This window comes from Mesoplodon densirostris, chromosome 16 (genome assembly GCF_025265405.1).
Source record: "Mesoplodon densirostris isolate mMesDen1 chromosome 16, mMesDen1 primary haplotype, whole genome shotgun sequence".
Lineage (NCBI taxonomy): Eukaryota > Metazoa > Chordata > Mammalia > Artiodactyla > Ziphiidae > Mesoplodon > Mesoplodon densirostris.
This window is the reverse complement of record NC_082676.1, coordinates 74,606,817-74,678,905: the sequence shown is the minus strand read 5'-3', so window position 1 is coordinate 74,678,905 and position 72,089 is coordinate 74,606,817. Positions and strand designations below refer to the sequence as shown.

The following is a 72,089-nucleotide window of genomic DNA, read 5'->3' as shown; positions in this document are numbered from 1 at the left end:
CAACAAATAAAAGCCTAAGACCAGATGGCTTCACAGGTGAATTCTACCAAATATTTAGAGAAGAGCTAAGACCTATCATTCTCAAGCTCTTCCATAATATAGCAGAGGGAGGAACACTCCTAAACTCATTCTATGAGGCCACAATCACCCTGATACCAAAACCAGACAAAGATGCCACAACAAACGAAAACTACAAACCAATATCACTGATGAACATACATGCAAAAATCCTCAACAAAATACTAGCAAACAGAATCTAACAACACATTAAAAGGATCATACACCATGATGAAGTGGAGTTTATCCCAGGAATGCAAGGATTCTTCAACATACGCAAATCAATCAATGTGATACCCCATATTAACAAACTGAAGGATAAAAAACATATAATAATCTCAATAGATGCAGAAAAAACTTTCGACAAAATTCAACACCCATTTATGATAAAAACTCTCCAGAAAGTGGGCATAGAGGGAACCTACCTCAACATAATGAAGGCCATAGATGACAAACTGACAGCCAACATCATTCTCAATGGTGAAAAACTGAAACCATTTCCTCTAAGATCAAGAACAAGTCAAGGTTGCCCACTCTTACCACTATTATTCAACCTAGTTTTGGAAATTTTACTCACAGCAATCAGAGAAGAAAAAGAAATAAAGGAATCCAAATTGGAAAAGAAGAAATAACACTGTCACTGTTTGCAGATGACATGGTACTATACGTAGATAATCCTAAAGATGCCACCAGAAAACTACTAGAGCTAATTAATGAATTTGGTAAAGTAGCAGGATGCAAAATTAATGCACAGAAATGTTTTGCATTCCTATACACTAATGACTAAATATCTGAAAGAGAAATTAAGGAAACAATCCCATTCACCATTGCAACAAAAAGAATAAAATACCTAGGAATAAACCTACCTAAGGAGACAAAAGACCTGTATGCAGAAAACTGTAAGACACTGAAGAAAGAAATGAAAGGTGATACAAACAGATGGAGAGATATACCATGTTCTTGGATTGGACAAATCAACATTTTGAAAATGATTATACTATGCAAAGCAATCTGCACATTCAATGCAATGCCTATCAAGCTCCAATGGCATTTTTCACAGAACTAGAACAAAAAGTTTTACAATTTTTATGTAAACAAAAAAGACTCTGAGTAGCCAAAGCAAACTTGAGAAATAAAAAACAGAGATGGAGGAATGAGGCTCCCTGACTTTGGACTATACTACAAAGCTACAGTAATCAAGACAGTATGGTATTGGTACAAAAACAGAAATTTAGATGAATTGAACAGGATAGAAAGCTGAGAGATAAACCCACGCATATATGGTCACCTTATCTTTGACAAAGGAGGCAAGAATATACAATGGAGAAAAGACAGCCTCTTCAATAAGTGGTGCTGGGAACACTGAACAGCTAAATGCAAAAGAATGAAGTTAGAATGCTTAACACCATACACAAAAATAAACTCAAAATGGATTAAAGACCTAAATGTAAGGACAAGCACTATCAGACTCTTAGAGGAAAACATAGGCAGAACACTCTATGACATAAATCACAGCAAGGTCCTTTTTGACCTACCTCCCAGAGAAATATAAAAAAATGGTACCTAATGAAACTTCAAAGCTTTTGCACAGCAAAGGAAACCATAAACAAGACAAAAAGACAACCCTCAGAATGGGAGAAAATATTTGCAAATGAAGCAACTGACAAAGGATTAATCTCCAAAATTTACAAGCAGCTCATGCAGCTCAATGTTAAAAAAACAAATAACCCAATCCCAAAATGGGCAGAAGACCTAAATAGACATTTCTCCAAAGAAGATATACAGATTGCCAACAAACACATGAAAGGATGCCCAACATCACAAATTATTAGAGAAATGCAAATCAAAACTGTAATGAGATATCACCTCACACCAGTCAGAATGACCATCATCAAAAGATCTACAAACAATAAATGCTGGAGAGTGTGGAGAAAAGGGAACCCTCTTGCACTGTTGGTGGGAATGTAAACTGATACAGCCACCATGGAGAACAATATGGAGATTCCTTAAAAAACTACAAAGAAAACTACCGTATGACCCAGCAATCCCACTACTGGTCATATACCATAAGGAAACCATAATTCAAAATGAGACATGTACCACAATATTTATTGCAGCACTATTTACAATAGCCAGGACTTGGATGTATCCAAAGTGTCCATCAACAGGTGAATGGATAAAGAAGATGTGGCACATATATACAATGGAATATTACTTGGCCATAAAAAGAAACGAAATTGGCCTATTTGTTTTGAGGTGAGTAGACCTAGAGTCTGTCATACAGAATGAAGTAAGTCAGAAAGAGAAAAATAAATACCATATGCTAACACATATATATGGAATCTAAAAAAAAAATGGTTCTGATGAACCTAGGGTCAAGATAGGAATAATGACACAGAGGTAGAGAATGGACTTGAGGACATGGGGATGTGAAAGGATAAGCTGGGATGAAGTGAAAGTGTAGCATTTACATATATACACTACCATCTGTAAAATAGATAGCTAGTGGGAAGCAGCTGCATAGCACAGGGAGGTCAGCTTGGTGGTTTGTGACCACCTAGAGGGGTAGGATAGGGAGGGTGTGAGGCAGGTGCAAGAGGGAGGGGATATGGTGATATATGTATACATGTAACTGATTCACTTTTTTATACAGCAGAAACTAGCACAGCAGTGTAAAGCAATTATACTCCAATAAAGGTGTTTTTTAAAAATAGAAAATAAAGCAATGAACAACAACTACAACAAGAAAGTTTGAGTCTCTGTCTTATACCATATATAAAAAAATGAACCCAGCAACTTTCCTGGTGGTACAGTGGTAAAGAATCTGCCTTCCAATGCAGGGGACATGGATTTGATCCCTGGCCAGGGAGCCAAGTTCCTACACCTTACAGGGCAACTAAGTTCATATGCCACAACTACTGAGCTCACATGCCTCAATGAGAGAGCCTGTGTGCCACAAAACTTCAGAGTCCACACACTCTGGATCCCGCACACCACAACTACAGAGCCTCCATGACCTGGAGACTGTGTGCCACAACTAGAAAGGGAAAACCTGCATGCCACAACTAGAGAGAAGCCCATGTGCTGCAATGAAAGATTATGCATGCCTCAATGAAGATACGGCGTGCCGCAACTGACTCAAGGCAGCCAAAAAATAAAAATAATAAAATAAAACAATGAACTCAAAATGAATTGAAGACTTAAATGTAAGCTTAAAACCATTAAACTCCTAGAAGGAAACATGGGAAGTAAGCTCTGTGACATCAGTCTTAGCAATTTTTTTGGTTATATCTCCTCAGGCAAGAAAAACAAAAGAAAAATAAACAGATGGGACCATGTTAAACTAAAAAGCTTTTGCACAGTGAAGGAAACCATCAACAAAACAAAATGGCAACCTACTGAATGGGAGAAAATACTTACAAATCATATATCTAATAAGACATTGATATTCAAAAATATACAAAGAACTCATATAACTCAGTATCAAAAAAATCTGATTGAAAAATAGGCAAAGGACCTGGATGGACATTTTTCCAAAGAAGACTTGAAGATGGCCAACAGGCACATGAAAAGATGTTCAACATCACTAATCATGGGGAAATGCAAATCAAAATCACAATGAGATATCACCTCACACCTGTCAGAATACCTGTTATCAAAAAGACAACAAATAACAAGTGTTGGTGAGGATATGAAGAAAAGGGAACACTTGTGCACTGTTCGTAGGAATGCAAATTGCTACAGCCACTATAGAAAACAATATGGCGGTTCTTCAAAAAATTAAAAATAGAACTACCAGAAGGTCCAGCAATTCCACAGCTGGGTATTTATCCAAAGAGAATGAAAATGCTAATTCAAAAAGATATGTGCACCTCTATGTTCATTGCAACATGACTTACAATAGCCAAGGTACGGAAGCAACCTGAGTACCCATCAATGGATGGATAAGGAAGGAAGATGTGGTGTGTGTGTGTGTGTGTGTGTGTGTGTGTGTGTGTGTACAAACACACCATGGAATACTACTCAGTCATTAAAAAAATGAATGAAATCTTGCCTTTGGGAGAACATAAATAGACCTAGAAGGTATTATGCTAAGTGAAATAAGTCAGACAGAAAGACATCTACTACATGATTTCACTCATTTGTGGAATCTAGAAAAACAAACACATATACCAACAGAAGAAAACAGAGACAGACTCATAGATATAGAAAAACTGGTGGTGCTAAAGGTAAGGGGGTGTCGGGAAATGGACAAAATAAGTAAAGGGGATTTAAAAGGTACAAACTTTCAGCCATATAATAAATAAGTCATGGCAATGTAATGTACATCATAGGGAATACAATCAATAATATTGTAATAACTATTGTGACAGATGGTTACTGGACTTATTATGGAGATCATTTCATAATGTACATAAATGTGGAACCACTACGTTATACATCTGAAACCAATTTTGTGTGCCAACTATACTTCAATTTAAATAAATAAATAAATAACTGTCAGTGATGTTAAAAAGAAAAATATATTGAATCACTATCTTGCACACCTGAAATATAATTGTAGGTCCATTAAAAAAAAAAAAAAAAAAAACAGAGTTGAAGTCTGTGTCTCCTTTCCTTTGAATTTGAGATGGCTTTGACCAAAAACAGAGGAAGTGGTGCTGTGTGACTTCTGAGTCTGGGTTGTAAAGAGCCATGTAGCTTATGCATTGTTTGTTAGAACATTCACTCTTTGAGTGCTAAACCATCATGTACGAAGTTCAATTACCTGAGCTACCTTGCGGTGAAGAAATCCTAGTGACATGAAGAAGCTTAATGTTGTAGGATCTCTGATTGATTGTCCCAGCTGACTCTAGCCTTTAAGACATCCCAGCCAAGGTGCCAGATATGTGAGTGATTGGCCCCTTGATGATTCTAGCCTCCATATATTCATGTCATATCATCTGAGATAACACATCATGGAAGAGCATAAAGCCATCCCTGTTTTCCTTGTCCAGATTCCTGATGTACAGAATCTATGAGCATATCAAAACAGATCTTGCTTTGTGTCACTAAATTTGGGATGATGCAGGACTGGGTCATAACTTGGATATCTCAGCCACTCCTTTTTACTCTTTTCCCTGTCATGCTGTCCTGTTGAAAGGATTTATTGAGCACCATATTCTTATCTGGGTCTTGCTCTGAGATGGCTTACTTCATTCAGTTGTGTTAACAAGGAGTGTGAGGGATGTGCCCTAGATTTGATCCTTGCACAGAACTGAGTTTGAAATGACCTTTATCACCCAAACAACTTTTAAATTTTTATTTTATTGACAAGGTTTGGGAACAAGTAGCATCTGCAAGCCTTTCAAATCTCCACATTTCTGGACTTTCTTTTTGGGGAATCTCTTTTTTTTCCTTGTGTATAAATCAGCCAAGTTTTTGTGAGCTTGTTTACTTTTTCTTGTAGTAATGCACCCAACACAGCTAAATAGTAGCCAACACATGCTATATATTTGCTTTCCAACTGTTTCCCTTAAGGGGTGCATTAAGTAGGTGATCTGCCTTCCAAGTTATTGCTAGTGATATGAATAATAATAGTGGTTTTGCCACTGCATGACATGAATTTTAATGCTTCTTAACTTTAATAGTTTTCCTACGATGACTCACCCCCTAACCAAATACCCAACATTTTCTCTTCTTTTTTACTCTTTCTCTAATACTATTTTTTAAGTCAGTCAGGGTGTACTGCAGTAGTAAAAAACTTCAAAATGTCAGTGTCTTAAAACAACAAAAGTTTAGTCTTGCTTACACTCCATAACCATTTTGTACTGGCTAGAGGCTATGCTCCATGATGCCCACATTTGGGAACTCAGGCTGCTGGAACAGCCACTATTTGGAAAATTGATGCCGAAAGCTTCTCTGTACATCAGTGCCAAACTGAATCTTGGAAACAGAGTTCTGGGTGAAGAAGAAAAGGATAACTTTATTACTTTGCCAGGCAAAGGGGGACACAGTGACCTCCTGCCTCAAAAAACTATGTGTCCCCACTTGGAGAGGATAGTGAGAAGTTTTACAGTAATGGTTCAAAGAGGGTGTGATCAGCTCATGGACATTCTTCTGATGGGCTGATGGTGAGATAAGTAGGAGTCAGCATCATCAACCTTCAGGTTCCAACTGGTCTGGGGTCTGTTTTCTTGTGGGCAGCACACCATTGTTAATCGTTAACTTTTCCCACCTGGAGGGGGTTTCAGTATCTGCAAAACAGCTCAAAGATATTGTTGTGTATATCCTTTGATGGGGAACAAGGACCTTGCCCCAAGGCTGCACTATTGTTTCTCTTGACTGTTTATTTCTCCCTTGTCTTGCATCCCTTCCCTTCCCTAATTAACAACTGCTTGAATTTGCCCCTTGGAATTCAGGGAAGGTCACAGAGGCTGAATGAAGGCTATTTCCTGTAATCAAAGAAAGGGGGGACACAGAAAACCTTTGTGCCCAGGAGCCCCACAGGGCCCTGTCCGGTATTAATACTGTTAGTTATCATGGCAGAGGAAACATTAGGCCCAGAGGGTTTCAGTTCCAATTAAATTCTCTGTCCCAGAATTGACACACTACACTTCCACCCATGATTCTTTGGCCAACAGGTTTTATGACCCTACCATACCACATGCAAATCAGGACATGCAATCCTAGGATGAGCCTGGAAGAAAAGAGATCTATTTGCTGAAGAGCAATAATGAGTAGCACAGTGCACAAGGCGTCAGCATCTTCATAAAATAGTAGGGAATAAACAGACCAAAGTTGAATGAGAGCAAGAGCCCAGAGAGGTAAGCAGAGCCACTTTTCCTCCAAGGGCATGTGCTGAACCCTTGAATTGGATTTCTATTTTAATTGCTTCATGGACCTTGGGGAACAGAAGACAAACCATATCACTTTCAAGGTGGATACTCAAAAAGATGTTAACTAGTGTAGTGGAGAAACACAAGAAAACTCTTTGCACCTCATCTCCATCTTCAGACCACTGACAGGGACTGTTGCAAAGTCCTGCCTTTTTGCACAGAATGAAAGAGGGAACCTTTCCAGAAGCTTGCAACAGTTGTGCACACTTTCATCACAGCTCAAAGCCAGGACCTCAAAGGGCAACACATTTAGTGGATGAACCAGAAAAAAAAAAAAAGTCACCTGGCTAGAGGCACCTTGCCCATTTAGAACTTGACTGTAATTAGAATAAGGAGAGGGATAAAAGAGGAACAAAATTAAGAGAATGAGGGGGAAGAAGAAGAGGAAAGGGAAGAAAAAGAAGAAAAAGAAGAGAAAGAAAATGAAGTTAAAGATGAAGTCAAAGAGAAGGAAGGGGAGAGGGAGAAAGAAAAGGAGGAAGGAAGGAAGAGAAAGAAAATGGAGACTATCTAACCACTTGCCCTCAATCAAGCAGCTTTGAGACTGACATTGGCATCTTGTGTGTGGGAAAAACGTCAAGAACTTAGTAAAAATGTACCTTATATATGTATAACCACAAAAGATGTATCCAAAGTATATAAAGAAATTCTACCTATCAACAACAACAAATCTAATATAAAAATTCACCAAAGACATGAGCAAGCATTTCACAAGTTGGAAAACATAAAAAGCCAATAAACAAACATTAAAAGGATTATCAAACTCATTAATAATCAGGAAAATGCAAAGTAAAACTGTAGGCAGATAGGGTAGGAGGGTACCCAGAGGAAAAGACCACATTTGGCTTCTCTTTTTCTGACATAAAAGAAGCCATTTTGGCCTGAGCCATTTAGTGATCTAAGCATGGCTGCAATGCTTGCCCTTGAAAAGGTCTCGGTAATTAATGATCTCAAGGGAACAAAGGAATGCAGGAACAGAGAAAAGACAGTCAAACAATAGTGCAGTGATAAATCAGAGTCCTAGTTCCTCCTCAAGGGATATATGTAATAATGTATCTTTGAGTTCTGTAGGAACTAAGCCCCCCCATCTCCCCACCCCAGGTGGAGGATGGAATGATTAAGTTGACCCTCCTAACTTCAATCAACTAAAACTTGGACTCTGTCGACCTTTGACCTAATTCTATGCTGAATTCTCCTCTGCTCCAGCTCCTTCATGAATATACATTTACCCTTTGCTTAAAACTTCCCCAATTTTTGGGAGACTGGGATTGACACATATACACCAATATGTATAAAATGGATAACTGAGAAGAACCTGCTGTATAAAAAAATAAAATAAAATTCCAAAAAAAAAACTTCCCCAATTTTGCTGTTAGGGTAGACACTGCTTTGGGAAAGACCCCCTTACTTTCTGCAAGTAATAATAAATCTTCCCTTACTTTCTGCAAGTAATAATAAATCCTTCCTTCTCCCAATCTTTGGCTTGATTTTGTCTATTGTCTCAACACCCACCAAGAGGCAAACCCAGTTTCCGGCTAACAAACTCACAATGAAATATTTTTTACCCTTGTAAGAGTCAATCCCTTCAGCTATCCTGGATGGCCTGGTGTCTCGCTAGGTATTGGTGATTGTGACATTGTGAACAGCCCCTTCTAGCCCCTTCTAGTGCTTAGAACAGTGAAGATGACTAAGATTCTACCTACGCTCTATCTCATTGAAAATGAAAAGCCTCTGAAAGGCTAAAAACCAGAAATAAGACATCCTTCAAGCAAGTCTCCATCACATCTTGAGACAAGTGAGGGAAGATCCAACTGAGGATGTGGAGTTCTCTTAGAGCTCATGCTTGAGTTCTCCTTGCGATGAAGGCAAGAGGAGAGTTCCCCATGGTTTGGAAAATACCCAAGAGCTGTGGAGACAGTGAGGCATTATTCTGCTGAACATTTTATTGGGATGTTAAGAAGGGTTGACATGAATAAAGAAAGTCCAGTGTAAAAAAAAAAAATAAAAAAGCAAAATAACCCTCTATCTTGTAGCTCAAATCCAGCAGCAGAGGCCATCTCCTGGCCATTTACCATACTGATTCCCAAATTTGGCGGTCGGCAGCGGTGGGCAAGTGCAAGCTTTAGCAGCTTGAACAAAGCCTGAACTTGTCCTGTTTTGTCCTCAGCTTTTCACTTCACAGAGGCCTAGAGCAGCGTTTTACAGAATGTATTGTCTCTGAAAAAATGTGAGATATTTAAACAATGTAATTATCACAAATTAACAGAAGTGGTTCTAAACTCCATCCACTTCTTTTAGTTCTCTCCACCAAGAGATTCATGAAACGATTTGGGGATTATATTTAGTTTATCTGCAAAGATGGTTTGTACACCAAATCAGCTGCCGGCTCCAATAGTACAGATGAGAGTGGAATTTTTTCTTTTTCTTTTAATTCGAGCTTCTTAAAATAAATCCTCCTTTACTCTCAATCAAGCCAGAGCAGTGGTTCTCAAACCATACTGTACAACAGAGTCACCTGGAAAGCTTGTTACATCATAAAAGGCTGTAGAGTTTCTGATTCAGCAGGACAGGGGTGGGGCCTGAGAACTTGCATTTCTAACAAAAGTTTCCAGGTGAGGCTGACACCGATGGTCTAGGGCCACTCTTTGGGAAGCACTGGCCCTTATCTCCTTTAGTTTCTCAAGCACTTGACTTGTTTAAGGTTCATTCTAGAATGATAAATTGCCTCTGCATCAAAATTACTTTAATTGCAAGGTGCTAAAAGTTTTAATGTGTCAAAATTGTAAATAAATGCATATGTAAATAAAAGGTGTTGCTTTAATATGCAACTTTTGAATCAGTTCTCGCAGCAAGTAAGATCTCAGATCAATTTTCATAATGATTTTGTTAACTGTGCAATGGAGTTATTTCTTTTAGAACTCCCTTAACATATTAACAGAATTTCACATTCCAATAGTATTTTTAGGGTCAATTTAGTTATCACTAAACTGAAGCAAAAAGTAAGCGCTTGTGAACTTTAGGAATAAACCTATCTATAATTCAATGTTAATCCTAACAGCATAAAGCTCTTTGATTAAATTAAAGGGTAGGGGAGTGAGATTGTAAGGGAAGGCAGCCAACACAGGGTGGCTTAGCAACCTACTAACACTTGTGGGCAACTGAAGCCTGCACTGTAGAACACACACCTACGAGTTAACCCCCAGAGGAGTGAGGGATTTGGTATTTATATACCAATTCCACTAAGCCCTCGGTGGAGGATTATTCCATGGGGCATTGACTCCATAGCACTTTAGCATGCCACGTGGATGGAAAAGCAGGCTCCAAATTTAAAAGAGCATTCTCATAGAGGTGTAGGCAGTTGGAATTCAGCTGCTGGACAGCACGTGAACAGCTTTAAGTGGGGGCTCCCAGATTGAAAACCAGGTCTAACTGATGTCAAAGCCATTGCTTTCTGAGTCATTTCTTACTAATATGAATCTTCCCCAGGTGTTTGTTCCATGACTGAGTGAAATTTGGATTGAGATCACATGGTCTTTTGGACTGGCACTTGCTTGCAACCTCTCCAGAGCAAGATAAAATTCTAAGAATTAAATGTAAATTTGGCCTTAATGTTCCTTGTTAAAGCCAAATGTTTATAATCAGCTGAGTTTCATATTGTGTAGACACCCTGTATTTACTGGATGTGTTAGGGGACCACGGACTGAAATCTCCTGCCTTGGCCAGGCATTTTGATAAATGGCTTGCATGAGTTGTCTCAACAGGAGGTCCTGATAAGGAACACAGTGCTGTTGCCGAACACTAACCAGGAGAATTCGAGAGGAGCCAAAAAGAAGGAGGAGATGCCAACTCATAATAAGTTCTGCCAAACTCCCAGAAACCTTGCACTGGAATCTATCTTGGCTGAAAAGTGCGAGCCAAGAAGGCAAGAGGAGAGTTAAGAAGGATGCTGAGTCAGACCAAATATGGGTACAAGCAAGATGACTGGCCAGAGACTATCTGGAAATCTAACGAGATTATCATCATCATAAAACGTGACTGCACATCACGTGGCAGAGCAGTTTTCCTGGGTTCCCTTCCCCTGCTGCTTTCCTCCTGGGCGCCCCTTCCCAATACAGTCTTCTGCTTTTGTCAGTACGTGTGTCTCCTCAGACAATTCATTTCCAAGTGTTAGACAAGGGTCCACTCTTGGGCCCTGGAAGTGATCCCCCTTCCAGTAATAGATGCCCCATTCATTTCATAAGCTCTTTTTCATATATGTGCATGATCCAAATATGGAATGAAAATGAGTGGGCAGCCCATTCCAGTACCAGTTAGGCAGCAAAGGCACATTCCCCAGGAAAGAAGCAGCCTTAGGCAGAACTGAGTTAAGAGCTGCTTTAGGCAAATACTTCTCTAGGTTTTTAATTTTTACTCATTCTTCTGACTTTTTCTTTTTTTTTTTTTTTTCGCGGTACGTGGGCCTCTCACTGTTGTGGCCTCTCCCGTTGTGGAGCACAGACTCTGGACGCACAGGCTCAGCGGCCATGGCTCATGGGCGCAGCCACTCTGCTGCACGTGGGATCTTCCCCGACCGGGGCACGAACCCGTGTCCCCTGCATCGGCAGGCAGACTCCCAACCACTGGGCCACCAGGGAAGCCCTCTTCTGCCCTTTAATGTGACAAACACCTAATCCCCTCCTGTTGCCTCCCCAACCCAACTTCTTGTGGCTTAGGTGTACTACCTGTTCTTTGGCAGACAGCTGCAAATAAAATTTCAAAGTCTAAGTATATGTTTGCTCTCTTAATGTACGCAACAGAGAACTAAATCTGAACTTTGGAAAAAGTCTATTAATAATTGACAAATAACAGAATTGTCAGGATGTAGAAAGAAACACAGGGAAAAAAAAAAGAAAAATATCCTAGGGTTCGCAACAGGAAAATGTTCACCCGGCTTGTTTGCATCAGTGATTATGAACAACATGCTAAATCCATACTTCCAAAGTCTATATATGACTATTATAAATCTGGGGCAAATGATCAGGAAACCTTGGATGATAATATTGCAGCATTTTCCAGGTAAGAATCTTTTAAAATCATATTTAAAAATTACACAGAGACATTCTATCAAAACAAGATCTTTCAGCTTTAATGTTGATGGTGTGGAATTATTTGTCTAGATAATATGCTTAGTAGAGAGGCGAAATTCATAGGGCTGTGAGAAATGTTGGGCTTTAAACTTGTTTGAACATATTCCAAGCCTGGGGATCTTGAAAAAAGCTAACCCTAAGTTTCCTCACTTGGAATTATGTGGATACATACATTTTTATACATTTAACTGTGTATAGAAATGGTGACAAATTCTGATGACTCCATTTTCTTTTCCTCTGAGTATGACAGTGATGGTCTATTTTATGGTGTAGGAAACCGTTAATATTAAACACAAGATAGCCGTCTTATCTGGTCAAACCAGATCGGATGGTTGCCTCAGATGTTCCCATCCTGCTGGCTTTCCACTATCATTCATTTTGATTACAGTTGTCTACATTTTCACCTTAGATTCCAGTTTGTCCATATAGCATTACTCTTTCAACTTTGCTGTTTTATCTCTCCTTCAAAGTGCTTCATCTCTCTTCCCAAATTAGTTTTCCCTTGACTTTCATATTTCAAAGCCCAAGATGGTAGATGTCATGGTTTATGTTTTCTATTTGTAATAAAAACAAGAAACAAAATAACTTTAAAGGAGGAAAACCCCTTGGTCTCTCAGCAAGTAGGAAATGGTTTATTTGCTGGAGCAGGGGAGGCCAGCCCTCCATATACTATAGTCTTTGGGGCTCATTCATCTTATATAATAGCTTTTAGTGAAGCCAGTAAATGTTGCAGGCACTCATGGAGGATGAAAAATTAAAGAAAACAGGCAAAGTGTATCCAGGGGAAAGAATCTGCCTGCCTTCCTCATTTCTTCTTTAGCCTAGAGCAAAGTCACTCAAAATCATTTTTCTATGTGTAAGTTAGGAGAAATGAAATCATTCTAACCAAGGTGGTTCCTGGCAAGCAGCACCAATTCATCTGCAAATCAGTGCAGGAGCCTGAGAGTGGGGTGAAAGGGGGTGGGGGGCTTCCCAAAACTCCTTCAAGCCTTGACTTTGTCTCAGATCTTTTCTGGGACACAAGTGAGATTTAATAAATGCTGGGGGAGCCATGAGAAGGGAAAAGTTGGCCAAGAGTAGAGCGGCTTAAAATTTTGCATGATTTTTTCCAACTGTTATCTAATATTTTGGGGTCCCTTCAATATTTTCTGCTCTTGGAAGATGCCCCTTCTTGGGCCCATCTCAACTCATCACCAGGTGATGTGGTTTGCCTATTAGTAGTCTCCTGAAAGCAACACTTGAACACAAATAGGTAATTTTAACCAAGGAAATTTCAGGGCCTTGACAGGATGATGGAGTTGGTGTCCCTCAGCATTCCTCGGGGCACAATGCTCAGGTGACCACCTACTCCACTTATACACAGCCTTCCTCACCCCTTACCACCCTTCACCCCATGCTAGTTGATTAATTACCTCACACATTAAGGCTCTCAGTGGGCTTAATTCAGTATTACGTGCTGAGGATAGAGCAGTAAACAAGATGAAGAAAGTTCTTGTCCACAGGAGCTTACATTCCAGTGTATGCACATTGACCTTGGGCCTCCATAGTGCTGGTGGGTTGAATTGATGCAAACTGGACCCAAAACTATTGGCCCATTGGAGGCCTTTAAGAGGAAGCAAAGGGGTGTAGCAAAGCAGACAGAACACCTCTTCAACCCTAGAAATTCTAGAAACCTGGTGAGACACAGAAGACTGTGGTGACTTCCAAGATGTGGACTGGAAAAGTACCTCACAACTTCTGTGAATTACATGGTTCTGCAGTGAGTATTCTCAGCTTACTCAGCCTAAGTACTGAGTAATTTAGGGTCAAGACACAGATAATGAGAATGAGGTTTCAATGCCACCTTTTCCATGAACCTTGATCATTCAATTTTGTTCAGCTTTAAAGAAGGGAAAAATGTATTAATCAACTTTCTCTGGAAGAGAGAGGATTATTATCAACCACCTGAGGAGTATTTATTGCAGCACACATTGCCTATCTAACATCCCAGTTCCTCCTTTGCTGTGTAACTTGCTGGGTGACCTTTCAGTCCTCACCCTGTGTCATCAAGCTGATCACGTGGAACTAAAAATAGATGTTCTGCCGATGTGGTGGTGGCTTTGGCTTGATGGGATGAAGGCAATCATTCTGAAAAGTCTCAGTCTGATTCAAATGAAGATGGCAAAATAAACAAACTTCTGATAACCCCTTGTGACACAATGACAGAGTATTTTAAAGACAGTTATGACATTTATACCCCTCCCCATGCCACAAATGTAGCAAATGGTCATTCACAATGACAGTTTTATCTCTGTACCCAGCCCTGACAACCATGATTTGGAGTTCTGGGGACATGAGACACTTAGGTGACCAAATGATTGCTTGGAGGTATTTCTGGCTAAGACTTGGGGCTCTAATACTACTGTGTCCACTCCCCACATAAAAAAGGACAAATAAAGTCAAGTAGATAGAACCACCCAGAAGAACAGTTTCCTATCACAATTATAACAGGAACAGAGAAAAACATCAGCTTGCTAGGTTTTGTGGGGCTTGACCTGATTGGAGTTCATTTTCAAAAGAACAGTACTTTGTTTCTCTTACACATTAACTCAGGGTATCTTTCTAAACCGTGATCTGCACATATTTTGTGGCTTCTTGTGAAATTATCATTGGTGGAATATAATTCTCTGATTTGGGTATTTAGAAGTCCTGTAATATTAGAAAAGGAAGCTCTCCTCATCCCTCGCGGATCACTTAGCGACCCGGAAAATTGTGTGGTTTTCTTTCAAATAACAGATGGTAAAAGTGAAATCATTCCCTCTCTTTAATATTTGAGAAGCAATCTACACTTACCAGTGGCACTGGCAGTGTTCTTCTTGTAGGTGTAAATGTCACAGAATCATTCAGCTCATTTGCACAACAGGTAAGTAAGCTGCTTTTTCTCTAGCATTATGAAAAGCAGCTAATTGTCTCTTGTGTTTTGAAGAGCCACATGGTAAGAGGTCTCTATCCCAGCTCCATCCTCAGCTCCTTCTCCTCCTCTCTTCACGCCTCTTTTTCTTCCCCCTTCCTCCCTGCAAACCACACCCCTCCCCACTTTGGACCTCAAAGCTGTGGCTTCTTTATCCAGAGAAGTGTTGACAAGCATACACACACACACACACACACACACACACACACACACACACACACACATACCATTTCAGGAGAGTCACAGGCCTTCTGAAACTTGACTATACATGGAGGTTTTCCAAAAATGGCTTGACTATTTAAATATGTTTACCATGCTGTGTTTTCTTCAGACTTAAATTCCTTCCCTCCTTCCTTTACCAGGGTGCCTCAGAGGTTGATAATAATTCAGTTACATTTTTTAAAGATCTCTCGATATTACAAATGAATGGTAAAAAGTATGATTACAAATACTGTGGTGTATTTTATATACATATATATACACATTCTGTAGGTTTATACATATATGTTATGTGTTTTTTTTTTTTAAAGAAGATGTTGGGGATAGGAGTTTATTAATTAATTAATTAATTTTTGCTGTGTTGGGTCTTCGTTTCTGTGCGAGGGCGTTCTCTAGTTGTGGCAAGCGGGGACCCCTTTTCATCGCGGTGCGTGGGCCTCTCACTATGGCGGCCTCTCTTGTTGCGGAGCACAGGCTCCAGACGTGCAGGCTAAGTAGTGTGACTCACGGGCCTAGTTGCTCCGCAGGATGTGGGATCCTCCCAGACCAGGGCTTGAACCCGTGTCCCCTGCATTAGCAGGCAGATGCTCAACCACTGTGCCACCAGGGAAGCCCTGTTATGTGTTTTTAATGCTTAGAATAATTAATGTGGAGAAATTAAGATGCAATATGATCATCTTACCAGACTTATTAATTCAGTGTGTTGAGTTGGTGGGATTGAATAACAGCACAGGACTTCAAAGCTGGGTGATGAGCAGGTGTCTTCTTTCATCAGTGTACCTCCTCTTGAGGACTGTGTGTATCACCTGATTTATGATAAATTAAAATCAAGGTCCTTGTTGGATGTGAAAATGTTGGAGGAATGGGGACCCCTTCCAGGGCCCGAGAGTGGGCTCTTGTCTAACACTAGGAAAAGAATTGTCTGAGGAGACAGTCATGCTAACAAAGCCAGAGACTTTATTGGGAAGGGGCGCCCGGACGGAGAGATGTAGGGTAAAGGAAACCAGGAGGACTTTTCTGCCACGTGGCTCGCAGCCTTGGGTTTTATGGTGATGGAATTAGTTTCCGGGTTGTCTCTGGCCAATCATTCTGACTCACGGTCCTTCCTGGTCGCGCACGCATCACTCAGCAAAGATGGATTCCAGTGAGGAGGATTCTGGGAAGTTGGTAGGACATATCACTGGAATCTCCTCTCCTTTCGACTTTTCCTGAATTCTGCTGGTTGGTGGTGGCTTGTTAGTTTCGCGTTCCTTACCAGGCCCTCCTGTTTAATAAAACTCATGCAAGTGTTTACTATTGGGCCTGGCCAGGGCAGGTGTTTCAGTCAGTGGTTTCCCTAACAAAATGGATCCCAACTTTTGCCCCACTTATGTTAACTCAGGAAACCTATGAAAGAGGTTTATTATTCAATTGGCTCGATTCTTTTGTCAGTCTTCATAACTTTTTCCAAAGTGGAGGTCCCATAAGAGCAGAGTCCAAGGTTATAGTCAGCTACTGTTTTATGTAAGACTGTGGAAAAAAATCACTTAAATTGGGGGATGGGATTGGGTGGGGCTTGGAGAGCTATTGGAATTACCTGACAAGGTTAGTTGTAATCGCTCTTAGGAAAATTTCAAAATATGGAGGACTTTCTAGAGAACATACATTTCCCACTCCATTGATCTCATCTAATTTGGCCTAGGAATTGCATTTTGTGCATTGGTTGACGAACGTCTGTAATGCCATCCTCAAGGCAGGAAATAACGTGTGTGGGAAGCAAGAACCGTTATTTAAGTGACTGCGCCACCTCGTGGACAAGCCTAAAGCTACTGCCTGGAGATGGAACGGTTTTGCCTTGCCTTAAAAAGGGGAACTGGATATTTGAAAATGTTCTTTCTGCCACACACACACACACACACACACACACACACACACACACACGGCTGATGCCCCGCAGCTCTGTGTGTATGCTTCATAAAAGCTTTCATTGTTTCCTCAGCTCTAAGTAAATATTAATGCCTTCCAAGGCCAGCGTGCCAATGGCAGCTATTAAATCTTTTTCTCTCATTCTAATAATACACTTAGAGATGACTGGTAGTAAAAAACTCTCTTCAAGCCTTCTGCCTCTCCCCCCATTAGAATGGAGATCAAAGAATTACGCTGTGAGGGTCAGTCGAGAAGAAAATACTTCCAGCAGCAGAGCATGTGGTGTGACAGAAAATCATGACAATTATGATGTTCAAAGGAATTGCAGAGAAATCACAGTTAAAGTTCTTTATTATGCTTGCAAGGGCTGGATGTTTTTACTTTATTATGTGAGGAAGGGTTATATTACAGACGCTTAGCTATTCCCCAAGGCAACACGAAGACAAAATTTCTTCTTCTGCTACAGGAAGTAGGCTTCAGTTAAGACTTGGGAGGTTCGATTTATTTTGGTGACTCCCTTACTAAATCACACTTCACTGTATTAATAAAAAATCTTGATCTATCTAGAAGCAGAGTTAAATCTAGGTCCTGAAAGGTAAGTGTTAGTTAGGTATGTATGTATGTGTACTCACATGTTTATTGCCTTAGTGCTCATTAGAAATGGGGCTGTATTTTTTTCAGTTTTAATCAGTTACTAATGAGGAGAAAAAATCATGAACAAATAAGAGATACAAACTTTGCTGAGAGAAAATAGAACTAGTTTTCCTGTAAAATTTACTAGTTTGATGCTTGGTTTGTTAGGAACTTTCATTGCTACACAAAAGTGTTACAGAAAAAGTAATTTAAGATAATGTTCAGGGGTCAAAAATTCAAGCCAAAAACTCGTCTTTGCCAAATAACATTGTTCATGAAAATGCTCAGTTAAACTAAAATAAAAACTTCCCTTATCATCATACTTCAATGGATACTGAATTCAGATCAAGGATTTTGAAGAAACCACATCAAATTTTAAAAGTAGTTCCCTGAAGCTACTGTCTGTAAGAAAAAAAAAAAAAAACCTGTTGAAGTAGACAGGATATCTTCTTGAACTCTAATCTAACCTCCATGCCATTCTATACCATCTTGAAAATGGCTTGGAAGAAGTGAAAGGAAAGCTATATTCACACAAAAACCTTTAAGTGAACGTTTATAGTGGCATTATTTATAATCACCCCAAGTTGAAAGATTCCGAATGTCTCTTATCTTGAGAATGGATAAACAAACTGTGCTACTTTCTTACAGTGGAATACTAGTCATCAACCAAAGAGAACAATTATTGATGCATGCAGCAATATGGGTAAATCTCAGAAGAATTAGGCTAAGTGAAAGAAGCCAGACTCAAAAGTCCACATACTAGAGCTGACCTTTGAAAGTGGGTTTGAACTGAGCAGGTGCACTTATACACAGATTTTTTTTCACTGAATAGGTGCTACACGATCCATGGTTGCTTGAATCCGTGAATGTGAAACTGGAGATCTGGAGGGTTCGACTGTAAAGTTATACCCAGACTTTTCACTGTGCAAAGGGCTGACCCCCTCCACCCACCCCGACCTCCGCCTTGTTCAAGAGTCGACTATATATGACTCCATTTGTATGATATTCTTGCAAAGTAAAACTATAGGGACAAAATAAAAATGATCAGTGGTTGCTTGCTCGGAAAAATAGAAGAATATTTTCTCTTTCTAACTCAAATATAATGTCAAAGCTTTGGTTATGCTTTTGAAATTCTAAAAACTTTTTTTCTTTTTCAAAAATTCTAGGTGGAAGCTTTATCCACGAATGCTCCGGAACGTTGCTGAAATAGACCTGTCGACTTCTGTTTTAGGGCAGAGAATCAGCATGCCAATCTGCGTTGGGGCTACTGCTATGCAGTGCATGGCTCATGTGGATGGCGAGCTTGCAACTGTGCGAGGTAGGAACGAGGTTCTCACTCAAAGGGACAGAAATGGGCTAACATTTAGTGACTCCCTTCTCTGTATGCATCAAGCAAACACTTCCCTGGATGTCTTTATACTCACAAAAGTTAAGCTCATTGACTGGCATCAAAATGCCTGTTCTTGCACGTCCTGCTCTTCTACCTTCTAGCTGTACAACTCTAGCAAGATACTCAGTTTTATCAGCTGTAAAATGGAGATAAAAATAGTACCTACCTCCTAGGGTTACTGTGAGGATTAACTGAGTTCACATATATAAAGTATCTAAAACAGTGCCTGGCACAGAGTAGTGGCTCAGTGACTTATAGTCGTATTATGAGTATCAATATCAATAACTCAAAATATCAAGGTCTGAGAAATGGACTCACCCATGGTCATACAGCTAGGCAGTACAGAGATGGACTCAACTTCATGGCTACCTAATTTCAAAGCCCTTGCTGCTTCCCCCAAACCACATGATTCTCACCATCAAAGAGTAAATGCAGTGACTTGATTGGCTGTGTTTTCTGCCATGGTTTTGGACCATGATTCATTTACTGATAGGTTATATTCCCAGTAGAGCATTTCCAACTGCCTTAGGAGGGAATAATGAGAAATTCAAATATGATATGCAGAAATTCCTAATTAGGGCTAATTTATTAACTTCCCAGTCCCCTAGCAACTATGAACATTTGAAAGGATATATGCAGTGATAAATCTCCCCACATTCTGCTTCAGAAACACATATAAAAGTTGGTAATGAAGTCTATCTGATTTTTTTTTTTTTTTAATGCTGAGCAAGGCAGGAAATTCAGGACTAAAGAGCAGGAACTAAATACTATTTTAAAACATTTTAATTTTAAGAATTAAGGATCTTGTGGATTCAATTCCCTCCTTGAAATGTCTTTCACAAAATACTGCCTGGACTGTCAGCATGACACAGTGAGGTTGTGCTAGAGAGACTCACGTTAGAGTCTGGAGTCCCTTTAATTCTAGGACCACACACAGATAAGTGTGGCCCCAGCCATTTGTCTACAGTAATCCTGAAATATGGAGAAGGAGAAGGGAAAAAAGGGAAATGTATCAGTCTATTTAAAGTTAGGATAAGAGAGGACTTTCCAAGAATGTTATAGACAACAATCAGTGAAACAAAAGCAAACAAATCAGCACACACACAAAAAAGGAAATTTCCACACTCTCAAATATCTATAAAAATTTAAAACAAATGGCCAGCTAAAAAGAATTGAAAAATGAGACTGCAAAGAGTTAATGTCCTTCCTGTGTAAAGAACTCTTTTATTTGAATAATAAAATAACATATAACCCAAAAATGTAGGAAAAGATGTAATTGAAAAAAGACAAATAAGACATTCAAAAATGGAGGCATAAAAATAACAAATAAACGTATGAAAAGTATTCAATTTTTATCCCATCCATAATTATCAAATATAAAATTATGATTATTTTATTTTCTGAATATCAAATTATTATTTTAAGATTAGATAGGGTGATTAGGTTATATGCGTGTTGAAAATGTGCATTTTCAAATACTGGTAGGAAGAGTGAAAAATAGAATAATCTTTTAGAAAATAACTTGGCACTGTGCATCAAAGCTTTGAAAATATGAATTCCAAGTGATGCTATGAATTATCTTCTAGGAATGCCAAGGAAATAATTATGATTTTGAGGAATGGCATCTTTGCAGGGATTTTCACGCCTGTTATTTTAAATAAGAAAAAAAATCAGGAAAAACACTCGAATGTCCCATATTTGGAGATTGGTTGCAAAAAAACAGGATGAATAAATATGGGCTAAACACTTAAAAATCATATTATAGAAAGAGTTGAGTGGCATGGAAATATGTTACAATATAATAATTTTTTTTTTTTTTTTTTTTGCGGTACACGGGCCTCTCACTGTTGTGGCCTCTCCCATTGCGGAGCACAGGCTCCAGATGCGCAGGCTCAGCGGCCATGGCTCATGGGCCCAGCCGCTCCGTGGCATGTGCCATCTTCCCCGACCGGGGCACGAACCCATGTCCCCTGCATCGGCAGGCGGACTCACAACCACTGCACCACCAGGGAAGCTCACAATATAATAATTTTTAAAAAGCAGTTACAAACAATAATAAGGTCATATGATATATTTATTTTTGAAGACCAAGAACGTAGACCACATTTTACAAATTTTTATTTATGAGTGATGGGACTATTGCTGACTCTATAGTCTTCTTATTTTTGGTCCATATGTATACAATTTTCTTTGAATTATTTTGCAAGAAGAGACCAATAAAAGCTAAATTTAAAAGAAGAGAGAAAACTGGAGAAGGAACCATGGAGTGGAAGTGAACGAAAGGAAGTGAAGAAGGCAATAAGCAAAGCTCACTTGGTAAAACACCCTGGAGCCTGTAAAGTATTTTTACATATATCATTTTATTTGCTATTTGACAGTTGTCACTGTCCCCATTTTATGGTCAAAGAACTAGTTCCACAGAAAGCAGGTTTTCATAGTAATTGATAGGACTTACTCTCCAAATCACCTCTGATGGTTCCAAGGTCACTGCTCCTTACTTTTGCTGGGGGTGGGGTGGAAAGAAAAATGAGAAGAAAGCTTACTTAGAAACTATAATTTGACAGTCTATGCAGTACTGTTTTATCTAACATTATTTCCTTCTAGCACTAACCATGAAACATTATTAAATGCCTATTGGAGTCTTATCCCTTTAGATTTATTTATTTATAAAATGATTACCATGTTCCAGGCACTTTTCTAAGCACATTACAAGTATTAAAACATCACATCCTCTGAGCAGCCCAAAGAAGTAGGTACTATTATTAAGCCCATTTTATACAGGTGAAACAGAGACACACGGCAGATGCCCAGGGTCACACAGTTCATAAATGAGAGAGATGGGATTCAGACCTACGCAGTCTGGCTCGAGTCTGGGCTCTTAACCGCCTTGCGCTGCTTTTAATTTCCAGAAAATCCCATAAGTATCACGAGGGGAAGCCAATGTATCTGTAAATCACATTCCCTAAAAGTAATTAATTTGTCACTTAAGGTGCATGCAGAGCAGACCCCACCTGGGGTAGTGCTGGAGACTGAAATACTTGATAGACATTAGCGTAAGATAGAACAGGCAGAACCAAGAGGATGTGGTGACACTGAGGACTCTGAGAAACTGGCAATGAAAGGTTATACACTCCAACTTGGAGAAGTCAAGATCCTGAACACATTCCTGTCAGGGCAGTGACATGACTGTTTATATTCCAGATTTGTGGTAGAATCATCCCTCAAGGATTTCAACATTCTTAAGGTTTTCTTCGACCTTCCAATTGCTGTCTATGGATTGATGGTCTTTTTAATATTAAGATTAATCCCCCAAACAGGTGGTGATAAGCTCATAACCAAGAGTATTCCTTGGCTGGTACATTTTGGTGGTGGGATGGATAAGTTACTTGGAAGGAAAGAATGTGTGCCTGGAACAGATGCTATTGGTGCCCAGGTTATATTCCCTTATTACTTCCCATTTCTATCAGAACCTTCAACTTTTTGCCTAACATTTTCTCTGGCAGCAGGAGCTGATGAATGGGAGTGGTGGTTGGAAGCGGGTGAGTGGAAGGGCATCCCTCTGGCTGGTGGATAAATACCTCAGCTCTCTTTGATCAGGGTAACTGAAGCATCTTCTAATCCCATCACCCAGGGTTTCCCTAATAAGACTGAGCCCCAGTTGCCTTCAGAAGTTACTTGCCCATTAGTACAGCCTTCACTGGCTGCCTCCCATCCCTCTTTCACTTTCCTACTCCGTCAGCTCACCTTGCCATCATTCCCAAATAAAAGACTCAGGCCCATAGCATTGTCTCATTGTCAGCTTCTGGAAGAACGCAAACCAAGACAGTGACTAACTGAATATTTGTACAGCCACAGGAAAATTTAAGGAAGAGTGGAGGAACATATGTATTTGGTAGACACTGCTTTCTTTTCTCAAAACTCAGAAAATTAACAGCTGATATTTGATTTACTCTACCATTTCCAAATATGGAAACTCTCTCAAGCTAGCCTGATCCTTGGGGAAACTGTGAGATCTATGGATGGATGTTGTTGTGGAGGATTTTTTTCCCACCCTCCTAATTATCTGGCCCCTAATCAAGTTTTCTTTTTTCCAGGGTCTTGGTCCTTAGCTAGAAGGAGAAATTGGGGCCAAGTTCAGAGGATAGGGGTTAGTTAGAAGCCGTCTCTGGAGAAAGTGTTCTTGTTAGCCTGGTCAGTAAGAGTAGGTGAAATCAAATCCCCAGGGAATGGTCTGGCCTGAATAATTAGAATGAGCATCTAGAAAGTTCTGGAAGTTGCCACGGTACCATGGTCTTGCCTTCCCAGCTGGTTCTCCAGACTTCTTCACAGAGCCTTTCTTCAGGGGTCCTTTGGCCTTTCTCCTCACCACTGTAGGACATGTCCCCATTTTGAACTAAGCCCAAGAACAGAGCTTTCTTTTTTACATGACTGTGTGGTCATAGAGTGACTAACGGAGCTACTCTTTCTTCATTTTCTAAATGGCAACGAGTATAGGGTTGTCAAATAAAATACAGGGAACTAGTTATAGTTGCATATCAGATAAAAACCAAATCATTTGTAACTGGTATCCTATGTTTATTCGTTACAGCTGGCAACCCTAGTTAAATGAGAGATCTTACCTCTAGAGGCTCTTGTGAGGGTCACATGAGATAAATACTAGGAAATACTTCCCAAAATGGGGCTCAATTTTTATTTGCCCCTGAGATTCCAAGTCCCTAAAATATTTCTCTCCCATACATTAAAAACTCACTTTCAGAAAAGTATACTCTGTTTATAATATCTTAGTGGGAGTAAACAATTGCTCTTTTTACTTTGGTAAAGATGTTTTTGTTTTAAGCTTTATGCAGGAACCTCAAAAGATGACTTTAAGGGCCAGGCTGGTAATGTAAATGTCCAAGGAAGGATGAAGTTAAGAAAACAATAATGCAAGCTCAGTGGTGGAGAGGGTACCAAACCTAGATTGAAGGTTCCATCAAAGGAGGGCAGCCACATCTTGGCACTAGCTAAGTGATGCCCCAGGGGAGTGAGGATGAGGTGTGGTTGCCAAATCTTCAAAAATTTTAAGAGAAGCCAGAAATCTTAATTTTTATGTGCAATGTCCTGGTTTATAAATGTTGGCAAATAAATCAAAATTCTTTAAAACACTGTTTGGAGCAACAATGTGTGGGCCAAGGCAAATACTTTTGTGGGCTACAACTGTCCCCTGGGCTGTCCAGCTGGGGCATCTGATTTATGTGGAAATTCACCACTAACTCGTTTCACTCTCTAGGATTATGTTTCCTCACTGGTAAAGTGAGCTGCTTACATGTGATTAGTGGTTCACTTCCGGTGTCCCAAGGAGGCTGGAATTGTTTCCAAGGATCTCAAGGAAGTTAAGTGTGTCACTGAGCACTCAGCTACTTGTGTTGTTTGTTGGGACTGAAAAGAACAGTGCTTTATAGAAAACGTTCTGCTGCTAAGAAAAAAAACAAAGAAAATACTCAAAAACATAAAACTCCCAACAGGAGTAGCTGATCTTTACAATTTTTTTCAGCATACAAATAACTGGTTTTGTGCCCTTATAAGATGTCATCAAATACAAAAAAAGAGACCAAAGTCAAGACCTGCCCCTCCTGACATTGCTGAAATCCCCCCTCTCTCCCTTACTTTCTACTCTATGCCAGCCCTGGAGGACATAGACTGTGGAGTGAGCATCTGCCTACATTGGATTTTCATTTCTGAAAACTGCATTCTTGGGATAGAAGAGAACGATCATATAATTACTAATCTCTAGATCTTGCTGAAAACAAATATGTGTTTAATAAATGCTTACATAAATTTTAAAAGTGATACTTCAAAGTCTTGTGGAAAATGATGATAGCGAACATTTACTTAGCAATTAATGTGTGCCAGGCAATTTGAATTTATTAACTCATCTATCCCTGACCACTGTCTTAAAATGTGTGAGCCCAAAGCCCTGAGGATCTTTCTCTGACTCCTGTGCATGTGGAAACTGAGGCTTGGAGAGATTAAATACCTTGCTCAAGGTTATTAATCACTTACACAATGCTGTCTATAATACCCTGGTCAGTTACTGATATTTCTAAATGTCATTAACTGCAGAAAGACCCCTAAGGCAAGCTGTATGCTATAGTCCTGGAATATTTACTATAAATGTTCTATGTTTTTACAGTTTTATCCTTTTAGTTTTGAGACTATGGAATAAGCCACAGAATATGAAACTTATTAGGAAATAAGAGACTTGTGCAAAATTCAGGAGCATAAATAAAGGGGCTTGAATTTTAAACAAATGAAAATTAAAACTCTTTTAAGATGGAAGGAAAATAACCAGAAAACACTCAGTGGAGAGCAGTTTACTATGCATTGTTTTATGAACAAGAGATTTATTGCAGTGGATGATTTAGTCAACATTTTAATAATTGACCATTATTATAATATTTAAGCAGTCATATAAATGCCTCTACTTATAATGGCATACCGTTTGAAACTCTACTATATTGATTTTTGTTTTTTTAAGTTTTATCCTTCACATAAGCCTCAGGGATGAATACAGAATCATTTCTCCAAAATATTTAACATATTGAAGAAAATAGCAATAATAAATATAAATGCTAGTAGCACTTAAGGGAGGTGGTCTCATTAGGTTAAATTTCCATCTTACAAAACAAGTAGAACATTTCTGATTTTTCAAAGAACGAATTAACAAAATGCTTACTATAGTATTGAGGCTTTTAGGACATTATGGTGAAAATCTCTCTGGTTTTATGCACAGTAGCTGTAATAAAATTTTATTTTGTACTCCATGGAGGTACACATTAGCTCTTTTGCTCCATTTAATCATGGGAGATCAAAAAGAAAGAGAAAAAAAGAGATTAAATATTTACTTATCCTTTTGCTTCTGACTTGTTATGTGGACAAATGCCACATGAGGGAGTGCTGGGACCTCAAATAGAGAAAAATTAAAACCCACCTAATGCATTCCAGGAATGCTCGGCATATTAGTAAATTCTTATTAAACTGTCAAAAAAAAAAAAGATTTAAATAAGAAATTCCTGCCCCTGGATGCAATTAGAGGCTACCACACAGGATTTGATGGGTCATAAAACCATTAAATCTAAACACTTTCTTTTTGAGCCTAAAAGGCCAGAACATTCCAAAGTGAAGTTTTGGGACTCAGCTATGACTTGGCCATCTATTAAGGTGCAGGTGGAAGAGATTGCAGAGTAACACAAAGACCCCAAAGAACTGAATTAGGGTGTAGGTGAGAGCTTTAGCTGTTGAATTTTCTGGATTTTCTGAGATTAAGTGATCAACCTTAACACTGATTGCAAGACCATTCAGCAGGAAAAATGGTCATTTCCTTTGCTCCAGACCCAAATGATGTACTTTTGAAAGCTTTATTGATATATTTATGTGTTGTACTAGGTGATCAAGTAGATATACATTTCAGCATACCTACAAGGAAAATATCACCATTATTCTTAATTTTATCTAAATCCAGGAAAAGCACCAGATTTGCTTTAAATGAAATTTTACTCTTTCTGAGGTGAGTGCCTTTTATGCATGCACCAGGTGCTTGGACTTTTCATCCCTATTATTAATCCTCACAATAGACCTGTGAGGTCATTATTATTTATCATTCTCCTCAGTTGACAGTGGAGGAGAAGGACACCTTTGACCAATGTCTAGTGTTGGTGAGTGGTTAAGATGAGGTTTGTTGATCTGTTTCACTCTAGAGTTTGACCCAGTTATTTGTCTTCATCCATTATTTTATCACTTTTACAGGGAAGAAACAAAAGTAGGGAGGAATAAAGAGAAAGGATAGTTCACTAAAACTTTGTCCAAATTACATTAGTTAAACATTTGAAAGGGAATATCTCTTTGCATCATTGTAGTAAAAAAAAATCAACTCATAACTTTTCTTGCTTTTATTTTCAAACTTTTATCTCAGTTTTGTGTTCTGGACCTTCTTTTTCAATAATCAAAAGTCAGTGGACATGCTCTTTCTGTACATACACTCACACATGTTACATCTACATACACATGAATATATACATATATATTAATGATTATGGACATCTTATATATGTATATATATAAATGTATAATTCATATATAAAATTTTTCAAAAAGTGATAGATTCAGTGTTAAAATCACTTTGCAATGAGACAAACTTCATTAATCTAAAACAGCTATTAAAACATGACTCCAGCTATCTTAAAGACCAACATCAAGTGAAATAATTTCTAGTATTTTGCACCAGAATTTCAGCTATTGATCAGCTTTCTCAAGAGCATGAGATTGCTTCTTCTCAAATTATTAGTGTGCCTGATGACCTTAAAGATGTGACAGTGAGAAGTCAGAGGCTGACATATATATTCCAATACTGAGGTTGTTAAATTGAGAGAGGTTGATTGAAGTCATCACGTGCAAACCTGATACTCCTTGAAACCATCATTAAAAGGCATCTCACTGTGGTGTCATCTCCATGCCATCAGCCAGTTATGACAGGACCTGACGACTCAATAAAATGACAGAATAATAACCTGGGGATCAGTATAGTAAAGCTAATGTTTTTGTCTATTGCAGAATTCTGCCCCAGAGATGAAGTAGGAGCAAGGAAGGGAGGGCTAAGATGTCATTGGACTAACTGTTCCTTGAAGATATTTCCATCCAATGAAAAAGAGTTCTTGAGGTGTATTGCCATTATGACTGCTCAAGGTTTTTGTGCCAAATTCAGACAATGAACCACCATAAAAACACTGGTTTCTTGGCCTTTTGGGGCAGTACTTAAATTGGTTAAATTTTCTAAATCGTACATGAATACTTGTTTGACCACTTCTAAGTATTTCACTCATAATTATAGTAGAAGTTTTGTTCTTCCCTTAGATGACTGACTTCAGAACATTCTTTTTCTAGGTAATCTCAATGATAACTTTAGACATTAAGACAATAATGTTAACTGTGTCTTTAACAAACCTGTGTAATAATGGTTCCTGTGCAAAGAAAGGCTGACCCACTCACTGGCTGGTAGGGTACACTGGTAGGATGAGAACACTTCAGTGTGTCAGACCCTGAGTTTAGAACCACACAAGTGCTTGGTACTTTGTCATTGCATATTTTCCCCATTACATAATGACTTCCTGTGCAGAGGACAAAATGCGCTTTCTCAGCAAAATTTTCAGCACGGCTGTTTTGGTGACTAAGTTTTGCAGGAGCTTTTTAATCAAATGGACCTAAAAAAACCCCTTTGGGCCCTTTCATCATATTACCCCCTTTCCTTTAAATACATAATTTTGGAAGCTTAGCTCACTTTTCCCATATAGGAAAGTTATTTTCAAGGAAATAATTTGTACCCAAAGTAGCACATTGCTTAGTTGATCTGCTCTAATCTGGATATATGATTTATCCCACATGAATTAATGTTCCAAATAACAGACATTGACTCCCATTGATAACTAATAGTTTACATTTCCTCTGTTTTTCTTTTCGTGGTAGTGAATAAACATCATTCTCAAATGTATTATAACTCTCTCCCTTGTCAAGCCTAGCATGATGAACTTTAGTTTTATTTGATGATTCAGCAACTTATTTATATGTGTAAGGTTGTTGGTCCTGACATTAAATATTTGGAAGCTATTTTATATTGGTAAATTGTGCCTTCTGAACTTTGAGAAACATCTCCTTTTTCCTCATCTTCTGTCATTTTATTTTTATTCTGTTGCTTATTTTTGCCTTGAATTTGAAATCTAGGAAGCTAGGCAAATCCTGGATAAGCAAGGTTATAAAATATGTCTGATAATGGTTAAGTGTGCTGAGAGGTTGTTACTGTGATGCAATTTAGTTCCTTGACTTTAAATCGAGCAAAAGATGAATGCATAAGAAAATGTTGCAAAGGTACCTGTGCCCCTCTCCAGAGGGACAACAATGGAGAAGAAAGATTCAGCAGTATGTGGCTGGCAACTGACAAGACAGGAGCCAGCTGCTACCCCCGTAATACCACTGGTCAGTTTCTCCCTCCTGTTTCCTATAAGGTCTTATCATTACTCAGGCCATCAGATATATCCAATTAACTTGCATGAGTCCTTGTGAAAGAAGATATCTACTTCATTCTTCTTAAAGTATAGTCCATGAAACAAGCATCAGCATCACTCGGGAGCTTGTTAGAAGTATAGAATCTAAGTCTTATCCCAGACCTACTGGGTCAGAATCTGAATTTTATCAACATCCCCATGTGATTCCTATGCATGTCAAAGCTTGAGAAGCACTGGACAAAGACTTGGAATGAAAACTTCTGGTAGTTCCCAGCCAAAGGCGTAACTTAAATCCTCAAAGATGAAACAGTTTTGGGTGTAGCATGAATATCATTTCCATCCGAAGATCCTCTAAGACCTTCTGAGAGCCTGCTGATTTCGTGATGACTGCCTGCAATGAGCAGGAACTGCGAAGCAGACTCTCAGATACACAAGAGAGATGTGTACAAAGCAGTTTTCAATTAAAGAACTGGGACAGGCAGACTTAGCATCCCCTAAAATTTAAGGCCACAATAGGTTTCCTGTCTTCTCTACTTCACATCCAGATTACCTGGATTAGAAATAAATGTTGTCATTAGGCTTGATGTAAAATGAAACCCTGGCAAAATTTAGAAGTACAGTTGCATTCCTTAGCCACAGGGAGGATTTTGCCAGCTCATGCTGCTTTGCAAAGCTATTTACCTGTTCTATCCCAGCCAAATCGCTAAACATCGGAGTTTAGCATTTGCATCAACCCCAGGGGTGGCTGAATTCATATCTAATATGAAGTGATATAAACCTTGGTAGTTGATTACAGGTTTCATACTGTAGGAAACTGAGTTATTTCTATTCAATGGTGTTCTGGGGAGGAAGAATTAACTTGATTTTATGCCAGATTATTGCAAACCCTGAAGCATTTCCCCAGCCTAGGGAATGTGATTTAATTCTAATAAGAACCTTCATTTGGATAGGTCTGAGGACAACTTTTATTCTGTTAAACACAATGCACCAACATTTTCTACCAGCCCATAGCCCACTTTGGGGTTGGGGGAGGGGTTATAGCTGATAATAAACAATGATACTGATCTCATTATTTCCATATCATTATACTTGCAGTTGTATTGTAAATAAAAGAGGAGAGAAACCAAAAAGTGTAGGGAGAATTTGAAACCATTGCTTCTAGGTATTACTGCTTGATGGCTGGACTTAGCAAAAGCTGGCAGCTGCATAGATTTACTACACAGTTCTCTCCATGGAAATCTGTAGGCAAATAAAGGGTAGGTGTGAGGAGTGGGGAAATGCATGTTTTTGTTACACCTCCTAGATTATTTGCTTTTGTTTTGTCCCTGACTTTCCAAAAAGATGTACACCCTCGAAATGTATTAATGGAAATTATCAGCCTTAGCCCAGAATTTCTTGGCCTGGAGAAGTTTCCTCTCTCCCTTAAGTGTTTTCTTGCTTCAGGTAGTGAGAATTTGCCAGTATATTTGCAAGGAGAAATGGGTGTCTTACGCATCAAAACCATTGCAGAGGAAAGCTGTGTGTTGACAAGACTGTCAATAATGAGGAGAAATCCAGGTCCTCAGCAAAATTCTGAAAATTTAAAAAGCTATCTAGAACTTCTTTTCCCAAATAGTATTAGGCATTCTCTCACTTAACCCTTTACAATTGTTTAGCTTTCGAGTTTACCAGAAAACATCCACAAACATTGTCTCAGTGGACCATCTGACAACACTATGAGGTGGGCAGGTCAGCAGCTGTGGTTAGACAAACTTTTCAGATGAAATGTGCCTCATGGTTGGCAAGGCTGGGAGTGTAGCCCAGGACTTCTGACACTGAATCCATTGTATCTTGTCTTTCTGAGAGATAGATGTTATCACCTAGGTCATTTATAGGGTTTTATCTTTGATGTTTCAAGGTTCAAAACCTTACTAGTGTCTCTTTTAGTGGTGTGTGTGTGTGTGTGTGTGTGTGTGTGAGTGATATGCATTTTTAATAGCAATGGCATAATGTATTACTGTTGCCTCTAAATAAAGAAGAAAAAGAAATGTCAAATATAAACAAAGTCTGAATATATCTAGAGCATATACAGTTTAGGTGTTTATCCTTGAAGATATATCTTAGGGGTGATGAACCAAAGAGCTTGTGGAAGTAAGGAAATAGTCATATGGGATCAATGTTTACTTAATGGTGTAGCCTCCTGGGTACGTTGTTTCTAAAATACCCTCACTATTATGAAAGCCAAGATTTTTAGACTTGGATAAATACTGGGGGCCCTCATCATGCTCAAGAGCCAGGCCTTGCCTTTACAGTAATATCACCTCAGAGATGATCTCTATTTTGCCAGGAGTTGGGAAAAGGCGATATGCATTGGAGTTTTCTGTTGCTGCACCACATTTTGGGAATGGAGGTTTATGAAAGTTGACCCCTGCCCTTTGTAAAATGAAATCTGACAGTTGCTACTTTTGAGAGCACGTGAGAGTTTCATTGTGGAAAATGAATAGGGAGAGAAAAAGGACTTCAACAATTTTGTGCTTTTGACGCTAGACTAGGATAATTCGAATTCGAATTTCTCAACAAAATCTGGCTACACTAGGTGGTTTACAAAATTCAAAAGTTTGTAATTTTTGACCCCCAAAGAACAATATGAGCTGGAAAGACACATGTTTATCTCTGAGGCCAAGGTGATATTTGAAATATTTAGCAACCAGTAGAACAAAGACTTTGACCAATTGCAAGAGATGCTCAGGTGCTTTTCTCTAGTGCTCTAATGGTGGTCTGGATGTACCCAGCTCTGCCAGGCACCAGCCTTTAAATTGCTGGATTGTGTGGGTGTGTGGGGTTTGGGGAATCCAGAGACTCCTTAGTGAGAGAAAAGAGAGGTGTCACATTGAAGGGACTCAGGAAGAGGGGTCATTTACTTCGGAGCCATGGTTATTTACAAACAGGAATGGAAGTATTTCAATATTTTAACAAGCTGAATTGTCATGCTGCTATGTACAAACAGAATTTTAGATCTGTCCTTAGTGGAGGTAGGAAAATTTTCGACTGTCTCTATGAGTGGTCCTTGCAAATCTCAGGCTCCCTTATCTCCTTCAAACATAAAACTGTGTTGAAAACAGTGGATATAATTCATCAATGCTTTTTCTTTCTTTTTTTTTTAACATGTTTAATGGAGTATAGTTGCTTTACAATGTTGTGTTAGTTTCTGCTGTACAACAAAGTGAATCAGCTATATGTATACATATATCCCATATCCCCTCCCTCTTGCGTCTCCCTCCCACCCTCCCTACCCCACCCCTCTAGGTGGTCACAAAGCACTGAGCTCATCTCCTTGTGCTATGCAGCTTCTTCCTACTAGCTATCTGTTTTACATTTGGTAGTGTATATATGTACATGTCACTCTCTCACTTCGTCCCAGCTTACCTTTCCCCCTCCCCGTGTCCTCAAGTCCATTCTCTATGTCTGCATCTTTATTCCTATCCTGCCCCTAGGTTCTTCAGAACCTTTATTTTTTAGATTCCATATATATGTGTTAGCATTCAGTATTTGTTTTTCTCTTTCTGACTTACTTCACTCTCTATGACAGACTCTAGGTCCAACCACCTCACTACAAATAACTGAATTTCATTTCTTTTTATGACTGAGTAATATTCCATTGTATATATGTGCCACATCTTCTTTAACCATTCATCTGTTGTTGGACACTTAGGTTGCTTCCATGTCCTGGCTATTGTAAGTAGTGCTGCTATGAACATTGGGATACATGACTCTTTGAATTATGGTTTTCTCAGGGTATATGCCCAGTAGTGGGATTGCTGGGTCATATAGTAGTTCTACTTTTAGTTTTTTAAGGAACTCCATACTGTTCTTCATAGTGGCTGTATCAATTTACATTCCTACCAACAGTGCAAGAGGGTTCCCTTTTCTCCACACTCTCTCCAGCATTTTTTGTTTGTAGAATTTTTGTTGATGGCCATTCTGACTGGTGTGAGGTAATACCTCATTGTAGTTTTGATTTGCATTTCTCTAATGATTAGTGATGTTGAGCATCCTTTCATGTGCTTGTTGGCAATCTGTATATCTTCTTTGGAGAAATGTCTATTTAGGTCTTCTGCCCATTTTTGGATTGGGTTGTTTGTTTTTTTGATATTGAGCTACATGAGTTGCTTGTATGTTTGGGAGATTAATCCTTTGTCAGTTCCTTCATTTGCAAATATTTTCTCCCATTCTGAGGGTTGTCTTGTTTATGGTTTCCTTTTCTGTGCAAAAGCTTTTAAGTTTCATTAGGGTCCTTTTGTTTATTTTTGTTTTTATTTCTATTTCTCTTGGAGGTGGGTCAAAAAGTATCTTGCTGTGATTTATGTCATAGATTGTTCTGCCTATGTTTTCCTCTAAGAGTTTGATAGTGTCTGACCTTACATTTAGGTCTTTAATCCATTTTGAGTTTATTTTTGTGTATGGTGTTAGGAAGTGTTCTAATTTCATTCTTTTACATGTAGCTGTCCAGTATTCCCAGAACCACTTACTGAAAAGGCTGTCTTTTCTCCATTGTATAGTCTTTCCTCCTTTGTCAAAGATAAGGTAACCATATGTACGTGGGTTTATCTCTGAGCTTTCTATCCTGTTCCATTTTTCTATATTTCTGTTTTTGTGCCAGTACCATAATGTCTTGATTACTGTAGCTTTGTAGTATAGTCTGAAGTCAGGGAGCCTGATTCCTCCAGCTTTATTTTTCTTTCTCAGAATTGCTTTGGCTATTCGGAGTAATGTTTTTCTTTATTCCAGCGAATAATCACAGGCTATTGGGAATCATAGCACATTGGTAATATATGTTCCAAGAAACATGGAGTCGTCTCAGTTTTGCTCCTGTTCTCTCTTGGGAGTAGCACCTTAGTCTCAACTCATAATATGTCAACACAGACTCTGATATTCCCCCTGCATCCAGGAGACTGTCTTGGAGTAAACCTGTTAATTTACCATACAGTTATTGTATGCCTATACCTGGAAACAATGGTAACTTAGAATTTGGGGGTACCCTGATTCAAAATTTCAGTCCTGTATGATTTAATCTTGGAAAATGAACCTCAAGCACCAATAGCATCAGGAACCATTAGTATCAAAGCTGGAAGACTCAGGAACCAGATGGCACAGTCTGGCCTTACCTTACTCCAGACATACTTACCCAAGAGAAATGGACAAAATGCTTGTTAAGGCTGAAGCCTCCTGCTAGTTTGATAGTTTAAGTAAAGTAAATATTATTGGTGCATTAGTTTGTAGCATTTTAACAATCTGTGTGGAATGTCTGTAGATATTTCTTATGAATTCAAGGAGATCTGTTTGATAATAATCCTTATTAGCAGAGCTGCTGCTGCCTGCATGATGCCTTTGCATAAACTACAAAAAGGTGCCTTATCATGTGCTAGTCCTCTTAGCTGGACCACTTCGTGCAACCACGGTCTGCACCTGGAAACTAATGGCAGGCCTTACCCACTGGTTTCCAAATTTCCATGCTTTCACAGAAGTCTGGCCATGGTATTGTCCCTCAGGGATATGGAAAACTGTGGGTGTCCCTTGGGTGTCATGGCCCTGAAGGATTGGGGGAGTACATTTATCCATATTTGATACCAGGGGAGTCTTCTGAACATCTGGGAATTCTAGGAAAATCATTACCCTGTGGGAGTGGTCAGACATGCTGCGTTCTTGTTCCACTCAGCTGCTCATCTCTCTGTGACCTTACTTAGGCCACATCCTCTTCAGGACACATTTTCTTTGTGGTAAATTGATGGTTGGGAGATTCTGATCCCAGCAATCAGTGTCCTCTGGTGTTTGTTCCAAACAGCACTGGATGACCTAGAGCTATTTTCCATATTTACAACTCAATGAAAATAACACTATGGGTCAGGATGTTCATACATATCAATACTTATTATTACTTACTTAAAATGTGGTTTTTTTGGACAATATTTTGCAAATCATGAGTCCTTTTGAGAGAAATTCTCAAAGGAACACTTGGAGGAAACAGATTAGTGACCCATAGATAATATAATCTCCAGCTTAAGTCTTCTTTATCTGACCTGTGACTTGAAAAATAGGGATGAAAAACACCTTTAATGACATAGGAAAAGTAACATTTATCGAAAACAAAATCCACTTTATTACCAGGTGAACTTAGAGTTTTACTATCAAATGACAATGCTATTTAAATGTCAAAGTGTGGTCCAGGGACTGGCAGCATCAGTACTGCCTGGAAGCTAGTTAGAAAGGCAATTTCTTGGGCCCCATCTCAGACCGACTGAATCCGAAACTCTGGGGGTGTTTTTCACAACCTGTGTTTTCACAAATACTCCAGGGGATTTGGTTGCCTGCTAAAGTTCGAGAAGCATGAAAGCATTTTAACCTCTCAGAGTAGCTTTGTAAACAGCATGTCACCTGATTCTTATCATCACCCTGTAAGTGTCACTTGGATGACTTTTACTCACATTTGATATATGGCAGGGACACAGGTAAGTTGAATGACCCAGGGTCACACAGTCAGTTTTATATATTTATTATTTATCTCTTGGTATGTTTGGCATTTGGCATACAAACATTTTATCAGTTTCTCCTGCACTAAAGCTGACCCCAATTTGACTACCTATTTTTGGAAAAAAGCCTATCACCCATGTTCTTTCAAGTTCTCTAAGACAATAAGTTACATGATTTTATCTAATTTTTCTTTTATTTGCTCATTTTTTGATATCTTGTTTAAAAGATTGTGAGGTAACTGTTGTCTGTTTGCAATGTCTAACATGAATTGTATAAATTTTAAAAGACAATGTAAATGGTAGATGCACCTTTAACAAAAGCTTAAAAGATAAAATTTAAAAAGTTAAAATGGAAGAAAAATTAAACTCTCCCACCTATCATTAACAATTAGTTTGTTTATGTTCATACACCAGTAATCACATTTGTACAAATCATGTTATATATGTTATTTTGGAGGCTTTTTTCTTTCCTTCTTCTTTTTTTTGGGGGTGGGGTGGGGGCTGTGCCATGTGAATCTTAGTTCTCCGACCAGGGATTGAACCTGGGCCCCAGCAGTGAGAGCACAGAGTACTAACCACTGGACTGCCAGGGAATTCCCTGCTTTCTTAATATACCTTGAAAAACTGTCTATGTCTGTCAATGTCATTCTTTAGTAATTGTCATAGTCAGAAAAAGAAGAGGGGTGGAATGAAAGAGGGATTGTGAGACAGAGAGAGAGAGAGAGAGAGAGAGAGAGAGAGAGAGAGAGAGAGAGAGAGAGATTTAAGGAATCGGCTCATACAATTGTAAAGACTGGTAAGTACAAAATCTATGGCTGACACGTTAGAGACCCAGGAAGAGCTGAGTTGGTGTTGAGTCTGCAGGCAGTCTGCTGACAGAATTCCCTCTTCCTCAAAAACAGTCAGTCTTTTTCTTAAGGCCTTCAACTTATTAGATGAGGCCCATTCACATTATGGAGAGTAATCTGCTTTAGTTAAAGTCCACTGATTTAAATGCTAAACTCCTTTAAAAATATATCTTCATAGCAACATCCTGGACATGTTTGAGCAAATATCTGGGAACGATTGCTTAGCCAAGCTGACACATAAAATTAACCATCACAAAAATATTACTTTTCATGGGTGTGTATATTTCATTTTATTTATGAACTATAGGTTATCTAATCCCCTAAAGTTGGAGATTCAAGATGCTCCCAATTTTTTTATCCGAATACATAGCACATCTTTGGCTATTTGAGTCATTTTTGTCTTCAAGATCAGTTCACAGAGTGTGGAATGAAATGCATATTTCTTACTTTTAAAGACTTAACTTCTTATTTCCAAATTGCCCTTGTAGATGGCTTTACCCCTGGAACCATAACTTGAAGACTTTGGAGTAGGGAAAATGCCAGACTGACCTTGATCTTCTCCTTTCTTCCTAAGCTTGCAGGTCACTGGGAACAGGCATGATGCTGAGCTCCTGGGCCACCTCCTCAATTGAAGAAGTGGCAGAAGCTGGTCCTGATGCACTTCGCTGGCTGCAGCTGTACATCTACAAGGACCATGAGGTTACCAAGAAGCTGGTGCGGCGGGCTGAGTGCATGGGCTACAAGGCCATATTTGTGACGGTGGACACACCTTACTTGGGCAACCGCTTCGATGATGTGCGTAACAGGTTCAAACTGCCACCTCAACTCAGGTAACCATGGGCCTCTGATCACTGGGTCCCTGAGCTGGTTTTCTAATTCTCTCTGCTCTTGTCATGATCCAGCTGCAAAGACTTTCTCCAGTTTCTATGTGGGTGCCCTGGGGAATCAGATCTTCACAAAATGTTGGTCCCAAAGTATGGTTGACTGGGATTTGTCTAGGGATGATAAGGTCTGGGTTCTAGAGATTGTGCCATTGTCAAATATCCACATAATCCTCAGCAAATCACACCCCTTATATGGGTGTCACGTACTTGAGCTATAAAAACAGAGACAGGAATTGCTGTATACTTGTAAAAGTCAAAAAAAATTATGTCTCAGAGTGCATTAAGGGCTTTGAGTAAGATGAATTGCCATATAGACAGAAGATATTTAATTTAACCTAAACAACAGCTTGTTATTTTGATCCTAATACCCTATTTCTTTGTCTGCTGAAATAAAAAAGCCCCCTTTTAATTTTATTTTTATTGTATTTGGAACAACTCTGGCAAGGAAGATTGAAGAAAGCTAAAAGAATGGAGACAAAAGAAGCCACACACTTGCTCCTTCATCTACTACTCCTTCTTTCAGCAATATTCCTCTTTTGTTGTGGTTCACCCATGGATCAAGATTCATTAACTTATTCACTGGTTCATTCATTCTTTCATCCATTTACTCATTCATTCATCTTAGCTAAAGCAATGTATCTAGTAATCTAAAACTGAACTGTGAGCCCATCCATCGGCAGGGAATTGTTGTCCTTTTCCCTGTAAAAGATTAGAATCATCTTGAGTTAAAACTAGAAACTCAATGGAGTTTACTGAGAAAGAGCCCCAACCTCCGATCTCCCCTCCCCTTCGTTTTTACCTTCCCTCAGTTCCCACCAAAATCTGCCCTTATGTTTTTCATAGGGCTAAAACTATTTGACCAGGAACCCAAATCTTAGTTTTCATGGAGGACATTTTGATGATGGGATTTCAAAGCATCCATCAGAGTACAGGAAATGAAGGATGCCTTCTTTGGAATCCTAGACCTCACTTCACACGGACTGTTGCTTATTTTGTCTACATATAAAGTTAATCCTTTTGAAAGATCCAAAATCTAAAAGATTCAAAATCAAATCAGCATTCCACATAAGGACAATAAGATTGTTGGAAGCCAGGAACTCCATATGTATTAGAGAATGGGATGTCTCTCATGCATCACATAAGTCCATAGTCTTATGTAAGTGTCACATAACTGTCATATAGCTCTGCTGTGTGTATACTTATTTAAGTATAAGCTACTATGCATAAAATCTTGCTGTTAAACCATATGTAAATGAGCTGTGTGATGTTATCTCCGTGACACTTCCAGGTAAGTTTAAGATATTATTTCTGTATGGGATACCGTCAATGGCCCAATGGCAAAGTGCTCCCCCTGACAGCTGTCAATCACCCCGCTCCACGCATCCCAACACTGAGTTGCCCAAACATCCTGTCTTTCTAAGAGAACAAAAACAAAAACAAACGTCCCTGACATATTCCTACTTCTTGCCAAATTCGTCAGAAAGTAGATGGTTTCAAATTTCCTTAATATGAAACCTCTATTCACATTATTTCTCTATTTTGGTTGCCTTCATTTGTAGACTTTCTGAAATAATTAGTTTCCGAGTATTTCGGCTTCTGACAGGAAGTGTCCCTCATTGTTTCGCTTCGGCCATTTAAAAAGGAATTTACTATTCCTTTTCCTCCTCCTCTTACCACTTCTACTAGCAACAACAACAATAATAACTAGTACAGTAAGTTTTCTTTAAGATTAGGAAACAGTTTCTTGCTCTGGATAATAAAAAAGTGTTTCAGAGCAGTATCTACTTAGATGGGGGATGACACGTGTTAATTCTGGCCAGTATCTCTTGCTCCTGAGTGCCAGGGCCATTTAGCCAGGAATGGGAAGGCTGTTTTGCTTTTTCCCCCTTTTTGCTCCCAGGCTCCTGCCCAGATGACGTGAGGGACTGGGAGACAAAGGCCCTTTTCAGCTGTCGATGTGCACAGGAGTGGCCACGGCTCCCCAGCTTGTCACATCTCCCGTCTGAAGATGATCAAATAATGAGCCACACATCCAGGCTACGGGGAACACAGGAAACACCCCTTGCTGGTGCCCTGGCCCCCAGTGCATACACTGGCCCTGTTTGTCCCTGTGGGCTTGAAGGGGGCAGCACCCTGGGGCCCACATTCAGCAGTGAAGGCAGAGCACATGATGGGAGGCCCAGGCTTCCGCTGGAAGCCACATGCTACCAAAAAGCTCATCTGTTACAGCCTGATATGAAATCAGGTTTCTTTCCTCAACTGACCTGACTCATAGAAGGTGAAGCCGGGCTGTTCAGAATGAGGTTTGGCAGGCAAGGGAGGCAGGAAATCCAGAGGAGAATGAGTCTGTAAAGCGGCGGCTCCTTCCAACCCTCACGGCTTCCTCTGCCTGGAGGGGAGGGGGCGGGACCTGACTCCTGGTGTCTGGGACCAGCCAGAGTTCAGGAGTTTGGTAATCTCTGCTTGGTCCATATGCAAAACACACGTATGTGTGCAGTATAAGTGGCCCAGAGGTCCCCGAAACTCAGGGGGAGTAAAGTGAATACTCATCTGCTCTTGGCAGAGGAGAGGATTGAAGCCAATTCACCAGACTGGTTCCTGAGGCTCTGAGACAGGGACCTTCATCCATCTCCATGCCCCACAGAGGTGGCTCATTTACCCCGGGTTAAGATTTGGCTCTTCAGTGCAGCACCAAGGCAGTTAAAAGAAAAGAAATTTCAAATCATCGACTAAGATCAAGGTAAATCATAACACTTACACTTTTGATGATTTGCCCAGGGACATGCTTCCTTATGCCCTGAAATGATGTATTCATCACAACAGCCAGAGCACAGCCCACAAAAAGAGACCAGTCTGCACTGTCTTCCCCGGTCTCTCTGGATAAAAGTAGCCAGTGAGTGTCCCCCTTGCTTCTCTGACCTCACTGCCCAGCACCGTCAACTTCATTCACTCTTCCTAGAACCTCTGGCTTTCCTACTGTTCTTCCAACATGCCAAACATACCTGCCCCTTAGAGCCTCAAAATTGACTCTTCCCTCTGCTTGTAAAGATCTTTCCTCAAATCAGTGATGACTAACTTCACTTCCTTTACATTTTGACATCAGAGGTGACTCTACATGTCTTTATGTTGGGAAACAAAAATAAAAAAATAAACAGTAGAGATCAGAATAGAGACACAATATGTGTGAGGATCTTGGGTTGTGGAGGTGGAGGGGAGAAAAGGATTCGAAGGAGGACTTTGTACATGACCCAACAGCCTCTAAATGATTTGGTTAGGAAAACGTCCACAGCATAATTCACATAATATTAAACAGAATAATGACCTCCCAAAGATGTCCATGTTTTGATCCCTGGAAACTGTGAATATGTTATTAATACTTTACCTGGCAAAATGGACTTTGCAGACGTGATTAAGTTAAGGACCTCAAGATGGGATAATTGTTCTGGATTATCACAGCAATGGAAAGCATTCTTATAAGAGCAAAGCAGGAGGGTCAGAGTCAGAGAAGGAGATGCAATGAGAGAAGCAGAGATATGAGTGATAGTGTGGGGAATCAGGGACTGTAGGTGGTTTCTAGAAGCTAGACAAAGAAAGGAAACGGATTCTCCCCTACAGCTTCTGGAAGGAAAACAGCCCTATCAACACCTTGAGTTTAGTCCAATGAGATACATTTTGGACTTCTGACCTCCAGAACTGTAATATGATAAATTTGTGTCACTTTAAAGCCTCTAGGTGTGTGTGTGTGTGTGTTATAGCAGCAACAGGACACAACTACAATAACACAGATCTGCCAATTTCCTCTACAAGGTATCTTCTCATTGAGACCATGTTTACCATATTTAAACTTTCAAGTTAAGCATCTACCAGATCGCATTCCTCTTATTCTGCTCTTCTTTTTTCTTTATTTTGTATAGCACTTATATTCTAACATGCTTCATAAATTACTTATTATGTTCCTTGTTTAGTTTCTGTCTCCCTTGTTAGAATATCAACCCTAGGTGGCAGGCATTTTTGACCATTTTACTAAAACACTGGCACATAGTAGGTGCTAAATAAGTAATGTTGAATCAGTCAATAAAAATGTGCTAAATCATAAGAGATTTACCCAATAAAACAAGATCAGTAAGAAGTTGAACGAGGGTTTGGGCTCATACTTAAAATCCTTGCCCTGAACCTTTCTGCCAATTGCCCAGCCACACTGAAGAAGAAATTAGCAGGGCTATGCAATCAATAGAAATGTTTTCCTAACCACAGAATTAAACGCTAGTGTTCCATGCACCAATTTCTATAATGTATTATGAATGTCTCCCTTTCATGTTGTGTTGATACTGTGTGTTATACCGTTTGTTATTTTATAGTTTGTTTCCCAGAGTGGAGACATATGGCTTTATCTTTATATCTTTAATGTCATGTTATCAATACTTATAATGCAAAATATTGTATATTTCTCAGTAATAGTCATCTTTATCAACGTTACAACTGGTTATTTAATAAAGTTAACGTTCTTTAGTAGTTGTTACCTTTGTATAATACTAACTTACTAAAAACTAAGATCATTTTTATATTAGATTAAAAAGCATATTTGGGGGCCATTCAAGGCACAATGAGTCTCTTACAAAGAAGAAATCCTATCCCTTGCCTTTGGGTCATTAAAAAGATTGGGATTTGGAGAATTAAGTCCCAAGTAATCATGTTATTATTTTGATGTTGCTCTTTTCCTTCCTTATGAAATGGAGTACTTTGGTTATCAGAAGCCGCTTTAAGTGTTTTTCTGTGTATATGTCGTAATTCTAATAAAAATAGCATTCATGGAGGTTTCCTTCAGAGCCATGGGTAAAACACTCCATCGTGGGTCTCTGTCAAGATATCTGAAAACTTTTTCTTGGCTTCTGGCTTTGAACAACGTTTTAGAGTAACAACAAGGCTTCATTGTGCCCTGAAATTTCTGTAAGGCAACATTCATTCAAGTGTTGATCTGCATTTCACCATCCAAGAATAACAACAGTTATTTATATAATTTTATCCATGTTTCTGTTTTTTCCTATCCATTTCACCCTTTCACCCCACCCCTGCTGAAACACTGTAGCTTGTTTGGGATGGGGGTAGGGTGCTATGCAGAGAATATACACATACAGATATTATTCTTTTATTTTTTCCCCCTGGTTTTGCTATAGGATAGACAGACTGGACCTTTTTCTTATTAACAATATTATTTAGAAGTTTGTCATTTAATATCACTTAATATAATTTCTAAGTAATGGAATAGCTCTCCATAGTAAGGGTATGTTTATTGATCAGAAGGTTAGCTTAATTAAAGTTAGGAGGACCACAGAAGGCCAAAGTCTGTGATAAAATGTAAAACCCTAAGTGGTTTGATTAAAAAAAAAATTCCAAGTATTTCAGCTAAAATCCAAACCAAAACTCAGCAAATAGATGGATACCAGTATGACTCTCATGGAGTTGGAATTTTCTGTGATATTTAATGGCCACCTGAGTCAATGAAATTATTAGACTAACTATTCAATCCTTATTGAGAAAACTTTGCCAGTGGTTGAAAAGAGTTACTTGGGATGTGAATGTTCATGTCCTTATGTTAATAGATGCCACCCAAGCTACACAACCAGCTATTTTATCTGAAAGCACACTAAAAGCATTAAACCTAATTTTGTATTGAAGTCTTATGATTCACTCTCTCTCTCTTTTTTTTTTTTTTTTTTTTTTGGCTGCACAGTGCAGCATGCGGGATCTTAATTTCCCAACCAGGGATTGAACCCATGCCTCCTGCAGTGGAAGCATGGAGTCTTAACCGCGGGACCGCCAGGGAAGTCCTGAAGTCTTATGATTCTCTTAAAAAAATTAAAAATAGTGTGCCTATGTGCTTCTAAGTTTATATAAAAATTGTTATAGCCTTGGCTCCAAGATCCTTTCTGTGTTCAGTGGCAGAGCCAGTGGAAGGGAATAAAAACCTATGACTAAGCGAGAGATACAGCTGTACTTTTATGCAAAGAAGACATTGGCTAGCATGGTAATTTATAATGTGCATAACAACAAGGTGAGTCCAGATCATTGTCATCATTCAAAGTCAGCCTTTTAGAGAAATGAAGTAGGTAATTGGATTTGGGTCTGTAGGGCAGGTAAGTCACATGGATGGTGCCATTGTGTATCCAGATAGCCATCAATCCAGTTAGTGGTCAGAGGTGCAGGCAGGAAAGATTTTATCCCTAGCTTGGAGAACTGCCAAAATCTAGTCAAGATATCAGGGTATTAGACTAAGAGAAAAGACGTCAGGTATAGAGTAAGCCAGTAGCAGAGTCTTACAGATGAATTAGAAAAATACTGTTCTAAGCTGGGTTAACAAAATTAGACATAGGAGAAGGCAGCAACTCAATGGGATGTGACTCAGTTTGGGTTCCTCTAGGAGCAGAGTGAGAGGCACTGTTTTGAGTACAAATAGTTCTTCTGGAAAATGAAAGGAGTAGGGAAGAGGTGCAAGGGAGGGGAGGTAGTGAACAATGAACACGTTTTCAAGACAGCTACAGCTATGGGCAACTAAAGTTTAACACTGCTGGGAAACTCTGGGAGATCTTGTAGAATACTTCTCAGAGTTAGTCTGTCTATGTGTGAAGCAGCTGGGGTATTTATATATCAACACCCTTGACAAGTTGAGTCCTCTGCCTAGATGGTGACTCAGGCTCCAAGAGCAAGAAAAAGTCATATGTATTAGTCAGGCTCTCCAGAGAAACAGAACCAATGGGATATCCATATCTGTATATCAGTATCTATATCTATAGAAAGATTTAGTATGAGGGATTGGCTCACACAATTATGGAGGCTAAGAAATCCAAAAATCTGCTATCTACAAGCTGGAGGCCCAGGAAAACCAGAGTAGTACAAGTCCAAATCCAAAGGCCTGAGAACCAGGGGAGCCAATGGTATAAGTCCCAGTCTGAGTGTGAAGGCCCAAGAACTGGGAGCCCATAGTGTAAGTCCTGGTCAAGCCAGAAGGTTTAACAACCAATAGCTCCAATGTGCAAGAGCAGGAGATGATGGACGTCCCAGCTCAAACTGAGAGAATGAATTTGTCCTTCCTCCACCTTTTTGTTCTACTTGGGGTCTCAACAGATTGGAAGATGCCCACCCACATCTTTCCTCAATCTACAGATTTACATGCTAATCTCACAGACACACCCAGAAATAATGTTCTACCCAGTTACCTAGGCATCCCTTAGCCCAGTCAAGCTGACAAAGCTAACCATCACATCACAGGCAAAGTAAGGAAGGTCTTGATAATTGGAAAACTCATGTCTTGGTCAGGATTGTCTGGAAGATTGGGGAGTCTTAATCAGCAGGCAGAGAGCCTCAGAGAAAGCAACTAAATGGCAGAGGGAAAAGCAAGAACTGACAACTCATTTGCTGGGAAACACTTCCCAATTCTCCCTATGCCCACAACCACCACCACCACACTAATAGTAGGACAGGGAAAAGAGTCTACAGCGACAACAGACAGAAGTTGTTAACACATGTTACTGCAGTTCCAGTCTCCTCTAGAATTTTCCACAAGGACTTTGAAAGATTTCTGAAGTCAAATGCAATTACCAGAATGCAATTGAGATCTGAGTGAAGAAAATTTAATTAGGAGTCAAGAGACCAAGTTTGGAACTCAAATGCTGCCTTAGATAGTTTTATACTTGGGGGCATCTCATTCTGCAGCTTTGGTTTTATTTTCTACATAAAATAGGAATTATAGAGTATTAATTTTATTTTCCAAAAGCTTTTAAAATTGTGGCTATATGAATGCCCTTTGTAAATTGTGATGCGTCAAGCAAGTGTTCATCTTTATGATTAGTATGCATTGCTGGCTGAAAATAGCATCAAATTTATTGTTTATATTCATAAACTGGATTAAAAAGGTAGAGATATTTAAACTTGACCAAACATTTCTCCTTTAAACTGATTTATTTATGTAAAAAACCTAAGATATAAAATAAACTTTAAGTGACCAATTAAGTCCACTCAATTGTCACATTTAGCCTGGAATCCTCCACCAAAACATGGAAAATGTAAATGCAATCAAGCTGTAGATGGTTGAAGAGTGAACAGCCCATTGATTTGAAAAGGGAACCCTGTTTTTTTTTTTTTTTTTTTTCATTGAATGAGTCATTGTAAAGATATCTTTAACTTTGGGAAATATCTCATTTTATGTAATTCTTTATTTCAGAATGAAAAATTTTGAAACCAATGATTTAGCATTTTCTCCCAAGGAAAATTTTGGAGACAACAGTGGACTTGCTGCATATGTGGCTAAAGCAATAGACCCATCTATCAGCTGGGAGGATATTAAATGGCTGAGAAGACTGACATCCCTGCCCATTGTTGCAAAAGGCATTTTGAGAGGTTTGTTTATTTCTCTACTTGAGTTGACCACGATTTTATGATTCTTTATGGATATGATCATAATAGTTTTTCAGGGAAAATAATCAGGAAAAATGAGTATGGAAATAGAGACATCTTATCTCTCAATTCTCCCTTTTGGTGTTAGTAAGTATTTCCTCCTTCTTAGGTAGTATTCTGAAGGAGAACAGGATTCTCATGAATTAAGAAGTTACCTTTTCTAAAGAATTGGGATGCCATTGCCTTATTTTGGAACTGTCATCAAATCACAGAGCTTGGCAAAATCTAGGTAGAAGGTCTTGAGTTCATTGCTTTGGTTGAAAGGTGCCAACAGCTGCTCTCAGACAACAAGAAGCACCAAGGATGATATTATGACAGCCAGACCTGTTTAAAGAGCCTTTTCTATTTTTCTTTTGTTCCCTCCCAGTACCAATGACTAGAACTGACTTTTTGAGTGTGGTGAATCCCACATCACCTCCCTTTAAAGAAAGGCTGACAAGAACATTAAAATCCTCAAATATCAAGCCGTAGGTATTAAGGAACTTGACCACTTCCCCAGTATCCACATGTATGCAAATCCCACAGGGAGGTACCAATGACTATAATAATTTGGAGTGTAAATGTGCTCACCCACAAAAATGTTTTCTTGCCTTTGAATATATTTCTTAAGTACTGTTATATGAATAACTGCCCCAAACATATTATTTTAAATGGAAATGTTTAAGTAAGTGGCTCTAGGATGAGAGATTCTATTAACTTATCTCAAGGTTAACAACGACATAGAAGCAAAACTTTTTCATAGGCTTTATTGAATATGTATGAGTCCCATAGCCCCTATTTATAAAACTCTAGGCATGTCCTCGACTTTATTTAATATTCTGTACACATAAATAAGCTAATACAAGTAAAAGAATGGGCCTAATGAAGCTTTTAAGTAGTGGAGCATTTAAGATCTGTCTTAATCTGTGATTTTAAAAGAAAATTGTCACATTCTTTCCTGTTGACCATTGTCTTAGTTCAAAATTTCTGTGGATTATACTTCATTGAGCATACCCTGATATTACAGACACCTTTAAACAACAGTTTCACTGACCTTGCTTGCATCCATATTGTAGTCCATGATTGTAGCTATATTCAACTGTAGGTACTAAAGTATTAACCTGAAGATCTGCCACATTCATTCATCCATTCAATTATTCACTCACTCATTCATTTCATAAACATTTATCCTGCTTACTGTGTGCTAAAATAAAATAATTTGAGGTCCTTGACCAAAACGACACCCCATTCTTGTGGGAGACAGACATGAAAACAAGAATTTGGGTGCAATAAGATGTTAACAGGTGCTGAGATTGAAATCTATGCAGCATAAGGGTGAGGGTGAAAATAGGCTTTAGACAATTATAAAAGTGAATTAGGGAAGGTTTCATTGCAGAGTGAAAGGTGATCCTTGAGCTTTGCCATGATATCAGGTCAAAAGACTCTTTTTCAGACTTCAATCATGACAAAACACAGCAGTCACAAGTTAACAGTGTTAAAACATATAAGCCATATTAGAGAATGTAGACTTTAAGATTGTTGAGCACCACTAAGAATATTGATCAGGGAAGCCACCTCATCAGATTAACATCTTAGAAAAATCATGCTTTGTGTAATGGACCTTCTCAATGGAGGTGGCCAAACTGTGGTCAAGGAGGCTATTTAGGAAACTGCTTTGCCCAGACAAGAGATGACTGTGACTGACCTACAGTAATGGCAGTGAGGAATCTGAGAGAGTGTAGTTATTTTACAAAATTAGTGCTGTTTCAAGTATTTAATTCACTCTCAACACAGAAGTGGCCCAGGGCAGTTGGCTTAAAAACACCAAAGTCATTTAATTTTTTAACCAACTTTTCAATTTTGGATTCCCAGTATATATAATTTTCTACAACTTTGTCCTCTAGGATATGACCTGAATCTATTGAATTAGACTTTACTATCATGTGTTATGTTGAAAAATACTTTGGCTTCTAGAACTTCATTCTGTGGTCATTTTTACCAAGGACCACCACCACCACCATCACCTCTCTTTTTTCTTCTTATCCATATGTATTATTTACTTGCTTGTCATATTTTCATTATGTTTTGCACCCAGTACACAGTCCAAATGTTTGTTAAGTAAAATCCTCAGTGAAAACTACATGAATGTCTATAATTAGAGAGAGCACAAAAGCAAGAGAAGGAGAGATAGGGCATTTGGCATTTGAAAGGAAATAACTTATCTATACATGTACAGTTTACATTGTCTAGTTTTTCTGTAGCTATTCATTTCATTTATTTAACAAACAAGGATCATCACTATGACAACAGCTACATCAGGTGGTACACATGCTCAATCTGGGTGGAGGGGAGACAGGTGTGGCAAGGCCAGTTGTGGGAAATTCAGGTGTAAATATTTCACAGATCTTCATCCAGAAGTCACATGGACTGACTGAGAGTCATCTATCCTCTTTCATTTCCATTTTCCCAGAAAGACACAGATTATGTTTGTAGGAACATGAAATCATGGGCAACTGAGATGATCTCAGTGAAACATCCCCCCTTACCACCATTTTAAGAATTGCATTCTAATGAATGCAAATTGGACTGCAAGATGTAATCTCTTGCTGCGGTTAAACTCTGCCTTTGGAAAACTAACACAAACTCCAAACATGTACATGAAGCAGGATTAGGTCTTTGCCAGAAATCACGCTAACAAATGGCATTTGAGCAGACATATGCTTTTTAGAGTTGTGGGTTTTTTTTAATTAAAAATATTTTAAACTAGGCTGTCTCACTTCTGAAGTGGCTTTTTGTCTCTCAGAAACTTCTCTAACTCATTATTTTCCTATCTACAGTTTTTAAAGACATTTTCAAAGAATATTCAGTGTTCCTGGATTGTGTACAAAGCTGCTGCCATGGAGCTAGGATTTAGTTACTAAACTCCTGTTGAGATAGCACAGAGTCCTGGGTCAGAAACTCCAAGGGCTTGAGGGTAAATCTTGAGTACTTACATTTCACTTTGGTATTTTAGATTAAGTATGGAAATAATGTGTTAATAAGATAGCAAATAGTGCTGTTCACTATTGACTATTGTGTTTGTCGATCAATTAGTGTATTAACTGGCAAATCGACAAATGTGGAATGGCATACCAGTAAACTCTAGGGATTAATGAAAATATCAAAGATTCATCAACATTTTGCTAAAACCATTTTGACCTTCTCATTAAGGAAATATTTTTCTCTCTGGGTTAAAATAAAATGTAAAACTATGGACAAGATTTCATAAGCAAGTAGTAAAAGGGGCTCGTATCTGGTCCTAAATGATTACTTTCTTTTTTCTCTAGATACTCATGATCCTATCTTCTGAGCAAACCACTCTGTCTTTTCTCCCTACATTCCCAACACTGCCTGGAAGAACACAGAAAACCACTTGAAATGATAGAAGACAACAAACTATGACTTAAGTAGCACTTACTTCAAAATGAAAGGCTCATAATAACCATAATCCTCACTAGGATGAAAATTTATTGTTATAAACAAAACTCAAACAAACTTGCCAAAATTATCCAGCAAATGAATCTTCTTCTACCTACTCATCTTCTTAGTTAACACTCCCTGCACCATCAGATGAAAATAATAATAATAATAATAGTGCATATTCATCTGAGTGCTCAACATGTATCAGGCACTTTCGAAGTATTCATTCAACTCCTTTAATCCACAAACCAATCTTATGTGCATCTTTATACCCATTTTGTAATTTAGTACACTGATGCACAAGAAAAAGTTAAATAACTTGCCACTTACATGGCAAGCAAGTAGCAGATACAGGATTCAAATATAAGTGGTCTTATTACTAAGCCTAAGGTGTAATCTCTTTTTCATACTGTGTAGGATCAGTTTATTGACAGTATTCAATATCTCAAAACAGGTTATAGCTACACGGTGGCAGGTATCTGCATATACATAGGAGGATTTCGTACATCTTCAATCACAGGGTTCATATATAGTTCATATATTTTGATTTTTTAAATTTTGATTTTATGTTTGGTATCACATACACAACTAGATAACCAGGGCAATTCCAAATATATTTTACATTGTTCATTAAGGTTATACATATGGTTATATCTCGACTTTTAGAAAAATACCACACTACATCTCTTTATCAGAGTAGTAAACTCATGCAAACATTAAAGCTGAACTAGCCAATATGGCAGCCACTAGCCAAGTGTGGCCATTCAAGTTAATTAAAATTAAATAAAGGTAAAATTCCAGTTTCTCACTTACACTGCCACACTCCCATTACTCTATGGCTACATGTGCTACTTTATGGAACCACACAGATCTGTAACATTTCTATCATCACAGCAAAGTTCTATTGGACTGCACTGTATTAAGGCTGTGTCTTTAGAGAACCATTTTTCAAACATGTTTTAAATGATGGTATATTGGGCTTTTGGTTCAAAACACTCTTATCAAAACTAAGACCCCACTGAAATTAACGTATAGAAATCCAAAAATACATAACACTTATGACAACAAAGCAAAGGAAAATGAGAGGCACAAACAGCAGAGAAACCTCAAGAAATTTATGAAAGAAACAAAATGTAAGAGATCATGTTGACAGGAGGAAAATGAAAAGAAAACTGCCTCTGCAGGTAGTCTTGGTGAGACTGCTGACAGCAGGAGCAAGTCATATCATGGGATGCATCAGGGGGCTCTGGGTGTCTAGTGTGTAAGTGTGACAGAGATGGGGGATGAAAAGTGGAAACTGAAAAGCAAGGGGATTAATTGCAGTTCTGTTTGTGAAGCTCACATACCAGCCAATAATCCTGTCCCCCTAGTGCAACAATAGAAAACTTGGCATAATAACTTGCTTCTTTTTAATGAAATAAATGGGTGCTGGGACAACCTATGGGTGGATGACCTTCACAACATGCCATGATACTGTCCTCATTCTGACACTGAAGTTCACAGTGCAGTAGCCCCTCAGTTGACTTTCCTTGTCTTGTCCCACATGGAGTTCCAAGAATTTCTTCTCCAGGCAAAGACTTGGCAGGAATAAAATTGATTTGCAAAACAGCTCCGGAAGCCTATATTAGCTCCCTAGTCTTTCTTCTTTGTATATAAGTGAAAAATTTAGCATCACAAGGCATTTCAGAATGCCTTGAGTTAATATACAATATTTGTTTTTCTCTTTCTGACTTACTTCACTCAGTATGACAGTCTCTAGGTCCATCCATGTCTCTACAAATGATCCAGTTTCGTTCCTTTTTATGGCTGAGTAGTATTCCGTTGTATATATGTACCACATCTTCTTTATCTACTTGTCTGTCAATGGGCATTTAGGTTGCTTCAATGACCTGGCTATTGTAAATAGTGCTGCAATGAACATTGGGGTGCCTGTGGCTTTTTGAATTATGGTTTTCTCTAGGTATATGCTCAGTAGTGGGATTGCTGGGTCATATGGTAATTCTATTTTTAGTTTTGTAAGGAAACTCCATACTGTTCTCCATAGTGGCTGTATCAATTTACATTCCCACCAACAGTGCAAGAGGGTTCCTTTCTCTCCATACCCTCTCCAGCATTTGTTGTTTGTAGATTTTCTGATGATGCCCATTCTAACTGGTGTGAGGTGATACCACCACTTTGTAGATTTGATTTGCATTTCTCTAATAATTAGTGATGTTGAGCACTTTTTAATGTGCTTCTTGGCCATCTGTAGGTCTTCTTTGGCTAAATGTCTTCTGCCCATTTTTGGATTGGGTTGTTTGTTTTTTTAATATTTTTTAATATTGAGCTGCATGAAATGCTTGTATATTTTGGAGATTAATCTTTGTCCATTAATTCGTTTGCAAATATTTTCTCCCAATCTGAGGGTTGTCTTTTCATCTTGTTTATAGTTTCCTTTGTTGTGCAAAAACTTTTAGGTATCATTAGGTTCCATTTTTTTTCTCTGTTTTTATTTCCATTACTCTAGGAGGTGGGTCAAAAAAGATCTTGCTGTGATTTATGTCAGTGTTTTTCTTATGTTTTTCTCTAAGAGTTTTATAGCATCTGGCCTTATATTTGGGTCTGTAATCAATTTTCAGTTTATTTTTGTGTATGGTGTTAGGGAATGTTATAAGTTCATTCTTTTACATGTAGCTGTCCAGTTTTCCCAGCACCACTTACTGAAGAGACTGTCTTTTCTCCATTGTATATCCTTGCCTCCTTTGTCATAGATTAGTTGACCATAGGTGTGTGGGTTTATCTCTGGACTTTCCATCCTGTTCCACTGATCTATATTTCAGTTTTTGTGCCAGTACCATATTGTCTTGATGACTGTAGCTTTGTAATTTAATTTGGACTCAGGGAGTCTGATTCTTCCACCTCTGTTTTTTTCCCCTCAGAAAAGATTGGTTTGGCTATTTCTTTGACTATTCAGAGTCTTTTATGTTTCCATACAAATTTTAAGATTTTTTGTTCTAGTTCTGTAAAAAATGTCATTGGTAATTTGAGAGGGATTTCATTGAATGTGTAGATTGCTTTGGGTAGTATAGTCATTTTCACAATATTGATTCTTCCAATCCACTAACATGGTATATCTCCCAAAATGTTTTTTTTTTTAACATCTTTATTGGAGTATCATTGCTTTACAATGGTGTGTTAGTTTCTACTTTATAACATACTGAATGAGCTATACATAAACATATACCCCATATCTCCTCCCTCTTGCATCTCCCTCCTACCCTCCCTATCACACCTCTCTAAGGGGACACAAAGCACCAAGCTGATGTCCCTGTGCTATGCAGCTGCTTCCCACTAGCTATTTATTTTATATTTGTTAGGGTATATATGTCCATGCCACTCTCTCACTTAGTCCCAGCTTACCCTTCCCCCTCCCCATGTCCTCAAGTCCATTCTCTACATCTGAGTCTTTATTCTTGTCCTGCCCCTAGGTACATCAGGAACAATTTTTTTTAGATTCCATATATATGTGTTAGCATCTGGTATTTGTTTTTCTCTTTCTGACTTACTTCACTCAGTCTGACAGAATCTAGGTCCATCCACCTCACTACAAATAACTCATTTTCATTTCCTTTTATGGCCAAGTAATATTCCATTTTATATATGTGCCATATCTTCTTTATCAATTCATCTGTTGATGGAAACTTAGGTTGCTTCCAGGTCCCGGCTATTGTAAATAGTGCTTCAATGAACATTGGGATACATGACTCTTTTTGAATTATGGTTTTCTCGGGGTATATGCCCAGTAGTGGGATTGCTGTGTTGTATGCTAGTTCTATTTTTAGTTTTTTAAGGAACCTCCATACTGTTCTCCTTAGCGGCTCTACCAATTTACATTCCCATCAACAGTGAAAGAGGGTTTCCTTTTCTCCACAACTCTCCAGCATTTATTGTTTGTAGATTTTTTGATGATGGCCATTCTTACCAGTGTGAGTTGATACCTCACTGTAGTTTTGACTTGCATTTCTCTAATGATTAGTGATGTTGAGCATCCTTTCATGTGCTTGTTGGCAATCTGTATATCTTCTTTGGAGAAATGTCTATTTAGGTCTTTTGCCCATTTTTGGATTATGTTGTTTGTTGTTTTGATATTGAGCTGCATGAGCTGTTTGCATATTTTGGAGATTAATCCCTGTCAGTCACTTCATTTTCAAATATTTTCTCCTATTCTGAGTTTTGTCTTTTTTGTTTGTTTGTTTGTCTGTTTGTTTGCTGTACCCAGGCCTCTCGCTGTTGTGGCATCTCCCATTGTGGAGCACAGGCTCTGGACGCACAGGCCCAGTGGCCATGGCTCATGGGCCCAGCTGCTCCATGGCATGGGGATCTTCCCAGACCGGGGCACGAACCCATGTCCCCTGCATCAGCAGGCGGACTCTCAACCACTGTGCCTCCAGGGAAGCCCTGAGTTTTGTCTTTTCATTGTGTTTATGGTTGCCTTTGCTGTGCAAAACTTTTAAGTTTCATTAGGTCCTATTTGGGTTTTCTTTTTTGTTTGTTTTTACTTCCAATTCTCTAGGAGGTGGGTCAAAAAGGAACTTGCTGTGTTGTATGTCATACAGTGTTCTGAATATGTTTTCCTCTAAGCATTTTTTAGTGTCTGATCTTACATTTAGGTCTCTAATGCATTTTGAGTTTATTTTTGTGTACGGTGTTATGGAGTGTTCTAATTTCATTCTTTTACATGTAGCTGTCCAGTTGTCCCAGCACCACTTATTGAAGAGACTGTCTTTTCTCCACTGTATATTCTTGCCTCCTTTATCAAAGATAAGGTGACCATATGTGTGTGGGTTTACCACTGGGCTTTATATTCTGTTCTACTGATCTATAGTTCTGTTTTTGTGCCAATATCATACTGTCTTGATTACTGTAGCTTTGTAGTATAGTCTGAAGTCTGGGAGCCTGATTCCTCCAGCTCCATTTTTCTTTCTCAAAATTGCTTTGCCTATTCAGGGTCTTTTGGGTTTCCATAAAAATTATGAAATTTTTTGTTCTTGTTCTGTGAAAAATACCAGTGGTAATTTGATAGGGATTTCATTGAATCTGTAGATTGCTTTGGGTAGTTTAGTATTTTCACAATACTGATTTTTCGAATCCAAGAACATGGTATATCACTCCATCTTTTTGTGTCATCTTTAATTTCTGTCATCACTGTCTTACAGTTTTCTGCATACAGGTCTTTTGTCTCCTTAGGTAGGTTTATTCCTAGATATTTTATTCTTTTTGTTGCAATGGTGAAATGGATTGTTTCCTTAATTTCTCTTTCTGATCTTTTGTTGTTAGTGTATAGGAATGCAAAACATTTCTGTGCATTAATTTTGTATCCTGCAACTTTACCAAATTCATTGATTAGCTCTAGTAGTTTTCTGGTGGCATCTTTAGGATTATCTATGTATAGCATCATGTCATCTGCAAACAGTGACAATTTTACTTTTTCTTTTCTGATTTGGATTACTTTTATTTCTTTTTCTTTTCTCATTGTCGTGGCTAGGACTTCCAGAACTATGTTGAATAATGGTGAGAATGGACAACCTTTTCTTCTTTCTGATCTTAGAGGAAATGCTTTCAGTTTTTCACCATTGAGAATTATGTTTGTTGTGGGTTTGCCATACATGGCCTTTATTATGTTGAGGTAGGTTCCTTCTATACATACTTTCTGGAGAGTTTTTATCATAAATCAGTGTATTTTGTCAGAAGCTTTTCTGCATCTATTGAGATGATCACATGGTTTTTATTCTTCAATTTGTTAATATGGTGTATCACATTGTTTGATTTGCATATATTGAAGAATCCTTTCATCCCTGCAATAAATCCCACTTGATCATGATGTATGATCGTTTTAATGTATTGTTGGATTCTGTTTGCTAGTATTTTGTTGAGGATTTTTGCATCTATATTCATTAGTGATATTACTCTGTAATTTTCTTTTCTTGTATTATCTTTGTCTGGTTTTGGTGTCAGGGTGATGGTGGCCTCATAGAATGAATTTGGGAGGGGTACTGCCCCCACAATTTTTTGGAAGAGTTTGAGAAGAATCGGTGTTAGCTCTTCTTTAAATTTTGAAAGAATTCACCTGTGAAGCCATCTGGTCCTTGGCTTTTGTTTGTTGGAAGATTTTTAATCACAGTTTCAGTTTCATTACTTGTGATTTGTCTGTTCATATTTTGTATTTCTTCATCATTCAGTCTTAGAACGTTATATTTTTCTAAGAATTTCTCAATTTCTTCCAGGTTGTCCATTTTATTGGCATAGAGTTGCTTGCAGTAGTCTCTTATGATACTTTGTATTTCTGCAGTGTCAGTTGTAACTTCTTTTTCTAATTTTATTAATTTGAGTCCTCTCCCTCTTTTTCTTGCTAAGTCTTGTTAAACGTTTATCAATTTTGTTTATCTTTTCAAAGAACCAGCTTTTAGTTTTATTGATCTTTGCTATTATTTTCTTTGTTTCTATTTCATTTATTTCTGCTCTGACCTTTGTGATTTCTTTCCTGTACTAATTTTGGGTTTTGCTTGTTCTTCTTTCTCTAGTTCCTTCAGCTGTAAAGTTTGATTGTTTATTTGAGATTTTTCTTGTTTCTTGAGGTAGGATTGTACTGCTATAAACTTCCCTCTTAGAACTGCTTTTGCTGCATCCCATAGGTTTGAATCATCTTGTTTTCATTGTCATTTGTCTCTAGGTAATTTTTGATTTCCTCTTTGATTTCTTCAGTGATCCATTGGTTATTTAATAACGTATTGTTTAACCTTCATGTGTTTGTGTTTTTTACGTTTTTTCACCTGTAATTTACTTCTAATCTCATATCATTGCTGTCAGAAAAGATGCATGGTATGATTTCAATTTTCTTAAATTTACCAAGGCTTGATTTGTAACCCAAGATGTGATCTATCCTGGAGAATGTTCCATATGCAATTGAGAAGAAAGTGTATTCTGCAATTTTCAAATGGTATGTCCTATAAATATCAATTAAATCTCTCTGATTTATTGTGTCATTTAAAGCTGTGTTTCCTTATTAATTTTCTGTCTGGAAGATCTGTCCATTGGTGTAAGTGAGGTGTTAATGTCCCCCACTATTATTGTGTTACTGCTGATTTCCTCTTTTATAGTTGTTAGCAGTCGCCTTATGTAGTGTGGTGCTCCTATGTTGTGTGCATATATATTTATATTTGTTATATGTTCTTCTTGGATTGATCCCTTGATCGTTATGTAATGCCCTTCCTTGTGTTTTGTATCATTCTTTATTTTAAAGTCTATTTTATATGACATGAGTATTGTTACTCCAGCTTACTTTTGATTTCCATTTACATGGAATATCTTTTTCCATCCTCTCACTTTCAGTCTGTATGTGTCCCTAGGTCTGAAGTGGGTCTCTTGTAGACAGCATATATATGTGTCTTAATTTTGTATCCATTCAGCAAGCCTGTGTCTTTTGCTTAGAGCATTTAATCCATTCACTTTTAAGTAATTATCGATATGTATGTCCCTATTACCGTTTTCTTAATTGTTTTTTTTTTTTTTTTTTTTTTTTTTTTTTTTTTTTTTTTTTTTTGTGGTACACACTCCTCTCACTGTTGTGGCCTCTCCCGTTGTGGAGCACAGGCTCTGGAAGCACAGGCCCAGTGACCATGGCTCACAGGCCCAGCCTCTCCACGGCATGTGGTATCTTCCCGGACCGGGGCACGAACCCATGTCCCCTGCATCGGCAGGCGGACTCTCAACCACTGTGCCACCAGGGAAGACACTGGGATTGTTTTTGTAGGTCCTTTTCTTCTCTTGTGTTTCCCACTTAGAGAAGTTCCTTTAGCCTTTGTTGTAGAGCTGGTTTTGTGGTGCTGAATTCTCTTAGCTTTTTCTTGTCTGTAAAGCTTTTGATTTTTCTGTTGAATCGGAATGAGATCCTTGCTGTGTAGAAAAATCTGGGTTGTATGTTCTTCCCTTTCATCACTTTAAATATATCGTGCCACTTCCTTCTGGCTTGTAGATTTTCTGCTGAGAAATCAGCTGTTAACCTTATGGGAGTTCCCTTGTATTTTGTTTGCCATTTTTCACTTGTTGCTTTTAATAATTTTTCTTTGTCTTTAATTTTTGTCAGTTTGATAACTTTGTGTCTCAGTGTGTTTCTCCATGAGTTTACCCTGCCTGGGACTCTCTACACCTCCTGGACTTGAGTGACTATTTCCTTTCCTATGTTAGGGAAGTTGTCAACTATAATCTCTTCAAATATTTTCTTGGGTCCTTTCTCTCTCTCTTCTGCTTCTAGGACCCCTATAATGTGAATGTTGGTTCATTTAATGCTGTCCAAGAGGTCTCTTAAGCTGTCTTCATTTCTTTTCATTCTTTTTTCTTTATTCTGTTCTATGGCAGTGAATTCCACCATTCTGTCCTCCAGGCCACTTATCCATTCTTCTGCCTCAGCTATTCTACTATTGATTCCTTCTAGTGTATTTTTCATTTCAGTTATTGTATTGTTCATCTCTGTTTGTTTGTTCTTTAATTCTTCTAGGTCTTTGTTAAACATTTCTGGCATCTTCTGAATCTTTGCCTCCATTCTTTTTCCGAGGTTTTGGATCACCTTCACTTTCATTATTCTGAATTCTTTTTCTGGAAGGTTGCCTATCTCCACTTCATTTAGTTGTTTTTTCTAGAGTTTTATCTTATTCCTTCATGTGGTACATAGTCCTCTGCCTTTTCATTTTGTCTATCTTTCTGTGAATGTGGTTTTTGTTCCACAGGCTGCAGGATTGTAGTTCTTCTTTCTTCTGCTGTCTGATCTCTAGTGGATGAGGCTATCTAAGTGGCTTGTGCCAGCTTCCTGATGGAAGGGACTGGTGGTGGGTTCAGCTGGTCATTGCTCTTGTGGGCAGAGCTCAATACAACTTTAATCTGCTGGTCTGCTGATGGGTGGGGCTGAGTTCCCCCCTGTTGGTTGTTCAGTCTGAGATGACCCAGCACTGGAGCCTACAGGCCCTTTGGTGGGGCTAATGGTGAACTCTGAGAGGGCTCACACCAAGGAGTACTTCCCAGTACTTCTTCTGTCAGTGTCCTTGTCCCTGCGGTGAGCCATAGCCATCCCCTGCCTCTGCAGGAGACCCTCCAACACAAGCAGGTAGGTCTGGTTCAGTCTCCTATAGGTTCAGTGCTCCTTCCTCCTGTGTCCTGATTTGCACACTACTTTGTGTGTGCCCTCCATGAGTGGAGTCTCTGTTTCCCCCAGACCTGTCAAAGTTCTGCCATCAAATCCCAGTAGATGTCAAAGCCTGTTTCTTTGGGAATTCCTCCTTCCATGGTTGGGAAGCCTGATGGTCTCAGAACCTTCACTCTCATGGGTGGACTTCTATGATATAATTGTTTTTCTGTTTGTGAGTCAACCACCCAGAATTTATGGGATTTGATTTTATTGTAATTGCACCTTTCCTACCATCTTGTTGTGGAGCTTCCTTTGTCCTTGTATGTGTAGTATCTTCCTGTTGATGTGTCTTCCTGTCGATGATTATTCAGCAGTTAGTTTTGATTCTGGTGCTCTAGCAAGGGGGAGTGAATGCACATCCTTCTACTCTGCTATCTTGGACCAATCTAGAAGATGTGATTTTTTTAAGGACAGAAATATTCAGTCTATACCACATGGGTTTAACATTTCCATGTACCTATAATTTTAGAAGAAAAATATTTCTAACATTATTTTGAAAAATGGGAATATTTAGAAAGCAGTATTCCATGAAACACAGTTTGGAAAATAGTGATTTAGCATAAAACTTTCAAACAATCAGAATTATAAATTCTCCTGTGAATCTTTTTTTATTATTCTTGTCAGATCTGCCCTTGATCTCCATTGCTGAATTTATAAATATATACAATGTTCTGTATCTATATGCTAAGTTTCCAAAATCTGATTTCACTACAACATTGGGCTATCTTTGAGTGTTAAATTGGAGAACCAGTGTTATTTTCGTAATTCTGTTAGAAAATGGTTTTTATTGGGAGAATATTGAAAATAATAGTTAAAATATAAAGTATAAAAAAAGTTGGAAACTGATTTAAGAAAATGTTAATCTATTATTTAAAACTATATTTTCAGAAACCAATATATTTTGAAGCATGATTAGAGGTGTAGCATGATTATAAGCATGGTTTGAGGTGTAGCATATAATTTTAATATTACTTTTTTGTGTATTTCAATGGGCAAAACACATTTAATTATAGAACACTATTACTTAAAATAATTACAGACGTTATATCTTCATATTAAGGAATGTTTTAGAAATAGACTTATTCATCACCTGTTGTACTGAAAGTGCTTGCTACTTGTATGTTCTTTTATGTTATTCAAATTGTAGAGGAATATTTATATTAAATGCTAAATAATATGATCTTGTTAATAACAAAATTACTTAGCAAGAGTATTCACTTTTCAGGATAAATACATTTAACTGCTATCAATTTGCTATCTATTGATAATTTTATTTCATCATTAAATTGTTTTAAGTGTTAACCTTTTTTTGCCAAAGAAGCCATCACTATAATTCCAGATTTAACCCTTGGGTGTATTTCTGTGTTAAAATTTCCAAGCAAGATACGTATGTATGGGGCTTCCCTGGTGGCGCAGTGGTTGAGAATCTGCCTGCCAATGCAGGGGAAATGGGTTTGAGCCCTGGTCTGGGAAGATCCCACATGCCGCAGAGCAACTAGGCTCATGAGCCACAACTACTGAACCTGCGTATCTGGAGCTTGTGCTCCGCAAAAAGAGAGGCCACAATAGTGAGAGGCCCACGCACCATGATGAAGACTGGTCCCCGCAAATCCACAACTAGGGGAAGCCCTCGCACATAAATGAAGACCGAACACAGCAAAAATAAATAAATTAATTAATAAACTCCTAAAAAATAAAGATACATATGTATGAGGTCAGGCTCCCTTTGACTGGGATGCTTTGGCCTCAGAACTGAAGCCTTTATTAAGTTGCCTTTTTCATACAATGGTTATCTTGCTCTTTCTAGGTGATGATGCCAGGGAGGCAGTTAAACATGGTTTGGATGGGATCTTGGTGTCAAATCATGGGGGTCGACAGCTCGATGGGGTGCCAGCCACTGTGAGTTTTAGCAAATGCTTCAACTGGAATTCCCATTTCTATCCCACTTTTGGCTATCTCTATGACTTCCTTTCCTTGTGTATATATATTTGTGTGAACACTCTAGGTAAAATATGTATGAATATAGGTAAGAGCTCAGATTTTAAGTTTACTTGCAAGTAACTACCTAAATTAGATCATTATTCAGTCTATTTATTTGTAAACTTATAAAAGTCTGTGTTAAATACACAGCCATTAGTGGGCAGGGATTATTCTTATATTCATAAATATACCAATAGGTATATTATAAGTTGGAGTATGAAAGAAAAGATTATGCCATGAGTTTCCTGGAGGTGGGAGTTGAAGAACTGCAGAGTGAGGGCAGGTGGGGAAAGGAGGTAGAAATCCTGTGGTCCAGGTGAGGAGATGTCTGCTGCAAACAAGCTACTCTGTTGGAGATGTGAACTACCTTGGCTACATATTGGAATCACCTGGGAAACTGTAAAGAATCCTAATTCCCAGGCTGCACCCTACATCCATCCATCAGAATCTTGCAGGACCAGGGGAGGCAGAGGCACTAGTATTTTTGATAGCTACCCAGGAGGTCCAGTGTGAGTCTATGTTTTGTATACACTGTACACACTGTGTTAGGAAAATCAGGGTCCAGAATCCAGATATAAAAGTAAATCAAACTGCCTGGAATGATGTGGGATGGAGTTAAAACTGTAAAGGAGAGTAATTAGCTCCAAAAAGGCCAAGAGCCAAGGAGTCCAACCAGGGGTAGATTTTAAGACCAAGGATTGGTGGGTCCAGAAATGGATCAAAAGTCATGGAGGCAGACACATATCTAGGGGTGGATGTCATGGATCCGTGATCTAAAATGGAGGCCAGGAGCTGTAGGTGGAGTGGGGTGGGGTCCTCTTACATGCTGTCCACTTGTGGGAACATGACCAAGATTCTTTTAGATGAGGCACTGGGATTTCAGGTGCCTTTCACCTCTGTTCTGTTCTCACATGGACCCTTGTTTTTACGAGTGTGAGTCTAAAAGTAGAATGGGAAAGAGTGAGATGTGTTTGGGGAATACCAAGGAATCCATTTTGTTTGCATTACCTGGTAGGAGTCGGGAGTCCTGGGAAATGCACCTGCTAGGAGAGGTCTGGGAGGAGGTCCTTTAATATTATGAGTCATTGAAAATGTAATAACAAAGCCCTGAGTTAGCAGCAATGAGTATCACAAATTGGACTGTGGCATTACAGGGGTCAGGAAAATCAATGAGGTGGCCCACATAATTATGAGAGCCAAGGAAAGAGAGAAGGGCCTGACCTGCTATGGAGCAGAAGGACTCAATAGCCCCTCCAAATTTCAGTGTTTTCATCTTTTAAAGTTTAAAAATCAATTAGATTACTTCTTTGGTGCCTTTAAACATTAGTGTTCTATAATCTCAATTATCTATCGTAGGTAAAGTAACCTAGCAACATGTAACAAAACTTAAATAAAAATGTATCTACAAAATAATGTGGATGGATTTCCTAGGCCATCATTTCTGAGCTGTATCATCATATGCATCTCCCCCTTTTGTCAGAACCATTTAGTCATAGTTAATAGGGGATGTCTTTAATTGGGATGAATATTTGAATTTATTCAAATAATTTAGTAAAGTAGTAGTGGATTACTGTTGCATTAAACTAGCAGGCTGATTTAGCTAAAGCCATGGATGCTGTGTAGGTTAGGGCAGATTGAATGATGACAGGGGGCTATTGGGTATACTCATTTGCACTCAGACTTTTTTGTGAAGCACTAACGGGCTAATGATAAGAATAAATGAAGTCTTTGCATGCAGCCAATAATTAAAATCATAAAATTGGAAGCTGTCAGCTCTTTCCAATTCAGCATTACTTATAAAGACCCATCTTTTTAGGTGATATTAAACATTGCCTGCAGTGGAGAGTGAATAGCTCCTTTGGGCAAGGAGAAGATAGTCACAGTTCAAGGCTTTTCCGCTGATTTATGACTCTCTTTTGTATGAAGATGTAGACTTAATGTGCAGGCCAAATTCAGTTTGTTTTCTAAAAATAAAATTTAAATCTACTGAAATCAAATCTAATTAGATTTTAAGGGAAAAATATCTGAATGGTGTGATTTATTTCCTTCTGGCTGAGGGGATATGGAAACTTATCTAAAAGGGTTTTTTTGAGTTGTGGTCTCAGAGACTATTTTAAGAAAAACAATTGCCCTCCCCTTTGCATGATGTGTGCATGAGAGGAGATGCTTGCTTGAGTTTTGCCTCCTACTTTAGAGCAAATTTAAGGTGCATGACAATGAGCGGAATGTGAAACAAGATTGAGTTTATAGTGAAGGTGTTTTTCTCTCAGTTTGGTGGTTTTGAGGTGTGTGGCAAAAGGCATGGAGGATGCTGTGGTGTAGAACTTTTCAGTAGATACAAAGAAGGACTTGCTCTCCTGCACATTCTGTGACATCGTAATTCAAAGCCAAAGAGGCAGCATGATTTCACTGGCAGAGAATTGAAATGAACCCAGAGTTTTGGGTTCAAGTCCTTGTCTTGCCTCCTCGGAGGGGTGAGAGCTGGGTGAGCAAGTTGCTCAAACTTTTCAGCCTGAGCCTCTTCATAACATTGTTTTGGTTGCAAAAATAAAACATCTGGATTATATGATTTCTACATTTCTATAAATCACAGAGTTTCTTTGTATGGAAAAATACTTATCACTAAGAGTCCTAGAACAGGAGTTTGACTTAGGTCCATCTTAATGCAATGCTACCAAGAACCACTGCCAGACCCCTGCTACAGCAAAGAGTTTAAAAATAAGTTCATGTTAAGATCCTTACCCTGAAGGTAATAATGTGGCCCAGACTTGTCTTGGAGTAATTAGAGAATGATATGGCAGAATCAAATCACTTTCCAAAATCCACATTACTGGAACATCTCAAACTAGGGTCTAAAGACAGATTCTCTAGAGTCTCTGAACCCTAGGAGAATTCTTTTTTTCATTTTTTCATTTTTGTTTTGATGTTAACTGGACCCAAACTACCTTAAACTTAAAAATATGACATTCTTTTCTAGTGAAAATTCTCAACTGTAAAAACTTTTCAGAAAATAAACTTTGGGTTGTTAAATCAGTGTTTCTAAAATTGAGTCCTTGGGCATATTCTATGGGATCTTTCATTTTTCCTTCTGAAAGGGATTCATGAAATTCTACCTTTGAGAGACACTTGATATATCAGTTAGCTTTTGCTGTGTAACAAACAACTCTGAAATTTACTGGCTAAAATCCAACAGCCATTTATTCATGTCACAACTTTGTGTGTTGGCAATTTGAGCTGATATCCACTGGGAGGTTTTTCTGGTCCTGGCTGTGCTCACTCATATGAGTATGCTGTCAATTGCTGGGTTTACTAGGGCAGACTAGTGTAGGATGACATCAGCAGGGATAACTCTGCATCATCTCACATCTAGCACATTAGGTGGCCTGGTTTCCTAGAGAGCAAGTGGAAATATGCAAAGCCTCTTGAGCTCTAGGCTTAGAACAGGCACACTGTCACTTCTCTCTTGTTCTATTGGTGAAAGCAAGTCACAAGGCTAGTTTAGATTCAAGGGGTGAGGAAATAGACTCTTCTGGCCCCATTTCTCCCTCATGATGGAGGAGTGGAAATGTCATGTTGCAAGGAAATGGAGATAGGGAAGGAAATAGTTGCAGCCATTTTTACAGTTGCAAACAATCGTCAGACCTATATGGACCAGTGATTTTCTAAACGTGCTTAGTAGAACTCACACCCCCACCCCCATCCAGGGCTGCCTGGTGAAGCATGATGGGTAGAGAGTCAGAGGAGGACTTGTGGGCAGTGGCCTGGAATCTGTCTCCTTCACTGTTAACTAAAGCACCTCTGGCTTTATCTGCTTTTGTTTGTGCTCAACTGCTTTGGTTTGGAAATCAAGAGTATAGGACTGGATGCTGTAAGAAGATAGAAAGATAGAAACCCCCTGTGAGTGGAAGTTTTGTGGGACAGGGAGGCCCTGGAAGTGTGTACCTTGAGCAGGAACAGGAAAGAGGGGAGCTCTTTGGGAGTCAGATCCATGTGGGATTAATTTTGGATTCCTTAAACTTCCTGGCATAGTGCCTGGAATCTGCCAGGTAATCAATAAAGTGTTTGATAAATCAATGAATGGGATATATGTATATGTATAGCTGATTCCCTTCATTATAAAGCAGAAAATAATACACCATTGTAAAGAAATTATACTCCAATAAAGATGTTAAAAAAAATCAATGAATGGACGGATGAGTGAGTAGTAGTACATTGGAATCTTACTGTATTTTCCTGTAAACTCTGCTGGAGATAAGCCTGAAATTAGTTGTCTAAAGAACCTTTAAGGAAAGAAAAGATGAAATGAATCGTCTCTTGGATGTGTAGCAAGCTGAAAAAAAGGGAAACAGAACAGTCATAAAATAGTGGATTTTTCTACTACATGTACTTATTTAATCTGCTCTGATCAGAATTATTCTGCATAAAATATACACGGTAAAACTGTAGCTCCAGAAAGAAGAATGGGAGGATAGAAATGCTTAGCTATGGATAGAACATCCTTGTCCAAGGACACAGGAAACACCAATCTGGACTTCATTTTATAACCCAGGATTCACATTTTAAGTATCCTTATTAGTTTATTTTTTAGGCCAGTTTGGGCATTGGAAATACCCTAAACAGACTTGATTTGCGTGACTGTGAAAATGTGTATTGAACCCGAGCTAGCTAATATTTTTCTTTGGTTTTGGTTTCAAATGGGGAAATATGCTTAATTATAGCTTGCATCATCACTTGGAAATTGTAGCATTTATATGTTGATGTAACTTGCCTGACTGTAAAAAGAGGACTATGTATAGGTAAAGGGACATATGTAAATGGATCCAAAGCATGTTTGGCCAGGCAGAAAAGCCAAAAGGAAAAGGGGAAAATCACACTACCTGCCAAACGTTTTTAGGGGCCCTGTTCCAACTGTTGCCTTCACTTCCTCCAAATCTGTAGTCAGGTTTGGTCTTCAACCTTTTACACAAAACTCTCTTTAAGTTGAGCCTCGAAAAATTTAGGGGAGAAGTGGGAAAGTTTTTGAGTGATTTCAGCACAATTATTTCTAGAAAAACTGCACTTGAATGTATGGACTTAATTTTATATTTAAATACTTGGGGATGAAAGTGGATAATTTCTACAGATTTTGATCTACAGATCACCTTGAGGATTGTTTCCACCCTCAAGTGCAAAAATTCACATCAAAGTAGCCAATTGTATCAGTTACTAGCTATTAAAAATATTGGCTATTAACCAACTTTACGAGCTAGAAAACAAAAGATTCCAAACTCATTGATTTAAATCAACAGAGTCTTTATTCCCATGAATCTTTGTGTCAACTGGGGGTCTGCCGATCTAGATTTGATACTGGTTAGATGGCTGTGCTCCAAGTTTCAAGTCCAGCTGGGCTTGGATGGGACAGCTCTGCTTGCTGAATATTTTCTCTGGGTCTCAACTAAAGGGGAAGCACTGCCTGGGGGATTCTCCTCTCATGCAAGGTGCAGGAGAAAATTGAAATGCATGAGGTCTCTTAAGGCTTACGTCCAGAAACGGAACTCTGCCACCTCTGCTCAAGTGTCATTGGCCAAAGTAGGTTGCAAGGCCAAGGCCACTGTCGAGGAGTGGCAAGCGCACTCTGTTTCTTTTAGTAGGAAACACTACCAATGACCTTGGAAAAAGTGGGTTCAGAGTGGTGTAAAGAATTAAGAACAATAGTGCAATCTACCAGATTGACCTCAATGAGGATCTTATATTCTCTAGTGCTGATATAAGCCTATCATCAATTGCCAATCAAGATGAGGATCTTCAAGGTTCATGTGGTCATTTTCCTTAAAAGCAAGAAAAATGTTTTCAGGGAGAGTTCTCTAATGTACAGCTGGATGTTTGCTATATTATTATATATATTTGCTACATTATTGTACATATTCCTGTATTTTGGATGGGAAAATCAGAGACTAAGATTTTCTGTGACTGGTGATGTTTGCATTTTTATATACCATTTCTTCTACTACAATCTGAGTATGAATTTTAACAACTGATTTTTTCAGTGAGTAAATAATGTTCAGAATAATTTATATGAGCAAGATAATTCATTTATATTTATGTGTTTAATGAAAAAACAGCTCTGTATCTTTTAAGATCATTATGTGCTTATAAATTGTGTTTATATATTTTTTGGATCATGATATTTGAATTTGAATATCAGGAATAGAATAAAACCCTTGGACTTTGATAGAAAAATAAGTCACTCAGTTCCAAATTTAGTTGTTTTTTTGTTACTAGCATTTGCACCTCTTTTATTTTAGGAGTTTTACTGTTGATTCTAAACCTAGCCTCTTTCACTCTAAGCCCTGTCAGATGGTTGGTGGCCTGAGGAAGTTGAATTGGAGAACAATTCAGTATGCATAGTATCACTTTACTGACCTCTTCTCTCCACAGATTGATGTTCTGCCAGAAATTGTGGAGGCTGTGGAAGGGAAGGTGGAAGTCTTCCTGGATGGGGGTGTACGGAAGGGGACTGACGTTCTGAAAGCTCTGGCCCTGGGAGCCAAGGCTGTGTTTGTGGGGAGACCGATCATTTGGGGCTTGGCTTCGCAGGTAATGACAGGACAAAGCAATAAATATATAAAACAGGATGACTCAACTGTGAAATAAATCTGTGAAACCATTCAGACTGACTTACTCAAAAGATCTGTGTCTTCTATTTGCTTAGGGAGAGAAAGGCGTTCAGGGTGTCCTTGAGATACTGAAGGAAGAATTCTGGTTGGCCATGGCTCTAAGTGGTAAGACTTGGCACTCTCATTTACAACTTCTTTTCTTCTGGGTGTCTTTAGGCCAGGCTCCTTGGTGGAGAGAAGTGAATTTGAAGGGTAAGAGGATGGAATCATTTGGAGTGTAATTCAATTTAACGTTGGCTGCATACTCACAGCTGTAGTGCAGAGTGCTCTCTGGATGGAGGAACTCCACAGTGTGTGCTGTCTAGGGTAGTCACTTAGCCTTTGATAGTCTTCTCAGGGATATTTTGGTGAGTCTTATTAGTACCTTAAGGGTGAACACTACATTGAACCCTTCCTCCTCTCTTAACACATGAGTAAGAAATCTAACTGGCTAGTCAACAGCTCCATCTGGATGTCTAAGGGGCATCTCAAAGTCTACCTGTCCAAAACTAAACTGCCAACTTTCCCCTTTAAACCTGCTCTACCTTCCAACTCTCCAGTCTCAGTTCATGTTAATACTATTGTCTCAGTTGCTCAGATCAAAAATCTTAAGTCACTCTTGACTCCTTTTTTCTCTCATACCTTCACATCCACATAGGTGCTTTCTGTAAAAGAGACCTACTCACCACCTCCTCTGCCACCAGCCTGTCTGGAGCCTTCATGATCTTTCTTCATCTTGGATATTGTGATGGTCTTCCTGTGTATCCTTCCCGTCATTTTCTCTCTTTCCTAGGGAACTTCGGGTCAGCCTGTCCATCGTTGCTTCCATCCCTGTCCCAGTCTATTCTGATCACAGCATCAGGACTATCCTTTTAAACATGAACTCAGGTCATATCACTCTTCCGATCAGAACCCTCCAATGGCTCTCAATTTATTCAGAGTAAATGCTGAAGTCTTTACGATGGTCTACAAAGTCTTATGTGGTTGACCTCTGTCACCTCTCTGACTTCAGCTCCTCCCATTCTCACTCTTACTTATTCCACCCAGGCCACATTTGCCTCCTTGATTATCCTTGACCATGTCAGACATATTTGAGCCATAGGGCTTTAGCCTTGGCCGCGCCTCCTACCTGGAGCTCTTTCCCCAGATATCTACGTGGCTAACTCTCCCATGTCCTTCAAGTCACACTTACATCCTATTTTCTCACAGTATCCCATCCAGACCACCATATTTAAAATGGCAATTTGTCCTCCACTCACTCAACTTCCAGTTTTTTTCCCTGTTACTATTTCATTATTTTTCCATAACACTTAACACCTTCTATAGTTAATCTATCACATAATTTATTTTTTAATTACACGTATTATGTATTTTCTGTTTCCTCTCTGGAAGTAAGAACCCTGAGGCAGGGATCTTTGTTGTCTTTACTGCAGTATCCGCAGTGTCTAGAGCAGTGCATAGCACCTAAATAACAAATATTTGCTGAAGAAACGAACAAGTAAATAATCACCATTATTCCTAGTGACTGAATTTGACTCAGAATGGACCTCTAGATGCAAAGAATCACCTTGAGTCAATTGTCACCTCCCCCACTTTTGAAAGTAATGAGGGCTTCCTTTTCTGTGATTCGTATCACTCAGATTGTCCCCACAGATAGAATTCTGGAGATCAGTGGGCTACACACTCCTGAGCTGAGGCTGTGTGGACACAGCATCAGTGAGAAGAACGCCATTCTCTGAATCCTCACTCTGCATTTTAATTTGCTACAGACATATCCTAAAAGAGAGCTTTCAGCCACTGACTCTCTATTAAATGTGGCAGAAAAGAATATACTCTTTGTGTTAATAAAAATATGTGCCAGTCATTTTGTGTTAAGGACTGTTTAGGTAATAAAAATGGTCTCATGCCACATAAGATTTGGCAAGCCTACCTTGAATCATAAACCTTACATTTGTCAAGTTTTACATTCCTTCCTTGGGAAAACGATTACCTGCCTGATTATTATTGCATTCATTTCATATTAAATGTATGCATTATTTTTTAGGGTGCCAGAATGTGAAAGTCATCGACAAGACATTGGTGAGGAAAAATCTTTTGGCCGTTTCCAAGATCTGACAGTGCACAATATTTTCCCATCTGTATTATTTTTTTTTTGGCATGTATTACTTGACAAAGAGACACTGTGCAGAGGGTGACCACAGTCTGTAATTCCCCGCTTTGATACAAAGGGTGTCGTTCTTCTCCAACAAAATAGCAATCCCTTGCTATTTTAAGTTCATTGCTTTTGACTTTTCAATGAGTGTCCTAGGAACCTTTTAGAAACAAATGGACTTGCATCCTGGAAATATATTAACTGTTAAAAATAAAACATTGAAAATGGATTTAGACAACGTCATCCCCTGGCAGCCTCACGTGCTACAAAACAAAAGATATCCTTGGGTGAAATTGGAGGTAGCTAGTGCAGAGGTAAAAAGATAATGATCTCCCTGTTTATAAACCTGCATTGTGTGTGGATATCTCTAAAACCGTGTTCTTAAAATCTAAGCGCAGGTTCAGAAGGCTGGATGTGCCTGGAGGAGGAGATAGCACTTGAGAGAATTGGGATAGGTTGGTGGTAATTTATGATTTTTCTAGATACTTTGTAACACCCTGGGCTATTCTACTTCTTTGAATGTAGATTTCCATTCACATCTTTAGTATCAGAATATATCTGAGTATTTTATGATATAGATTGTTTCCTATTCAGAGAGAAATAAAGCATTTTTGAAAAGAAGATATCGGGTCAATTTGTAACTGTGGAATTCAACCATTTTAATCTCTGAGCCTGAACTACCTCTCTGTTCCCTGTGCATACCCATTCATTCTCTTATACCTCCTAGTTCCTCTTCTTTACTCATTTGCTTCTTTCCACTCAGTCACATGCCGGGCTAGCTGCATGCTTTGTGAGGGCCATGCCAAGTGAAGATGTGGGCCCCTGTTCAAAAAAGCAGGAAAAAGACCTTTTCCTTTCTTTCAAGGTTTTTCTCTTATCCTGTCAATGTCTCTTTTCTTTGCTATTTAATGTCATGTTTCCTTGGACATGGGGATCCTCACGGGTGCTTGAACACCACCCTGTGATCTGTCCCAACTCCTCTGTGCCCAGGACCCTGCCGGCGGTGGATGGCAGCACTGCCACTGGGCCGGTGGTTCAGCCAGCAGCCAAGGACTTGTTCAGGAAATGTGGGGAGGTGGTGGCAGGGTGGTAGGGTGGGGTGTATGGGATAATGTGTGATTCTAGACTCCCAGGCCCCAGCACGTGTTCCATGGTCCCGTCATCCTTTATTATAAAACACAAACTCAAAGATAAGATTATTAAGAATTTCAAGCCAACAACAGAATATTAAACTTATGCTTGAGGACCCCTTTGGAGCCTGGAGTCTTGTGTGACTGTATTGGCGAACTGTCCAGGAAGCCCTTATCACGTGACTTTTACATTTATTCCCCAAACAGGTATTTGACAGATTATAGGTAAACTTGGTAACCAAAGTGAGTCTGAAATAGTCTTTTCACCATCTCTCTGGTTGTTCATATAGTGTGAAGTACTGAATGAAACAATTGAGAGAATCACTACCTTGAAATATGACCATGATATTATGTCTTCTTGTTTTATTATATTCTTTGATTATTCTCAGATCTCTCTCTTTGTCTCTCTCTGTGTGTCTCTCTCTTTCTCCTTTCTTCCCTCCTTCTCTCTTTTCCTTTAAATGCTGAGATATTTGTAAATACTATGATGGACACAAACATATATCCTTCTTTTTGAACTTATATCTAGGTCTGATTATGAAGAATCATTTAGCAACTTCCCTGGTTGTCCAGTGGTTAAGATTACATGCTTTCACTGCAGGGGCCACGGGTTCGATCCCTGGTTGGGGAACTAAGATTCCACATGCTGCATGGCACGGTCAAAACTATAAAAAATAAAAAATAATAATAAAATAAAAATTTTAAAAATAAATAAAAAATAAAAGTTAAAAAAAGAATTATTTGATCTGATAAAAAGAAATTTAATTTTTCTCCAAATACTAAGAATATGACTGTCATATCACATAATTGTTTTGTGCTTTCCCAATTAATATTGATCAGTTAATAGGTCTATAATAAACACTACTTTGATCCCACCAAATGATGCAGAAATGCCTTTGCTGTTGGCAGAGAATGTCCACTTTGGCTACATTATAGTTTGTGGCTGCTAAAAACTTGATAGCTTTCTCAGCAAATGGAGATCTTCAAATGGCATTTTAAGTGAGTCTTATGAGAATGATGATGAATGGTCTTATTTTTTTTTCTAAATTTATTTATTTATTTATTTATGGCTGTGTTGGGTCTTCATTTCTGTACGAGGGCTTTCTCTAGTTGTGGCAAGTGGGGGCCACTCTTCATCACAGTGTGCAGGTCTCTCACTATCGCGTCCTCTCTTGTTGTGGAGCACAGGCTCCAGACGCGCAGGCTCAGTAATTGTGGCTCACATGCCCAGTTGCTCCGTGGCATGTGGGATCTTCACAGACCAGGGCTCGAACCCGTGTCCCCTGCATTGGCAGGCAGATTCTCAACCACTGTGCCCCCAGGGAAGCCCCTGAATGGTCTTAATTTGTGAATTTCTAGACACTTTTTTGACCTCCAGATCCACACTACCTCCTTGAACATAGATATCCATTTTTTCTTCAGAGTCATAATATAACTAAATGCTTCATGATGTGTGTTGTTTCCATAATCAGGAAGATATAAAGCTGTTTTTACATTGTTTTGAGAGTGTCTCCAGTCCAGTTGTAACAACGCTAAAACCAAATCTGTCTGATGTCTGAGACAAAAAGGGGGGCGTGTTTGTTGTACATCCATTGCTGGAGATTTTCTCACTTGAACTTGAAAGAAGTTCTTTGAGGAAGACAACTGATTTTTCTA

The 72,089-nt window shown here is 38.7% G+C and overlaps 1 protein-coding gene across 1 annotated transcript; it reads left to right on the top strand.

Annotated features, from left to right (window-relative positions):
• Positions 1–11,853: 11,853 nt before the first annotated feature.
• On the top strand, positions 11,854–69,266 carry HAO1 (hydroxyacid oxidase 1). Its single transcript, XM_060078920.1, has 8 exons — positions 11,854–11,990; positions 18,935–19,086; positions 37,121–37,376; positions 45,649–45,824; positions 60,344–60,435; positions 66,934–67,092; positions 67,208–67,277; positions 69,196–69,266. The coding sequence occupies exons 1-8, from the start codon at positions 11,854–11,856 to the stop codon at positions 69,264–69,266; spliced, it is 1,113 nt and encodes a 370-aa protein (XP_059934903.1).
• Positions 69,267–72,089: the final 2,823 nt, after the last annotated feature.

Excerpts from the sequence above, each read along its gene's own strand:
- HAO1 (XM_060078920.1), top strand. The coding sequence starts at position 11,854 with ATGTTCACCCGGCTTGTTTGCATCAGTGATTATGAACAACATGCTAAA. Across the intron at positions 19,087-37,120 it reads CGAGCTTGCAACTGTGCGAG|CTTGCAGGTCACTGGGAACA; the intron begins GTAGGAACGAGG and ends TTTCTTCCTAAG. Across the intron at positions 67,093-67,207 it reads TTTGGGGCTTGGCTTCGCAG|GGAGAGAAAGGCGTTCAGGG; the intron begins GTAATGACAGGA and ends CTATTTGCTTAG.